The sequence below is a fragment of the Pezoporus flaviventris genome, unplaced genomic scaffold (genome assembly GCF_033815535.1).
Source record: "Pezoporus flaviventris isolate CSIRO_AGI_PZ_B2104156 unplaced genomic scaffold, CSIRO_AGI_Pfla_v1 ptg000148l, whole genome shotgun sequence".
NCBI lineage: Eukaryota > Metazoa > Chordata > Aves > Psittaciformes > Psittacidae > Pezoporus > Pezoporus flaviventris.
This window is the reverse complement of record NW_026892696.1, coordinates 491,811-544,542: the sequence shown is the minus strand read 5'-3', so window position 1 is coordinate 544,542 and position 52,732 is coordinate 491,811. Positions and strand designations below refer to the sequence as shown.

At 47.7% G+C, this 52,732-nt stretch overlaps 2 protein-coding genes across 3 annotated transcripts in view; both read left to right on the top strand.

The window, feature by feature from the left end:
* Positions 1 to 260: 260 nt before the first annotated feature.
* On the top strand, positions 261 to 40,838 carry IFFO2 (intermediate filament family orphan 2). Of its 2 annotated transcripts, XM_061479406.1 has the most exons (9): positions 263 to 1,097; positions 25,505 to 25,565; positions 25,858 to 25,953; positions 28,251 to 28,391; positions 29,859 to 30,001; positions 33,045 to 33,165; positions 35,422 to 35,511; positions 36,157 to 36,287; positions 37,019 to 40,838. In XM_061479406.1, exons 1-9 carry the CDS (start codon positions 475 to 477, stop codon positions 37,122 to 37,124), a joined length of 1,512 nt encoding a protein of 503 aa, XP_061335390.1. In that variant the 5' UTR covers positions 263 to 474; the 3' UTR covers positions 37,125 to 40,838. The 2 variants fall into 2 exon arrangements, with proteins under 2 accessions (XP_061335391.1, XP_061335390.1); XM_061479407.1 differs by lacking the exon at positions 28,251 to 28,391 and having other exon boundaries at positions 261 to 1,097.
* A 3,298-nt stretch (positions 40,839 to 44,136) lies between these two features.
* ALDH4A1 (aldehyde dehydrogenase 4 family member A1) overlaps positions 44,137 to 52,732 on the top strand; it is a 10,692-nt gene continuing 2,096 nt past the window's right edge. The window contains exons 1-12 of the mRNA XM_061479419.1: positions 44,137 to 44,244; positions 44,864 to 44,957; positions 45,812 to 45,904; positions 46,026 to 46,073; positions 46,167 to 46,322; positions 46,826 to 46,975; positions 47,076 to 47,150; positions 49,489 to 49,676; positions 50,626 to 50,699; positions 51,462 to 51,658; positions 52,026 to 52,073; positions 52,428 to 52,580. Of these exons, the coding sequence (XP_061335403.1) occupies positions 44,138 to 44,244; positions 44,864 to 44,957; positions 45,812 to 45,904; positions 46,026 to 46,073; positions 46,167 to 46,322; positions 46,826 to 46,975; positions 47,076 to 47,150; positions 49,489 to 49,676; positions 50,626 to 50,699; positions 51,462 to 51,658; positions 52,026 to 52,073; positions 52,428 to 52,580 (1,383 nt within the window). The 5' untranslated portion in view covers position 44,137. The remainder of the gene's footprint in view (positions 44,245 to 44,863; positions 44,958 to 45,811; positions 45,905 to 46,025; positions 46,074 to 46,166; positions 46,323 to 46,825; positions 46,976 to 47,075; positions 47,151 to 49,488; positions 49,677 to 50,625; positions 50,700 to 51,461; positions 51,659 to 52,025; positions 52,074 to 52,427; positions 52,581 to 52,732) is intronic.

The window sequence follows — 52,732 nt, the reverse complement described above, 5'->3', positions numbered from 1 at the left end:
GGGAGCGCTGTTGGACCCGGTTACCCCCAAAACCCACCGCCCCCCCCACCCCGCTGAGCGCACGTGGGGGATACCCGCGCCCACGGGGCGTGGCTTATAGCGGAGGCGTGGCTACGGGGTTATAGTGGGCGGGGTCTGGTCGGGGTGGGCGGGGCGATGCTGAGGTAAGGGGCGGGGCCTGGCGGCAGCGCTGCCCGCAGCCTGTGGCGCTGGGGCCGCGGTGAGGCGGAGCCGGGCCCGCCCCGTACCGGCGGCCGCTCAGAGCCCGGGCAGCGGCGGCGCCGGCGCCCATAGGAGTGCGAGGAGGAGGCGGTGCCGGTGCCGGTTCTTGTCCCGGTCTCCGCTTCCCCCTTCAGAACCTGCTCCCGCCGCGGCCCCTCCGCCTCAGCGGCCGCTACCCCGCCGCTTCCGGCCGCGGCCCCCCGCCATCACCTCGCCTCACCTCACCTCAGGGGCTGCGGCGGCCGCCGGGCCATGAACTCGCTGCTCTTCGGGGAGATGGCCCGAGCCTTCGCCCCCGGCGCCGCCGCCGCCTCCTGCCCGCTGGGGCCCGGCGCTGCCGGCGGCCCCGGGAGCACGGCTGCGGCGACGGGGGGGGGCCCGCCGGTAACCGCGGCTCTTCGTAACGACCTGGGCTCCAACATCCACCTGCTGAAGGGGCTCAACGTGCGGTTCCGCTGCTTCCTGGCCAAGGTCCACGAGCTGGAGCGGCGCAACCGGCTGCTGGAGAAGCAGCTGGCGGCCCAGCAGAGCGAGCGCGACCGCCGCCTGCGCTACAAGACCTTCTCCCGCGACCAGGCCGTGCAGACCGACTCCGGTGCATCCCCGCTGCTGCCGCCGCCGGGCCCCGGGCACGGGCTGGGCGCAGGGCCCCTGGCTTCGCCGCCTCACTACAGCCGGTTACCCGGTACTATCTGGAGCTACACCCAGGTGCGGCGCACCGGAGGCGGCGGCTTGGAGACGGTGCAAGGGCCCGGGGTCTCCTGGATCCATCCGGACGGCGTCGGGGTGCAGATCGACACCATCACCCCCGAGATCCGCGCCCTCTACAACGTGCTGGCCAAAGTCAAGCGGGAGCGGGACGAGTACAAGAGAAAGTGAGCGGCTGGGGGGGGCCCTGAGCCTGCGGGGAAGGAGCGGGGGGGGGGATGCGAGCCGCCCGCTCCTGCAGTGCGGGGAAACGGGAGAGCCCCTCCTGGGGGCGGAGGGAGTGTGTGGGGGGCGTAGGGAGACCCCTGCGGACGTGCGGCTGATGTCCCCTCTCCCGCAGGGCTCCATCCCTGGGGAGGATGCCCCGAGGGCTATGGGGAGGCTCTTCCTTAAGGGGGGCTGTACCTGAGCTTGGAGACAGGAGAATTGTAGGATCCTTCCCTGGAGAGGCTTGGTCTCTAAAGGAGCGTTGTCAGCTCGGTTTAACAACAAAAAAATAGGAAAATTGGACAAAAAATCCGTTTTGGAAAAGAGAAAAAATCTGTTATTAATATTGCATTGCATAGTTCCTCCTAAATTTAGCCTGCCTTCGTTTTCTGATCTGATTACTCCAGGAGTCTCTTTCGTGTGCCAGCTCCCCAAAATTAGCTCAGTGCTGCAATATTCGGGTTGCAAATACTGCAGGGGAAGGGTTGCACTCGGAGGTGTTCCTCGGAATTGGTGAACACAAAAGCCCTAACGCCAGCCTTTGTAAAGCCCTGCTCGGCTGGAGGCTTCTCCGAGCCTGTTGGGAAGCCCTGGGCTTTCAAATGGTGTTCTTCCCCCCCGCCCCTGGTGATGGATAGTGTCCCCTTTGGGTTGCTGTATTTGCTCAGCGTAGTGTGGCAGAGATGGAGGCCAGAGGAAGGAGGGTGGGGGGAAAGGTAGTTGGGATTCTGCAGCGAGATTCCTGCATTGTGGAGGAGCTGCTTGTCCTTTGGGGCTGGTGTGGGCACTCCCAGCTGGAATTTTGCATCTTTAGGCTTAAAATGTGCTTCCTCTTTGCCCGGTCTTGTGGTTTTTGATGCAGAACAAATGTCATCCTTGCTTTCTGCTTTGGGAGGCAGCAGCGTTTCCCAGCTCTGTGGCCTGTGAAGCGTAGCTGAATTTCTTCTGTCCAGGGTAGCAGGACTGCAGTGTGCTCTTTGCATACCTCCAGTCACCAGTTTTTAGAACAGAACTCTTTATAACACACCTCCTCTTGTGAATTAACACGATTTAGAGAGATTTTTAGGCAGGCGTATCTGTCCCAGTAGTAATTTCTGGCCTGTTTCTCAACTAAGGTATTGCCTATTCTCAGTGCATCTCTTAAAGCTTGTGTGCCTTTACTGCTCTGTTCCTAATGGCTGGAGCACCTCTTGAATCTGGATGGAAAAAAGAAGTTGGCTTCTCTTTTTGTTGGTCTGGAATAGTAGATGCCATCGTGGTTGTGTTTGTTATGGTTGGTACCAAGGAGATGGGAGTAGTGGTGCTTCAGAGGAAGTTGTACTTGGTGGTGGCTTGGTTGAGGAAGATGATAGGTGTTGGGTGGGGGTTACGTCACCAGAAGTTGGGGATGTTTCTGCTTTTTAATGGCTATGTGATTTATTTTTCCTCTTAGGGAAGAGGAGACTTAGGGGCCATTTCAATTGGTACGTGGCTGGTTCTGTCTCTCCTGCTTGTGTACAGCAGCTTTTCACCCCAGAGTCTGTACTCAGGTGTGACTGTGTGCACACTCCAGGTCATTCCAAAACCACATCAGTTCAGTGGGACCTCTTTGTAGGCAATGGTAAGCCTCATCCTCACCACCCTTCCTGCTCTTGAAACAGGTTTTCCTCCTGATGCTTGACAGAAAGACTTGATTAACGCTTATCAACACTAGCATTGTATCTGCAGTTCATTACTATGGAATTGGAGTGATGATTCCACTCTTGACCTTCAGCCATCAGATGGACATCATACATTAAGCTCCTTTGGGGTAGCTTGGCTTTTCCATTTGTGGCCTTGAGCACACTTCTGCATGCTTGTGGTGTAACCGTGTGCTGGTTCAAATTGAATTCCTGCAGTTGAAGTAGATTAGTCAATTTGCTTTCATTATCACCAGCTAATGGGGTGTTGCAGTGTTTGTCAGCAGACCTGTAAAGATTGGTACTGATGTTTTCTGGTTTGTTTTTGCAGGGAAGGGACTATCTGTCATGGCATGGTTTTGTATATAAATAGGCCTTTTGGGGTTGCCTTATCTTGCTGTGAAGCCTTTGATGATCAAGTTGTGTTTAGGGAAATGAGTCCCAAGCGGAGAATAAACCTTGTGCCCATCTCGTGATGGTGGTGTTGGGGCCTGCAGAAAGTTTGGCGTGTGCACGAGTTTCCAGCACAGACTGGTGATCATCCCAAGATGGAATGGATGGGCAGCCCCTTTGCCTGGTGGGACCACCGGGGTGCCCTGTGCAATGGCAGGTAGCTTTGTGTCAGAAACAGTTTGCCAGAGGTACTAGAAGTGGTTTAGATACTGTAACTGCTCTTTCACACCAAGAAAATAACCAGTTTGCTTCTGGAAGACATCGGGCCTCGTAACCTGACCAAGAGGCCCCCAACTCCATCTGCAGGAATGCTTAAGCAGACAGTGATGTGTTAACATGTATTTCCTAAAACAGTGGAGGCTTTTCTTCCTTTCCAGGATGACCCCTTAGTTAAGGAGGTCACAGCTGGTAAATGCTGCTTGTTTGAAGCATTTGGCTACCAGGAAAACACCAGGCAGATGATTACACTGCGAGTCAGTGAATACCGCTCAAGTGAAGAGCTCCTTTCAAAGCCCTATAGCTCGTAGGTGATGTGTCTGGTTGCTGAAGACACAAACTCATTGCTGTCATTCTTCTGAATTGAAAAAATGCAGTGGTTGGACTCAGAGGTGAAATAATCCCTTTTGTGTCCTTGCTTTTAAAGGTAGCTTTACTGCTACTCTTAAAAAGAACAGTAGAAGATGGTAGAAGAGACTCTTTCCAATGAAATTTGGCCTGTGCTGTTTCAGGAATTACCAGTGGCTTCACTTTAGAAACACATGTTCAGCTCTTTTGTTCCATTCCCACAAATTATTTGTCTTGGACATCCTAACACAAGAAACTGGAGCTCCGAGGTCTAGAATGTATAAGAGTGCATCATCAGAGAGCAACTCAATCATATTTTAGCCAGGCTTTTGTTTGTATCTGAAGTACAAGTGGGAAAGTGTTCCCTCTAAGGAGCTCAGCAGATAGTTCAGACCAAAAAGCCTTTCCTTCTCCCCCAGATAATGTTATTTTACACAAATAATATATAATATGGAGAATTTTTCTACTTAACGTGTTGTCTTAATCTTACAATATGTTTTAGTGATGATCAGGACTTTACGTATGTGGATTATGATTTTCGCTGTGGGAATAAGCAATTGGAGGAGATTTATAAGGAAAAACTGAGCTAAAAATTAATTTCCTTTAGGTTTTTCCAAACTATGGTAGGATTTAAAAGAGCTTTTGTCCAGATCTGATCCCACATCCTTCCTAACTTTTGAGCTGGTATTACACTTCTAATAAGCAAAGGTAAAATTGTCCACTTCCTCTGCCGTCAAACTAGCTCAGGAAAAATCCTTCTCAGGGATCTCAGTTACCTGGGAATGGAGGGAAGGGTCAGATTTTGTTAGCTGAAACACAACTGGAGAGAAAAAACCTAAGATACTGTTCTGCTTCACCTCCCTTGAGGTGAGATGGAACAATTGTGGGGTTTTACATGACCAGTGTTGGAATCTTGGATCTATCTCTCCCTCCATCCCTGGGTAACCAGCTTCACAGGAGGGGAATAAGCAGGTTTAATCGCAGGCACGTGGCAGTGCTGCTGCCCTGTGAGGGCCTTTGGGTCTGTTTAGTGTATTTAGAAGAAAAAGCAGCTTTCTGAAGAGCATCTGGGACTGTGAAACCAGCATGATCTGTCATTATGTAAGTCCTGTCCTTGGTACGTGCGTGCTTTGGGGTCCTTCTCCAGGCAGCAGGGCTGAATGGGCCTCTGCAGCATGACAGGGGATGCCCTGTGTTCCTGTGGCCAAGCGTGCACCTGGGTGTTGAAATCTGCTTATGGGAAAAGGGGAAAACAAACGTGCTTTTTCCTGCCCCCAATTAGTCAGGCTCCACTGCTCAGCGAGGTGAAGCGCCGACAGCCTGCCTTTGGCTAAGGCAGGACGCACAGTGCGCATGGACTGTGTCCTGCTTGTTCACGGCACAGAACGCAGCCTGTGTCAGGCTGTGGTGCTAAGGACAGGGCTCAGACCTGAGGAGAGGCGATTCCATTCCTTCCCTTCCAGCCTCGCAGGGAGATCTGGAAGATGGAAGCTCATCGCTGTGTGTTATGCCAGTCAAAACGCTGCTGCGTGTGGCCAGCGCGAGGCTGCTGACTTGGTAAAAACCTTCTGCAGTCAGTCCCTGTTCTCCCTTCTGGGTTTTTTTTTTCCCCTTTTAGCTGCAAGGAGGCAGCTCCTCTGTCTGGGGGGAGCCTTAGGGGGAACACTTGAATAGATTTGTATATTATGGTTTCACAATTGCGCTTAATTGGTGCAGATATTGAGTTTGCCAGATGTCAGTCGCCTTTTCCAGCGCAGACTTAACTGGTACTAAGGGTTGAACTGGAAATAATTGTTTTACCTCAGGTTGGTATTTTGTTGGGAAGATTAATAAAGTCCACTTGAAAAAGAGATTAGCTTAAATTTGCTGCAGCTGGGAAAGACAAAGATTATCATTGTCAAAGGCAAACACACGTCAAAACTAACTGGATCTGGGGTTGTTTTAAAGCAGGGAACTTCATAAAAATGTGCTTAAGAGAAGCCCTGGAGGAATGTCTGCAAACCTTTAAAGCTGAAATGTCAGTGGTAACAAGATGCAAATGTTACACATAGACCCAATCAAAACCAAATCATTTCTTTATCCCTCTAGAAGAATGTAAGCAGCGTGTTCGACTCCTGCCCAGGCTTCAATTGGTTACAGAGCTGGTAATAAAGCAGGCTCTGTGAAAAGCCATAGATATATATATTTAATTCTGGCATTTCTGCTCTTCTTTCTGTCTTTTCAAGGGTTAGTTTTGCTTCAGTGTGGCTTTTCACTGAAATTTAGCATCCTCCCTGCTTCCGAAGCAGCCGCACAACCTGGTATTAGAGATGCTTTGGATATACCCTTTGCAGGATGGGAAGTTTTGATGGTAAATGCTCGCTCTGGTGAAACCTGAGACTCAGTCTGGGAATGACTTTTTTTACTTGCACTGAGAGGATGGGAGTTTTCTTTGTGAAGAGCAGATAAAGTTGTCTAATGTGGAAAAGCTTGGCTGCATAACAAAACTATACATCCCTTGTAATTGCTGGCTGGAAAGCTGCACTGCTTGGAGCTCTGCAGATGAAGCATTCTAAGAATCAGGTTTGTTTGGGTGTCAGGCATTTTTCTTTAGATAATGCCATCTTTGCTTCTAAACTGCTGCTGCAGAGACAGGCATTTATGGTATGAATACCTGGAAGCACTAACAGATCCCAGATGTATTTATTTCCTTGGCAGAGCTAGAAACTGTGACTTCTGGGTTGTCTTAATGTAGGAGAAGGTTTGGAAGGGGAGGAGGACGTTTCCCTTCGATCCTGCTTTCTAACAGTGCTCCACAGTGGGATTGGGGCTGTATTTGGATTGAAGTAGATAAATCTCTGTGTGTGCCTTAAACTGACTTTGTAATGGGAGCAGCTGGGGAGGGCTGAGGTGTGTTAGGACTGATTTGAAATAGCTGTCTTAGCTGTGCAAGTTAGCTCTTTGTTCGGAACTTTATCTTTGGCTATTCACTCTGAGTTACAAGTAAAATACTAACTGCACAGACAAAGCAGTTTGGTTGTGGTGGAGAAAAGATACCAGGGTCTTGTGGCGAGAGCTTCAGTGAAACCCGGGCCATGATCTGTGTTGTGTTCTTCAAAGGACGGCTTCCTCTGTGGCAAGAGGACCACAGGACTTTCCGTGTCTGTTTGGAATTTACCTTTTCATTCCTCCTGTGACTCAGGGTGGGAAGCTTTAGCCTTTCTGAAGGCAAAAAAACAGACTTCCAGAGCACACTTTAAGCACTGAGTAGCTCTGGGAGTGAAAGCCCCCAGGTGCCTCTGATCTCAAACCCAACCAATCTCTACAGACCCTTGCTGTTTGAGGCTGAGGTGAAAACAAACACAGAAACAAGTTATTTCTAGCTCTTTGGCAGCTGTAATCATAGGCTTCTGTTGCAGTAACGGAGTTTGAGTGCTGGGCTTGTAGCTAAAGAAAGCATTGAACCCATGTACAGCTCAAAGCTGCTTTTTTGTGGTTTAAGGTTTGTGGTGATGCTCTCCAGGTCTTATGTTGGCTTCCTGAGTCTGCGTCTCTGTGACAAGGTTTATTTTGCTAGAAATAGGCACAGGATGTTGTTCTTCATGGTTTAGTACAGTTTAAGTCTCCATCTTAATGTTTAAGACCAGTCTTTTTGTATAACAAAAGAAGAGATTTCTTCCAGGTTGGCCTTTTAAAAGGGAAGTTTAAAAACTTAATACTATGTATGTCTGTGCTGTTCAGTCTAACTGTAGCCTTGTGACCTCTCCAAGCTAAAAATCATCTTGTTCCCAGAACTGCTAAGTAATAAATGGGACAAGACTGATTGTGCTTAGTAAGCAAGACACAGGGAAACTGTATAGTGCGTGGCTGTGCTTTTAAACCAGGTTTCAAACTCTCTTCTGTGCTCCCCCACCATACACCTGGCTTCTACAGGGTGTTTTCCACGTGTGTTAGTCTCCAGTTTCGTTTTGTGTGAGTGTTCTCCACTGGTATCATCCTTGTCACCTTTTACTCGAGTTCTTATGCATTTACATCCCACTTTGCATCTGAAGGAACCTGCCTCTGCTTTATGATGTGTTTAGAACAGGGGGTAAAAATAAGATCACTGTAGCATGGCAATAGCTTGAGCACACTGATAGATCACTGCATTTCAAATATACTGTTAAAATCTCTTGCTTTGGGGTTGAGTGACTGTAGTTAGTGACTGATGTTGATCCATGTACAAAGATGACATCAACTCTGCCTCTGGATCTACTTCAATAGCAAGAGCATCAGGGAGCTGGGAGAGAATGGTGCTCTGTGTCCATTAATGATGCATCCTGCTTGTTAATGACACAGAACATGGACTGGTTGCATTGCTACTGTGCGAAAGTGAATCAGTGATGATGCATCTCTTCAGGCTTTTGTTCAAGCATTTCCACACTTTAACTCATCTACGTGTGACTTGCTGGTTACTGGACTCACTTTGGAAGCATTCTGCTGGACCTTTTGTATCCCACTTACCCCAGATTTGTTAATTTGAGTTCCCTTCCAAGTAGGCTTTGAGACTGAACCTACTCACGTCTGCTTTCTGTGTCATGGCTTCAAAAGTAAGGCCACTGCTGCCTTTTGCAGCTTGTTCTCACTGGAGGAACGTCCAGTGGTCTTTGTTTTGGCTTTTTCTGTCTGGAAACCACCATGCATTGCTTTAGAAAAGGATTTTAGCCATGTGTGATCAGATGGCGGGCTTGGATTGCTGCTGTTTAGTAATGGGGATCCCATCTTCAATCTGATGCTAATTTTGGCGGATTTAGTCTGAATTTGCACTGAAATACAACCAAAAGCAAACCTTGGCGTTGCAGCCTGACCCTGAATTCCATGTGTAACTTCACAAATCTCTTGGGGCCAAGCACAAGCCAAATGTTTTGATTTGACATGGTTTTAGGCGTCTGCATAGAAATTGCAAAGCCTTTGTGAGCAGGTAAACCTCAGATCAAGTTCTCTGTTGTGTGGTTATCGGTACGCAGGTACCACTGCATTGCAAACCCAGTTTTGTTTGCTTTGAAGTGTATAGGGGTTTGTATCTGTAAGCAGAGAGCAACGCTGGTTGAAAGGCACGGCAGCTCACAGACCCTGGACTAAAAGGAGGAGGAATTAACCTGGTCCTCTCATGTGGGTGAGAAAAGTTACTCATTTGCCATGGCACATGAACACAGAGAACAGAGATGATGAAGGAAGTGATGCTGTCTAAGAGGATTGGATCCCCCTTTGCTCTTAAATACAGTAGATGTGTTTAGTCCAAGTGACTCATGCTGGAATTGGAGATCAAAGGGATCCTGGCTCAGTATTTATTCCAAATCAGGGGTTTCAATGGAAAACGTATTTCTGTTGGTGATTTTTACAAGTACAAATTGGCTGCATGTCTCTGAGGGGAAAGAAAGCACTATGGCATTTCTTATATTTTATTTAAATGAAGCTTTCTCTGCACAGAGAACACAATTTAAACTTAGCAGGCCCATGTCTGTTCAGTATTAGAAGTAAAACCTTGACAAGTCAAATGGAGTTAAAAAGAGCACTGGGTATTGGTGTAATTTTACCTAATCCTGTAGAATGGCACGAGTGCATTAACACTGAATCAGAGTGGGAATATTTTAACAAAAATGTGTCATATTTCAAAAAGCTGTCGTAATTAGAATTGTCACAAGGAAATCCCCCTCTTGCAGATACCAAAACCCCCAGATCAAATCTTTATTTCCCTTTCTAAACTTTTCAGTGAGGCACTGACCATCTGCTGGAGCATTGGGCACTCTGGGTTCTCTTCTATTCCCCCAAATGCCTATACCAGCAGCGCCTCACCTCTCACTGGCTCTGTCATCCATGCAGTTTTGAAGCCTCTCTGGGTCTTTATGTGTGTGTGGTTTGTTTTTCTGTTGTTTAAAGGAAGGGAGAAAAAGGGAGTGCAAAGCACTTAAGAGCTCCTTAATGCCCTGGAAAATGTTTTTCCACTGATCTGTATTCTTAACCAGAGTGTGGAACTGCCACTTGTCAGTGGGAGACCAGCTTTGCTTGTTAAATGGGACAAAGTGACCCTGGGAATGAAGTCCAGCTCACAGAGCTGCTGTACAGAGTTTTAGCCTTTCAAGAATGGCTATGGGATGTAAGGAAGCTCATGTTGTGGTAACTGTCCCTGAAGGACAGCAAGCTTCTGGTGGTAGCTTGTGATGAATCTGTGAATAAACCTGTTTTCTTTCATAGCTTCTCTTCTCCTTTTGGGCATTAGCTACTTCTATCCATTTATATGCAATGCAGTCAGACTTTTCCCTGTTGAGTTTCAATGGCTGGAAGGAATTTACTGTCTTCTCTAGTTATTGTTTTGTATAGGTGGTCATAGGAGCATCGCACTTGCCATGTCAAGGTAGGTCCTATTGCTGTGGGTATCCTGCAGTAGGTGTCCAGACTCTGACCCTGTGTCATTTTGTTGCAGCCTGGAAAGAGGTGTCATCCTGTTTTCACATATTGCACAGCTTTGTTCTTTCTGCAGTGATCAGTGAAGCATAATTACTGGGTTTGATCTTTCTCCTATAAAATTCACAATGGGATACCGCTCTAGACCCAGGGGCAAGGGTTTATTCCCTGTGGTGAGGTGTGGCTTGGGTGGGCTTTGGGTCCATGGCTCAGCCTAGTTCTCCTGTAATTGCAGGGCAGTCAAAAAAAAGGCAGGCAGTGAGGTCACTGCCTCAGTCACCCTGTTCCTTTTCACTGGCCTTTTGCATTAAACCCAAGTTTGGAACTGTTCTGCTGCCTATCACTTCACTTCCATACATAGCACAGGGTTGCCATTGCCAGTGGTTTGTGCCACCTTTCCCCTATAAACATGTGCAGTGTTTGCCTTAAAACTGGGTTTGTTTGTGGAAAACTGAGCAACTTCAACTTTCTTTGCAGCAGTGGCCAAACTGAGCTTCCTCCCTCCCAGGGGCTTCAGTAAGCCTGTGCATAATATCCAGTATGGGTCAGTTCCTCAGTTGCTGGGGTTTTTTCATTGTTTGCCTGTGGATTCAGGTACTGAACAAGGATGTTCTCGGGATTTGATGCAACCAAGACAGCAAAACAACCATTATGTTTGTGTGGATTTAAGACTGAGCTGCCTTTGTGCAAATATTTATAAATGCCTAATCTTGAGGTTTACATCCTCCTGGGCTGTCCTCTTTATTAATTCACTGCCATCTCAATGGCACAGTACTGTGGTTTAATGGCAGTGCTGTCAAGGCTAGGCACCAGAATTAACTAGAAATACTAAACGATATTGTTCTGTCCACTGTACTAAAAGTGATTAAAGCAGCTTAAGCAGAGTGAGCATTCTTATAGTTCTGGAAGGAGCATATGAGGAGCGCCGGGTATTTCCTCAAGTGTCATAGAAACCCTTGAAGAATAGTTTATCTGTTACCCTTTGTCAATACTTGTGTTCTTAGACTCTTGATACTGCACATAAAAGCTACACTTTATATATTTGCCTTTACAAAGGTAATAAAACTCTTAAAATGTAGATAAGATAATGGATACATAGGAGCTCTACTGGGAGACTGCTACACAGTAGGTACGTATCCCAGCTGCCTTCCTGACTCCTGGAAGCAGATAGGCATTATCTCATTTCAGTAGACAGTTTCATTGATCTTTACTAGGTTCAATAAAAGTATTGGGGCAGAGATTAAGATGACTTCTAGCTCTCAGCTTTGATGCTGGCTCTTAAAGGATGTGGAGGAAGAAGGAGAGCAGATGGAGATACACCTAAAGGCAAGGGAAGGAGAGCGGTGAGGACTTCAACCACAACTTGCAATTATTCTTGGCATTTCAGGCCGAAGAAATGCAGAAGTGAATGGGAATGGTGTGGTAATACATCCACAGCCTCTCTGGTTCCTGTCCACAGAAGAGTAATCCTGATCTATTATCACCAGAGTTTATTGGAGCCTTTCAGAACGAGTTTGAAGTGGTAACAGCAGGGTGGTTGCCACATGGCTAGCGAAGAGGATGGCTACATACAGAAAGCATTTCCTCATGAAAACATTAGGTCAGATGAAGACCTTTTATGAGAGAGGATCTTAAAATACCGATGTTTTGAACTTGATGCAGGTTACTTTCTAGCAGCTGAGCTTAGCTAATTGTACATTTAATTACGTGGTTCAGTATTTCTCTATAGAAGTGGATCAGGTTTTCCCCCAAAATGGATGATTGGCCTGAATACTGAAATGAGAAAAGATTGGAATATCTGTTGAAAACAAGGTTTGGATTATGTCTTAGTAGAGCTCAGTAGGTGTTAAAAATGGTGCTGATCATTTTGCACTGTGCTAGTGACATATTTCCTTTTCTTCTAGGATCACCAGCTAGGCCAAATGCAGCACATGCTGTCTAGTCTGATGCATTCCTGAAAGCAATCCTTTAGAAAGTCTATCAGTTTAACTGGGATTTTTTTATTCCCAACTGTGGAATTCAGGCAGACATCCTTGATTTGCTCTCCAGAGTAATGCTCAGCTTCATACCGGCTCTCTGTGCAAACCCCTCTTCATGAGAGAACTCGGAGTCTGTTTAGTGGAACTCAACCTGAAGGCCACAGATTCAACATGAGTGTCTGTGTTCCAGTGCCGAAGAATTCCTGCTCCGTTCGGAGAGCAGGAGAACCAGAGCGCAACAACAGTGCTCAAAACATCCAGGTTTTCCTCTTCGTAACACACTGCCATGAAGTCATAAGGCAGTTCTGTACAGAAATAACCTACACCCTACATGGGAAAGTGTTCCTGTAGTTAAAAGCCTGCTAAATTACTTCTTAGAGCTGTGATGCAAGAATCTTCCATATAGTCATGTGCATCAGCTGAGATAATGTGCTAGTTGAACTTGGCAGCCTCCAAAGGACATTCATGAAAGCTTTCATTAGGTGTTTATAGAAAATAGGCAAATCATACCACAGAAGTTTGCCTGTACTTTCCGACAGCTTAGTGTTAGAGCTTATTATGGCTTTAAATCTCTGCTGTAACTACTTGTCTGCTCAGCTGCCAGACTGCTGGCAAGGTGTCTGTGTTTTGTTGAGTCCTCCTCTGCAGTAGGAGGTGAGAGATTACAAGTGAAATGTCCTGAGCACCATCGAAATACAAATGTATTTTTAACGTGGTGCTGGTGTATATTAGAGCATGCCTCTGTGCCACCTTCTTAAAGGTGCTGCCAAGCCAGAACTATATAGAATTACACTCCTTTGGTACTGTGTCATTGACTAGAAGCAAATTGCAGATCTGGTTTATTGTGCGCTTTCTTCTTCCTTTTTTTCCCTAACACCCCAAAGTCTTCATCCGTACTAATATTTTTATCAGCCCTGGAAGTCTCCTGTGTTCTCATTTCTTCCCTGTTTTTATCCTAGAATTAGGGGTAAGGCAAGGGGAAGGAAGGGGGAATACAGTTATCTGTGGAAGAATAGGCATTCCTGTAGTGCAACTGAAGACGTAGAGGGAGAACCTTGAAATCAGCTCAAGTCTTGTGTACTGGGTTTTATGTGGAAGCTCTTGGGGTGCTTGGCTTCAGAAACAAGTCATGTCAGAGACTGATACGGTTGTGTGTGCTGGTAATGCTTCTCATGCCCTCTTAGATTTATTCATGGGTATTTTCCACTACTCTTCTAAAATTAAGTTTTCTATTACTCTTCTAAAATTAATGTGCTGAAGTGGAGGTGAAGAAGTAAAAGTCTGTAGTGAGGGTGCAAGGGAGTAGAGAAACAGGATGGGAATCCCTTGCTTGAGAGACCACGGTGTATCAGGATCAGATCACTGAGAACAATCCTGAGGAGAAGGACTTGGGGTGTTGGTCAGTGAGAAACTCCCCATGACCTGGCTTCAGTGAGCGCTTGAGCCCAGAACCCCCCCTGTGCTGGGCTGCACCCCCAGAGCGTGAGCAGCAGCTCAGGGAGGGGATCCTGCCCCTCTGCTGTGTTCTGGGGAGACCCCCCTGCAGCCCTGATCCAGCTCTGGGGCAGCAGCACAAGAGGGACGTGGAGCTGCTGGAGCGAGGCCAGAGGAGGCCATGGAGATGCTGCGAGGGCTGGAGCAGCTCTGCTCTGGAGCCAGGCTGAGAGAGCTGGGCTGGGGCAGCCTGGAGAAGAGAAGGCTCCTGAAGGGGAGACCTTAGAGCAGCTCCAGTGCCTGAAGGGGCTGCAGGAAAGCTGTAGAGGGGCTTGGGACAAGGGATGTAGGGACAGGCCAAGGGGAATGGCTTTAACCTGCCCGAGGGGAGACTGAGCTGAGCTCTGAGGCAGAAGCTCTTCCCTGGGAGGGTGCTGAGGCGCTGGCACAGGGTGCCCAGAGAAGCTGTGGCTGCCCCATCCCTGGCAGTGTTCAAGGCCAGGTTGGACACAGGGGCTTGGAGCAAGCTGCTCTAGTGGAAGGGGTCCCTGCCCGTGGCAGGGCATTGAAGCTGGATGAGCTTTAAGCTCCCTTCCAACCCCCGTCATTCTAGGATTAAGTCTTCAGCATAGATGGATTGGAAGTCATGCTTGGTGGTAGGCTGCAGAAAAGTTACGTATTACAAATATTTGCTTAACCTAATGTGCAGTTTACAATGGCTTGGAGGTTTTCTTCTAAAGTACTCATGTTAGTAGTCTTGCATCTTAGCCAAGTATTAAAACTGTTCTGTTAATGGTGAACTCCATAATCTTAAAGGTATTTTTCAAGCTAAATAATTCTATGATTTCTTTTAAGTTAGTAAAGCTTCAGATTCTAGAACAGACATGCTGGTGCTTATCTTCTGCTCTTGAAATACATTTGATTAAATGAAGAGCATAAGGCGAGGTTTAAGTTTCCCTGAGCAATGGATGGATTTTTCTGTGATTATTACATGACTCAGTTATAATAATCCCTTCTCATTGTGCAGTTTGGTTGCTGAAACCGAGCAGTGAAGTTTTGTTGGTAACTCCCTTATAAACAACCCCAGTTGCAGTTTGCAGAAGACATTTTTCTCGTGCTGTTCTGTTCTGCTGGAGCCTCTATTTAGTGCTGTAATGATGTGGCTGTTGGCGGTGAGCTGTCCAAAGGAATCACATGGCTTTAGTGGGACACCGGGATAATAGCGTGCTGTGTTCCACAGCTCTCCTCGTGCAGCCTCCCCTTTGTGTGCGCAGGGTCTCTGAAAGCTTGTTTTGACCTTTTCGGTGCAGGAGACACCGACTGTACAAGTTTCTCACGTTAGCACATGTCCCAGCCTATTTCTGTGCATTCACCAAAAGAATCCGAGATGATGAATAGTCTATGCAATCGTTGCAATATGGCTTAAAAGCACTGGATGGGCTACTGCTTCCTGCCCTGCTGTTGCAGGGTTAGCGAAGAAACTACTGAAAGACATCAAACTTCTGCTTCGTGTTTGCTCAGAGATGCTTGTCCGTGTCTGTCAGACCCACATAAGAAATGTAACCCCCCTGCCGTGCCAGAGGTGGGTAGATAAAGGAGTTCCTTAGGAGGAGTAGAAAATAATAGGCAGGGTTTTGACTTTTGTAGGAAGTAGGAAAACTAATAATAAGAATACGAATAGTTGACTTAAGTCAGCACTTCTCTTCAGGCTCAGTCTTTGTTCTGTTCTCTCCCTTTATAGCATCCTCACTGTATTTCAGTAGTGTTTTCTTCAGAGAGAATGGTCATTAGGACTAGTGAGCTTGAATGCATTTCACAGCAGTTTTATACCCACATGGCTGTGGCAAAGTGCTAGGACAAAACACCTGAATGCCTGACATAAAAAAGAGCATAAACCAGCAGCTTGTCAATAGGCAGAGCTGTAAAATAAATGTATATATGTGATCAGCTGTCTCTAATGCGTGAGGTTTGTGGGTGCTTATGTTTGCTAGAGATTTCCTTACATGGGAATTCAGGATTTGATAATTAACTTGTAGCCAGCAGCACTATGCAGTAATGTAATCCTGTGCTTTTCAGATTACCTGCTTCAGAATGAGTCAGAGTAATTACTTTATCTGCAGCAGTGACAATGGTTTTACAGGAATGTAATGTTCTTTGCCTTGGCTGGTTCATAAGCTGTGCTTGCAGTTGCCTTCTGCAGGCCTAGAGAACGCAGAGCTCTTCTGTACACTTCAGTGGCAAGGGAGATAAGGGTTTGTTTGCCATAATAACATGCACAAGTGACTATAGTGCTGCTGTTTGCTAGAGGACAGTTTGAGCAGACACGACTGACGTGAGCACGGACTCAGCTGTGAGCTAAAATTAAGGTTGTAGGACAGTGGCTTTTGCAACTCATAGTCTGATCTCTGTAGGAATGGAGTATTTCTTCCCAATTGTTTTAGTTGCTCGAGTTCTCTTTGTTTTGTGGTAGTGCTGGTTGGTGGGCTGCTGGTGCCGTGAGAAGTAAATAAGAATGGCAGCATGGGAAACAGCCTTGGAAATGTGGTGCTGTTACCCAGTATAGTGTGATCAGGATGTGTCCATCTCCGTCAGTTTCCTTTTTATTGTTACTAGAAATATATAGAAAGAAAGGGGAAAAAATAAGCGGATATACCTACAAAATGGGGGAAATGCTTCAGATTTAATTGATACCAGAGGAAGAGAACTGAGAATCTGAGCATTGGTCCAGGAAGGTTGAAGTAGTAGCTACCAAGGCTACAAGAAAATAGTGATAAAGACGATTCAATTCTGCACAGTTGAGCTAAAAAGAAGTACAAAATGCAGTTCTCTGATTGTCGTCTTGCCAAAAGTGTCATTCTGTGTTGATATATGTCAAATGGGTGTTTGGGTATAAATCTTATCAGATGTTCTGTAGTTAAACCCAACCATATTTACTATGCCATGCGTGGGCTGTATCATATTCCTGGAATCAGAGCTGACTTGTCAAGCAAACTGTGTGTCTGACATTTCCTTTCAGAACAAAATGTCACTGCAGGTACCCTGGAGGCACAAGAGACGTGGCACTGGTTGGTCCTGCTCCCCAGCAGTGGGCTGAACTCAGACTAACTGCTCAAATTGGGTATCCTGTTGGCTTAGGGAATAGTGGCTGCCTGTCTTAATGCCAAAGGGCAGCTTGCTAGAAGTTGATATCTTTGCTAATTCAATTTGTTTGCAGCTCTTGTGTCTATGATAGCTGAAGGCTGTCTCAATAAAGCTAAGTAACTGGAAGCTTGAAGTTCATCATGACATTTCCTCTTTGCAGCGGGGAACTTCCTTAGAGGTAGGCTTTTGAGCTATTCCTCTTCTGTTGCACATCTTTCTCTGTCTCCACTTCTGAAGTCTTTGCCTAGTCTGGAGCTATTGGTCTTTTCCTAATTGTAGACTGTTTTGTCCTTACCTTGTAGTCTTGGCTGCTTTTCCTTTATTGCAGAGTCAGTCCTTAACCCCTGCCAAAGCAATCCCACTTGTAGGCCTTGTGTTTGCCTGAGGTGCCTTTCTTCCACAAGGCTCTTTTGTTAGAAACAGTTCTGGGCTAACTTCAGGCACTGCTAAGCTGGCTGGGAAATGGAAGGCAGGCAGCCTTCTCATTGTGCTTTCTCATGTTACTGCCCAAATCCTTCTTCTATTCCCCGGGGTCTGCTGCACCCACCCAAGAATTGCATTTCAGCTGTCAAAAACTGCAGTAGACCCACACTGCAGAATTATTTGTTCATGCTTAAGAGCTGTGTATTTGTTCAGGGCTTGTAAACGCTGTCATGAAGAGTCTGACAGCAGTGACAAATGAATTTCAGTTGCTGGTGCTGAGGGGAATACAACTAGCTTGAATTCTGCCTGCAGACTTGGCTGCAGCCTGTGAGTGCCCACCTCTGCTGAGGAGTACATCCAGCCTGAGCTACCATTGCTTGCATCTGCGGTTGCTGGGACAGGTTGGGCAGAGGTTTGTGAAGCTGTGGTGAGACGCTGTCAAGCTGAGGAGGCTATGGAAAGCAGGGTTTAGTTCACTTTCTGTAGCAGTTACTTTGTCATGAATTACATCATAAGTCTTGCCCCAAGAGCTTGCAATCTAATGGTATCTTACCAGCCAAAACCGTGTCTGACTAGCCAGAAATGGTTCCTTTGCTTGTAGTTATGTTCCTGTGATCAGCTCCATGGTTTGAGGTGTGAAGGACACTAGTGATAAAATGGGGTTTGAATTATACTCTGCTTGTGGAGTATGGATACGTTAGAAATACAGGTTGAATAGACAGATGTCACCTATGCTTTTCCTCCTTAAAGCGTAAAAGCTCTGTTCCTCCAAAGCAGTTATGATTTCCATGTGCTCGAGAGGAGCAGGAGTAGCAGAGTACAGATGCCATGGGCTTGCATGAAGCACCAAAAAGAATTACCTAACCTGATCAGGCTCATTTCAGGAAGCTGCCCTCCTGGCATTGAGTTATGCTTTCAACACTTCTCATGGATTTAACCTGTTAAATGATGTTCAAAATCATTTGGGGCAGCAGAATAGGCAGGTCAGTGATCTGCAGGTTTGGGTATGTTGTCATGGGCCTCATCTTTCTCTTCAGGAGAATATGAAAGGGGTATAGAGCACGTGGGGAAAAAGGATGCTGTGCAAAGCTTTTCTTTCCAATCAAAGTAACTTATAACTTGCCTACTCTCAGAAGTTCTGGACCCGAGCCTTCAGAAGGGCTTAGAAACCAGGATGTTGGTTAGGTCATAAACACAAGGGAAAAGACTTCTTTGCATAGCACTTACTGAGTTCAGAGCTCTGGCACCTTCATGTTCTGAGGGCAAGCTGAATCCAAGTTCTTCAGCCGAGAGCAGTTAGACAGCCCGCCAGCTCTGAACTTGGCCTTGCTGAAAGTGAACGCTGGGCTGCACTGAGCTTGATGGCTTCAGCTATTTTACCCTGTTTCTCAATACACTTATGGTGGGGGAAAAACACAACCCATTATTTCTTTTAAGGCAGCCCTATTTCAAGTGAATTTGCTACTGTTTGATGTAGAAATAGATTTAGCAGCATTAATAGCCTTGGATGCACTGGGAAGTGGAAGACTTCCAAGGATTTATTTCTGGTTTTCCTTCACTTGCCTAGCTGTGAGATTGAAAGGAACTGAAGTTTGTAATAGGTGGTGCCCTTCTTCAAGGACAGGAGAGCTTTTAAGTGCTTTCTCTAACAGGAAGATGTATAAAATACTGTGAAAACCCCCAACAGCTGCCTCATGTGCTGTGTTACACCTCCCTGAATAAGTATCTTGTGTCTTTGTTAATGGACTTCTGTGTTTGGGGCTGGGTGCAAGTGGAGGTCCAGAGCTTATCCAAGTATCAAAATACACTTTAGATTTAAAACTGGCTTTTTAGTGCAGTGTTGTTTCCAAGAATAAGTGCTGCAGGGGTGTATGACTCCTAGCTATGGAGCTGAGAATGTGTTTAATGCTGCTGTGAATATTGCACAATTATATGTAGAATCTCCTGCTGTATTAAAAGCACCATAATTTTCTCTCTAAAGGAATGCAGGCCTGGCTGTTGCTTTTACTTGGTGTTGTTGAACTCTTGTGACATTATGCATGGCTTTTGTTGAAACACCTTGTGTGGTCAGGAACAAAACACAGATGAACTTGCAGATGATTTTTGTTGTGGTTGCAGTAACAGGCTGGAGCATCTTTTTAGGTGTGTGTAATCGGGAGGCATAATTATACAATGGTTTGCTGTGTAGTGAGTCCTTTTAGTAATTCCCTTCACAAGCAGTTGCTGCTGTTCAAAGGTCTGCATGCCGTTTTAAGCAGAGCACAAGTCTGGAATAGGACTTTAATATTAAACTCTCCTTTATAATGTTCCTTTATAATGAAACACCCAAGTATTAACAGTGCAAAGGGTACAAGTTCTGCTGTGCAGTGACTTTTCCTGTATCCTCTAGAGCACTGCTAGAGGTTCAAGGGTACAAACTTCTCCGTTGCTCTGATGTTTGGGAAATGTGATGCTGCGGTGGCTGACTTGTAGCAAGGAGAATCTGTGGAGAGGATGTTGCTTGCAACAGGCAAGAAACATGACTTCATTCAAGTGCTGCTGCTGCTGTGTTACAGCCAGGCTTTAATGGAATCAGACGTTCCCATTAAATTAATAGGTTTTACATGGAGCCCATCAACTAACATTTAATTTGCTTCAGTAAGAAGTCAGGGCATGTGGGATCAAAATGGTCTGTGCTTGGGATCGTCTGGGAGAATCCCTCTATTTAGAGCGTCTTAAAAATGCCCACTGAAACAAGAGGTGGCATTTGTGAATAAGCAAATTAATGCAATCTTAGATTTAATATAGTGCTAAACTAAGCCTGGACATGAAAATGATCTCTTAAGCAAGGATTTTAAAAGCAGAGAGAATGGATTCTATGATTTTGTTTGCTTAACAAAATAAAGGTTTCATGGAGTTGTTAAATGAAATCCATCTTGCATGGTCTGGTTCTTTTAAGCTAATGAAAACATGCAGACAGCTATTTGTATTTATATTCCTAAACTGCCATTCCAGTCTTGGAAATGGTTTAGGGAGATTGTAGATGCAGGTTTTTTCTTTCAGTTAGGAAATATCCTTGCAAACGGTTCAATAGAGACTGATGCTGCAGCAGAACTTCAGTATTGTGAAGGTTTCTCTATACCTTTGCTTAGAAAGGTTGGCCCAGGTGATCCTTGATATCCCTTCCAACATGGTGTTCTGTAATTCTATATGACACCTGTCCAGAAAGTCTTGAACATGATGCTTTCTTATCCCCAACTATCACACCCTGCTCAGATTTTGTTTTGGCAGATCCCAGGATTAGGCTCTGGATCCTTTTGTATGGGAATCCAAGTTTGGACATCTGGGCCGTTAAGTCAATGCCAATGAAATCAGTGTATAATAACCAGAGTTATAAACTGTAATGTTGATAGTTATTATCTAGGTGGTGGAGAAGGGGATTAGTGGGCATGTTACTACAGACCCACGGTGAGAGGTGGCGTGTAACAACCGTGAGTAATGCAAAGTGATTAAATCGCTTAGGCTGGTGCACGCTAAGTGTTAAATCTCGTGCCAGCGCCGGCCAGCTTTGCCATTCGGGGTTCCTGTAAACAATGTATGGGCGTCAGAACGATCCCAACATGCACAAAGAATGAGCAGTGTTGCCGCAAAGGAGCGGGAGTGGGCAGCTCTGGACGTGTCATTACTTGGCCCTGCCATAGCATGGGTGTTTTATTCCGTCTTCTTGCAGGTGTGGTACATCAGAGAAGGCATCTTAGATGCTTCGTGTCCAACAGATGAGCAAGGCTGGGTGCATCTTGTGCCAAAAGTGGAACAGTGGTGTTTTAGCATGCAAGAAGAAACAGTTACGCTGTTCCCTGAAGTAGTGCTGATGGTTGGTCTGTTCAGTGGGTTTGTTTTCAGGAATTACTGTCAGTAATTTGATGGGCATTGTTCAAACTAACGCTTTAGTTTCCTTTTGCGGACTGAAGCACTCATAAACTATTAGGTTTTCCTTTCTGCTGCTGCTCTTGTCCCCATAAACTGGTGGGAAGATGCTGCAGCTTTGGAGTTGGTACCTGAGAGACGGGCATGGAAGAAGCCTGGACCACTGTAACTGTTTTCTGTTGTTCTGTTTGGGGTTTTTTTTCTCAGCATGGCTGTACAAAACTCCCAGGAAGAAGGATCTTGTCTTCCTCCCTAAAGAGGTTTTTCTTATGGGAAAATGATGTTGTCATTCAGTGCTACTTGAGGAATAGTTGCTTCCTTGGGGGAGGATGCTTTTTATAGAAGAAATAATGTAGTTGATACCATCAGGCATCATTAACTGCTCTACTTGTGCCTTTCTGCCTTGAGCAAAAACCTACTTAAACCAGTGTGTTTATGCCCGGTGTATTTTGTAAGCGTGTTTTGTTGTCTAAGCAATACCATACTCACACCTAAAAATCCTGGGGCTGAAAGGAAACTACTGAGCAATATTTGGAAAGAAAACTTCCCTAAAACTAACTTTCTTTTCCAAAGAGGTTTTGTGAATTGCTGCTGTGGGCGCTTCTCTTCGCTGGTCACTATTCCTGAGCTTGCCTTGGCACAGGGAAAGGAGAAAGATACTTGTGTTCATCGATGCAGGTATTCAGGGAGTGGGAAAGTGGCTCGAAGCTTGTTGTGTCAACAAGCTCAGTTTAATTTCAGGGCTGTTAGACCTGAAAACTTAGAGAAGCTTTTAAGTGACATTATCCGGTTCCTGGGCTGTCTCCATGGGCTTTCTTGGGTGCAGGAGCTGATGTTAGTATGGGTGAACTGGTAGCTACTCTTCCGATTTCAAAGGAAACACACAAGTTTGTGGTGTGACTCAGCTTTACGAGAACACTGCTTTAAGCTGTGCTAATCCCAGCTGACTATTCATGTGTTTTGTTTGTCTAATATCCCTGTAATGTAGCTATTCCCGTTAAAGAAAGCCAGCAGCCTTTGTTCTCCTCTAAGCTATGTAAGACACGACTGCAGAAGTAGTTTGGGGCCCGAAGCTGCAATGACTGAATGCTGCTGGAATGTAATGTGTCACATCTGGTAAAAGGGGAATAGATCCATAGCTCCTAGAATCCCTTTATTTGGGGGTGGGTTGGAGCTAAAACTTTCTTGGAAGATGGGAAAGAAGGAAAAAAGCTTGGTTAGGTTTGGAATCTGTATTACTGGTGTTAAAGAAATAAAGTAAAACAAGAAACTGACGTCTGGTAAATTTAGATGGCACCGTGGGTCAGAAAATAGATTTTTGGGATGCAATCGATGCATCTGAGCCAAGAAATCAGTGTATTTGAGAGCAGCAGGAGCAGCTGGCTGGGTAATACCCTGCAGCAAGTATGTGAAGTCTGCTGGGTTTTTAGCCTACAGTGTGTGCAGCCATTTCTCTTTGGGATTACAGTCCCCGTTGTGCTGCTTCTCCCATGCTTATCCAGCTGAGGAGTTACCTGCCCACTCTGCTTTGTGCTGCAGAAGGGATAATCAGGTGGTGCTTCCCTCTTCCTTGGGATGAAGGAAGGCTCTGGTCCCCTTCATGGACATGCATGCAGCATGGCATCACTGGTTCTGTTTGCTAGGAAGTAGAAGGCACCTGCAGCCTGCTGGGTGGAACAGCATCTTCTGCTTTTAGATGGTAACTAAAGAGGAAGATACTGACCAGTATAAATGACCAGGAGAATAGTTTAGTGTCTTGAATATGAAAGATGTCAGAGCTATAGTTAGCATCTTCTCAGTGGCACACTGACTCCTCACTGCTGCATTTGCTGGAGTGTGTAGTAAGTAGCACAGCTGCCAAGGTTCCTTTTAAAGCCCTGTATGTCACAACAAATACAGGATGATCATATGAATGAGCAATCTTTCTATTATCTCACTTCCTTGGAAGTTGAAATGGAGAATTAATCCTCTGCTCCATTGTCATCCTCTACCTTCCTGTCCATTTCCTCCCTCTCTTCATTACAAATAGTCTCCCGAGGTTTATGTGTGAGGAGAAAGTAAGATTGGCATTTTTAGCTGTTAAATGAGGTTAATCAGCTTGGTGGTGGGTGGGAGAAATGTGCTCTGAGGTTCAGGATGTGATATGAATGTTTCTAGCAGGACCTTCATGTCAATCCAGTGCAAACTTCTTTGTTAGGCAGGAACTTTTGGGTTAAAAATGGCCTTGCTTTGTCGTTCTTATAACGAACACCACAGGAGTTGTGGAGAGGCTCTGTGTGTGTGTGTGTGTGTGTGTGTGTAAAAAGAGGGGATCCTTTTGCTCTTGAAGACACCAGGAGTGTGATGGAAGGGAATTAGGGTCGTAAATCCCTGTGCTGCAAAATGGCACAAAGGGAAAAAAGAAAGGAACTCCTGGAATTTCTGCAGGATAAGGAAGGTCTGGGTCCGAGCAGACTTTGAGATGTGTAATTCTGGCAGCAGCCCAGCGTGGCTGGACTGCTGAGGAGGAATGCTAATCCTTTTCCCTAGCTTTTGGCAGAGGCTGCAAAACCACGCAGTTATGTTTTCCCTCTGCAGAATGCACTGTGAGGATGCAGACTGTACAGCAGGCAAACCTGGATGAAGGCAGGCGTCCTCATTGCAACAGTGCAAACCTGGAGAAGCAGCGTATCAATTTCTGCAGTGTCTGCTTGACTTCCAGCCCTAAACGACAGCCTGATGGCAGAGAGACCAGGAGGAATGACTGAAGCCATGCAACACTCCTCCTGTAACAGAAGGAGCCCATCTTCCAGACTGCAAATCCATTTGCTTTAATTTCACCTTGCTGCCTCTAATATTAAAATCTGGATAACAGATTTTAATATCCAGTTACTATTTTTATAGAAATATGTGGAATTAGTAGTGAAAAAACCAAATAGGAAATGCAAATACGAGCTAAAACATTCGATGACAAATGCAAATTTCAACCTAAATATTTTCCTTTGCTTGGCAATAAATCGTTGCTGCTAAAAAGATGCACACAAGGCTTCCTGCGTAAGGCAAACTGTATGACAGGGAATCCACATGTCATGATGTTGGAGATTCCTGCCCCACAGCAGCAGGAAGGAGCGGATGTAGGCAGCATGTCATCATGGCACCCTGCTCCTCCGAGCTGCTGCTGCATTAAGATGTAAAACCCCTTCAGGTGCCTGTGACAGCTCCTGAAGACAGCAAACTGCAATAGCACTGTGCCTGCCTGCATCCTTCCTGCTGAAATGGTCCCCCCTGGCTTCCATTTCAGATGGGATTAAATTTGCACTTGGAATGAGGAGATGTATCGAGTGGCACAGTGATTACGTATGCATGAAACCAGCTGCCTCAGTGGGAATATCCTGCAATCTACCCATCACCAGGTTCCTTTGTGGTTTGAAAATAGGATGGAATGATGCATTTTAGCAGATTTAACCTTGCATTTGTAAGAATCCTTTGATTTAATAGATTTCTGGGCTGTGGTTTCCCATCTTCAGTTGGGCTATAAAATGTGTTGAAGTGGCAACAGGAATTACCATGATGGGACTCAGTTTTTCATCATGTGCTATCCAAAGTTTCTCTTCCAGGGGTGTAATTCCTGTTGTTACAGTAGACAGGACAACTGTCATGTGGCACCACTGCCCATTCAAAAAGAGGGACACATGCTTTACTTCCTCTCTTCCCCCAAATCAAACCATATCAGTGTGTATGAATGGGTATCATGTTTTCAAGAGTTTAGCTTTCGAGTTAGTATGGTCAAATAGTGCTTTTTGCTCCTTAAAGGGTTTTGATGTTGAAAAAGGGGAACTGTTGGATATTTTTACACTTAATCCAACAAGGAACTCAAATATAACGATGCTCATAGTATGAGGTTTAATTACACAGTTTGTAATTCCTTTTCTTCTGCCCATTCAGTACTGCAGCAGAGTAAGTGTGTGTTCCCTCCCTTCAAGGATGCTTCTCTAAGTACTCCTTGCAATGATGGTGCTGGGAAATGATTGAGGCATGTAGATTATTGAGGTTTTTGATATCAAAAGCACATTAAGGTATGAATTGATTGGGCTGAGCAGATGAATAGTACAGCTGCTGAGTCACATGATTTACCTTCAGCTGATTCTTCTTGCACTGAAAATGGCCCACTTTTATTTGCAACCAAGTATTACATAGGAGAGCAGGAAGAGTAGTGATCCCAATGAAAATGGATTTAGCTTTTAGTCTCCTACAAGACTTAATGTTCCCATTCTAAGGGTGTACAAGTGTGGGGGACCATCTGCTTTACATTTCAAGTAACTGTCATCATCCTACAGCTACCAGAAAACTTGTGATTTTGAGGGGGAAAAACCAGTTAACACTTTGCCTGCAAATCTTATCTTTCAGATGGGAAGAGGAATTCACAAGAAGAATGAGTCTGGAATCTATGGTAGAAACCTTACGAGAGGTAAGCTTTGAACAGCATGTATTGAAAAGTACAGGTTTTCTCTGTGCCTTTTATTATGGTGGTAATAACTTGCATTTGTCTTTTAAAAATCTTTCTTCTAGCTAAAGCAGCTGACTGCATTGCTCTGTGCTAGAGAATAGTGTTAATGTTTGGAAGCTGAAGCAGGGAGGTGCTGAAGTCTGACAAAGTGAAGCCTGGGGTGGTGACAAGCCTTATCAGCCCTGTTCAGGTTAAGTGAGGAAGCATATATTGACCTCTTAGCCCTTAGTTCTTTGTGTGTTTTCTCTTGCAGGAGGCGCAGGAAGCCGAAGCTCTCCAGGAGGAGTTAAATGAAAAGATTGAAAGACTGAAAGCAGAACTCGTGGTCTTTAAGGGTCTGATGAGTGATGTAAGTACACTGGAGAGCGGAGTGGCCAACTCCCACTGCCTTTGTGAAATGCGTGTGTCATGCAAATGGCTTCATTCATAAAAAGGTTATGGTCTTAGTGAGTGCTGCTTTGTAGTTAGCATTTATGGCTGCCTTTATGATCTAATGCATCAGGCAGATCACCCTGCCCCCTGCTTCCTGTCTGGTCTGTGTAGAGATGCATTAACTTTGCTGCTTAGCCCATAACGCGGACTCTTCCCTCCCTTCCCTGTTCTCCGCAGCTGGCAGTGCCGGCATTCACATCTGCAGCCATGGCACAAACGTTGGAGACCTCGCAGGTCAGGGTGAAGGATTCGTCACTGAGCAGCACCGTGTACTGCTAACAGGAGGGATTCTGGTCCGAGTCACACGAGAGAGTTGTGTTCAGAGAGGGAGCACACTTCATGTATTTCCCAGATCCCTTTGGGAAAGCTCGGAGTGTCACTGGTTCGAGTATCTGGCTTTGTTTCCAGTGCTGCTTTTCTGTGTCTCCTTAGATCCTGACTTCACTTCAAGGCTGGGGATCTTTTAGGCTACGACTGAATAATTTAACTGGTTTGAGTTGGAAAGGACCCTAAAGCTCATCCAGTTCCAGCCCCTGGCATGGGCAGGGACACCTTCCACTAGAGCAGCTTGCTCCAAGCCCCATCCAACCTGGCTTTGAATACTTACACTTAGACGTACTGAGAGCGTGTACTCATGCAAGTATCTAGGAAGATAAGCCAGGTGAACATTAAGTTAGGTGCTGTTCTCTATAAGACTGAAGTAGTGCTGATGCCAGTTGTCTAATGAATAGGTCTTATTATGCTTATTTATTCAGTAATTTTGCATAGAATTGCTTCCTTCTGACTTCACATAAACTTGCAGAACCTGCTCCCTGGTGTCAAATCCATTCTCTCAGGGCCACTAGATCTGTTCGTGTGAAATTTGCCAATTAGCTGTCTCTTCATCTGGTGTTTAATCGAGGACAGGCATGCTTGGTTAGAGGCAGTGTGAAAGGGAGAAGCTCCTTAGGGTTGCATCACTGTGGTGACGTTTTCACTGAGGAAGAAGTGGTGCTCCGTGTGTACAAAAAGGGTGGTGATGAAGGCAAACATCCTCCTCAGCTTGCTCTCAAGTGTGCTTTGGGCTTTGCAAGCCCTGTAAGACAGGAGAGCATAAGGAAAGCAGTGAGAAGGCTTGTTTTGAATCTCGCTGTCTAAATATTTAGAGCAGAGAAATGCAAGATGTTGGCATGTGGCTCTTGCCTTCCTGTGGGTAAGAATCGCTGGTACCTATCAACTGAGAGAGTGTTTCAGAGTGTGTCACTGTTTAAAGACCTCTTTTTCTCAGTGTGGTTGTAAAACGGAGATCTCTAGCTTCTCCAAAGGTGGTTGACAAGGGCTGGAGAAGAACTCTTCTAATGACTTAAAACCAAAAGCAAACTACACCAACCAAACAAACCTAACCCCACAGTTTTCATCTTGGAAAGGGGATTTGGTATTTAAGCATGCTCTGCAGAGAGTGTTTCTGCTTTTCTGGTCACAGAGGAAGCATTGCCCAGCCATTGAAGTGGTACTTTCTAGCAGAGCAAGTCTTGTCTAGGCTGGAAAATACGCTTTTTGCTTTAATGTTTCTTCCTAAGGAGCCAGCTGTACTGTCTGAGTGGGAGTATCTTGTGTAAATGATGTTTATGGTTACTGCCCAGAGTGAAGTAAGACAAGATGTTTCTCAAATAGAACTTTTGCTAGGCTGGAAGCCAGGTTAATGCCACGAGGAGTGGTTTGTGTGTCACAAGTTTTCATGGATCTCTTTAGATCCAGTCTTGATTTCATGTTTCTGTGGTATGTATAAAGTTGCTGTGTAACCTGGGGTCTGTTTTAAAAGCATCTTCCTCTTGCAGGCACAGCTTTTCTGTCTGAAAGGAAGGGAACTGTTGCATACTCCCCAGGTCTTAGATTTTATTCTGTCATGCACAATCTCAACAGGGTTTTTTCTCTTCCCTTTTTAAAGCTTTATCGTCCCGTACAACTTGCCTGTCGCCACATCTAGCAGTTGTTTTGGGGTGGGGATAGGTTTTTCAGTGACAGAACACTCTGCAACTTTATTAGGTTCAGATATGAATGTTATTTGTTAGCTGTCTAGTCCATTTAGATTGTCCATGTACTGCCTTTCCCGGAGAGCAAGATGTAATATTGTGTAAGAGTGGTATGCCCTGGGGTTAGAGAGATACTGTGGGGTATCTCTTCTTTCCTGAACTGTATAATAATAGAGGATAATCACTACTGTCCTTCCTGCAGCCCATGACAGACCTGGACACAAAGATTCAAGAAAAGGCCATGAAGGTGGACATGGACATCTGTCGGCGAATCGATATCACAGCCAAGCTGTGTGATGTAGCGCAGCAGCGCAACTCTGAAGACGTTTCCAAGATATTCCAGGTGATTAGGCCATGAATTTTCCATAGGGCAGGACAAGGAGTGAGGGGACAAGAGGGAGCAGCGTTGAGGAGCGTGGTCCAGGTCATTTGCCTTCTCTTGACATTTCTCTGTGCAGGTGTATTTTCTTCTTTCTCACTCTTGGAATATAGCTCTCTTCTCCAGTATTAAGAGCACAACATATAAAATAAGAAGCCTTGGGATGACCTTTAAGGCACACTGTTAGTCTGATGCTAGTCTACAATGAATGCAGGGAAAAAAGCATTACAGGGTGTAGGTTTGTATAAATGGCTTCCTCACATTTGTTCCCTCCATAAGTGAAGGGTTTTAAGCTTTTACAACTGTCATCTGAATGTTCTTATTTCTGGCTCAAGCTCCGAGGCCAGAAATAACACTTCTGTGATGGTGAGCTATGACTGCTTTGAACTAGAAACTCCCCTTGCTTTCATTGAGCTAATGTGGCTCCTTGGTGCTAGTAGGAAAGTGATTTAATTTGCTCCAAAAGCAAGCAGTTACGGCTCTGTGTGGAGCAAACCTGTAACTCCTGATGCAGCTGGTCTTCTGTCCCAACTGCACTTTCAATTGTGATTAACCCAGCTTCCTCCTACTGTGATCTAAGCGTGTCTTTGAGTAGAGCTGCCATGTCTTTCTGCTCAAAGGTAACTGCAGAGCACTTTTGGTCAAGCATGCAGTGGTTAAAATGATCATCATGGAGAACAATACCAGTAAGGGATGGTTTATATGCTGAGCAGAGGACAAGCTAAAGTAGGCTGGGAGTGGACTGTGTGTTTGTGACTCTGTGCCACAGTCTGTGAATATCTTTCATGTTCACAGCCCTCAGATGAAGAAGTGATCCTCTGCACCCTTGGCAGGGGCATCCCTTGAGTTGTCTGTGTGTTTCTGAACTTCATTTCTTTGAGGTTGTCCAGGCATTTACATGGTTCACTTTAACCCTTCTTCTGTCAACCTGATGATTAGCAGTCTGCCTCTGCTGCTGGGGTGGGAATGACCCTGAAGTCAAGGCTACCTAGAAAGGCTTCCTGTCTGCTCTTTTGTGGTGGTTCAATCCTGTGGTGGTGGCAGGAGAGAGGGAGAGTTCTGTCATTGCTCTCAAGCCTGCTGCCTGGGCACTCCTGCCAGCTTCTGCTTCTCCCTGTATCATTCTAACCTCTGCATGTTCTCTGGTCGATCACAGAGCGGTGCCAGTGAACAGATGAACATCTGTAGAGCGCTGGCAGCCTGCAGCTTGCTTTGCTCTTCCCTGTTCTGAACTGCTTCCTTGTGCTCTGTGTTCACCACTCATTAACAGATGCAATTCCTGTCTTGAATACGAGCAAGCCCTGAATTGCCTGGGACCTGATGAACAGTTATATCTGCTCACACCTAATGCCTCTCTGTCTCTATTTCTGCCCCTCATGGTGCAGCAACTTCAGTTGAACCTTCTAGTTACTGCTCTTCTCTCCAATTAAGGTGGCTTCCAAGAAGAAAGAACGCAAGCTCACATCTGATGATGACCTCTCTGAACAGGACGGAGACAATGGCAGGTTCTCTGACGATGAGGTCAGCTGCTCCTTGAACATCACAGATGAAATGAAGCGCATGTTTAATCAGCTGTGAGTATCATGAGCAACATGGGGAAAGCTTGTTCTGAAATGCAGACTTGGTCCCAGAACACTCGAGCTGCCACATATGTTTTCTGGAAATTCAAGTAAAATGAACTGATTTTTGTTCTTCCCTTACGTAGAGAATCTTCTTTTACTGCTGTTATCATAGAATCATAGAATGGTTTGGGTTAGAAAGAACCTTAACATCATCCAGTTCGAACCTTCTGCCACGGGCAGGGACACCTTCCACTAGAGCAGCTTGCTCCAAGCCCCTGGGTCCAACCTGGCCTTGAGCACTGCCAGGGATGGGGCAGCCACAGCTTCTCTGGGCACCCTGTGCCAGCGCCTCAGCACCCTCACAGTAAAAATTTCTTCCTTATACAACCTAAATCTCCCCTGTTTCAGTTTGAACCCCTCAACCCTTGTCTTATTACTATAGGCCCCCTTCAGATACTGGAAGGCTACTATGAGGTCTCTAGGCTGAACAGCCCCAATGTTCTCAGCCTGGCTCCACACAGGAGCTGCTCCAGCCCCTGATCATCCTCATGGCCTCCTGGACTTGCTGCAGCAGCTTCATGTCCTTCCTGGAAAGAAGCACTGGAAGTGAACACAGGATTCCAAAGCAGTACTGTTATAACAGTAGCAAACCAAGAAATATGCAACACCATAAAAAAAGTACAAAACATGAGTCTATTCTGCATATTTGGCTGAAAATCAGATTTCTAGAGTATTGGAAAGAACCTCACTGCTGCTTGGGCTGGCTGGAATTTGGGAAGGTCACTGAAAGCTCAGTTCAAAGTGGATACAAACTTCTCTAGTATTTTGTATGATTTTTCAGTGGAGCTATAGGCACATGGTAGTGGTGGGTCTGTCCTGAAGATCAGTTCTAGCAGTTGCAAGTCTTGCTCCAGAATGTCATCTCCCCAGCTGGAAGGTCTGGCATTTATTTTGCCTAAAGACTTGCAGATTGGAGTCTTTGGAAGTTTGTAGCACCCAAGAAGACACTCTGCACCTTGGTGGCACATAAAGCAGTGCAGGAGGCTGGCTGGTGCTGTGCCCTGCTGTTACGTTCTTCTGTTCTAGAAGCGATGGAGGTGGCCACAGCCTGGTGAGGCTTTTGAGGGTCTCTGCTGTTTTCTTTTGGCAGAGGATAACCCCAGCAAGCACTACATATCTGACTTCCCTAGCACTGAATAACAGTGACTTCTGCCAACTCCTGCAGTGACTGCAGAGGGAACAATTCCCAGTGCTTTCCCACACAATGTAGGACAGTATTTCATATGTAGGAGTACACAAGAAATTTTCCAGGAAGAGCACTAACTCCTCTTCTGTCATCAGCTGTTCCCTAAAGTTCTGTTTCCATGGGATGTCTTTCTTTCCACCTGAATTTCACATTCAGGAGGGCATGTTTCTTGCAAAAGTCATAGATAACTCCTCTTGTTAGGACTCTGGTTTGGGGTATCTTTAGGCCCTCAGTAATATTCAGTGTAATAAATAGATTTTTGTCTTCTCTACCACTAAAACTCAATGTGACAGCAGAGAGTGTGTAGGTGTTAGAAAAGCAAGAGGCTAAAATTGAGCTCCCAGGTTTGTACTGCATCTGGCTTTTAGTTTTGTTCCTCAACCTGGCCTGTGATACCTGATTTTAATTGGTGCTGCTAATGGACTTCTTATCTCCTGGTCCTATTACACATGGCACAAAGCACTGCAGGGTATGTTCAAATTGGTTGATGTAGAACAGGGTTTGTGGCTTACTGGGAATGGTACCTTTCTAAGGATGTCTTAAGGTCCTTTCCAACCTGAACTATTCTACGATTCTATGTCTGGGTTTGGGGTCTTTGTGAAGTAGAAAATACACAGCTGAAGAGCTTCTCTCATTCACAGAAACAAAGCAACTTGCATTTTAGCTGTTACAAACTTGGATCTTTACGTGTCTAGTAGTAAAAAGTCCAAATGCAATCAGCTTTGAAGAGTGTGACTCTGAAGTAAGCAGCAGCCAGAACTGGAGCCTTTGGGCTCTCCCACGAGGGTAGCCCTTGCAAAAAGGAACTGATGTGAAAAAGTTGCATTGCAAAAGGCACTGTTCCGTATGCCCCAAGTTTATAGGGTTTTTTGGTTTAATGACTTTTTAAAGTCATGCTGAGTCCAGGCAAAGAGCCTGTCTCTTGCCAAGCTCTTCAGCCTCCTGAAGACAGCATTGGCCTCTGCTTCCGGACTAAGATGTTATCTGCTTAAAAGGAAGTGAGCTCAAGTAATAAAAATGCATCAGTCTGAAATGAGCAGGCTGCTTCTGGGAGCCAGTTCAGGTTTTTGTCAGGCCTCCTTAGCAAGGACAAGAAGCAGCTACTGGTGTTCTGCTCTGCTGCTGCTCAAACCAGAAGGGACTCAGTGCCTTCTAAAACTTTCCTTTCTTGCACAACAGAACATACTAAAGGGGCTTAACCAAATAACGAGGTTAAAGGCCACTCTTGCCACTGTTTGTTCTCGGTCTTAAGTGGCTGTAGTAGTGTCTTTGTTCAAGTCAACAGTGAGTATTTCTGCTACCTGCACGTTGCTTTGAGGCTTCAGTTTTAAATCGTTGTTACTTTGGGGAATCATGGTTTTTAAGTGCTTCAGGGGAAATGTTGGCTGGACTTCAACATGCAAAGCCGCAGGGAGGCTTCTGGTGGCTGTTTCTTGTCAAACTCCTCACGCTGTGTTTGGGCTCATTTTCCCATGTCTAAAAAGAATAGTTTCAAACATTTTTGTGGTTTTGCAAACAGGGGAAACTAATGTGCAGCACCATCTGGAGGACAGAGCTAGGACTGTGGCCTGGCATCAGGGATGTTAACAAGGAGCTTTTATTCTGCTTGGGGGTGGCAAAGAGCCCAGGAGTGAGGGACTTGGACAGTGGCACAGCCTGTTTGTAAAACCTGTGAGGTTTTTCAGCTGCTGCATTGTTTCCTTCACTCGGTTCTCATAGCCCCTTTTTTCATGATTAATTAGAGGATGATTAATTAGAGGAGTGGGGCTGCAGCAGTTTTCACTAATGGTTTTTCTGTTCCCTTAACAGTCGTGAGACATTCGATTTTGATGATGACTGTGATAGTTTAACATGGGAGGAGAATGAGGAGACGTTGCTGCTCTGGGAAGACTTCACGAACTGCAATCCTTCCATTGACCTCCAAGGAGAGGTGAGTTCATTTCCCTTCTTTTCCCAAGCTATTCTCTACAGGAACTGTACCCCTCAGCTGCTTTCAGCCATCTGAGCCTTTGCGTATTTAGCTCGTGGTCTAGTTTGCCACACAAACTTGCTTTGATTTAATAATCCTCTTAGTGCTTTCTCTCTATGGTTGCTTTTCAGTGTGTGCAATCAGTTTATTTGTAAAACTTCATTTCCTCTGCTCCTTCAAACTGAGTATATGAAAGTACCAAGTAAGTGTCAAAAGATCCAATGTGTCTGGGTGTTGCAGGAGCATCACACGGTCTGTCACCCTGAGCAGTCGTTTATCTCAAGCCCTGTATCTTCTACACAGCATCTCTGTAGATTATCATTCACATTTTAATTGTCAAAAGAGTACAGTAGCACACACGATGGCACAGTTTAGTGGGGAGGAAAATAAACTCAGTATGGCCTGTGGAAGATGTTAAAGCATGTATATCCCATCACAAACAAAGAAGCTGTGGCTGCAGGTCTGCGTAAGGCCCCAGGGATCTTCTGAAGCTGTGAATCTTGTGCTTCCATCTTCCTAGTCAATAGGATTCTCCTGGCATTGGTGGATAATAAACAGCTTGCTTTTAATCCTTAAGATCCCACACTAAATAAGCTAATGGCTGCATGCTGCCTCATTGGGTGACTCCTGAGCCTTTTTAAACAAGCCTAAAGAGTGATTGAAATGCCAAGGTCAGGCTTTGTGCGGGTAGTCTTTAAATGCAATGCTATTATTTCATTACCGAGCAGCACAACAGCAGTAGGTAAGAAATAATCCTGCCTCCTTCCATCAGCACTGTAGTGTGAAGATGCTGAGGCAGCAGTCTCCTGAATATTGTCTTGTGTTGACTGCCAGGAGTGTGTTAATGTTATGTCTTCCCGTTTTGTATATCATCTGGCATCCTCTGAAACTGCAGAGATTACTTAGAAGTGCTAGGGCTGCAGAAAGCAGTGTGCTTAGCTACATGTCGTCTTTTGAGCAGGGAGAGTGGCAGAGTGATAATGTGCAGCCATGTGCTGGAATTAGTGACAGATTGATTTGCATATACCCATGTGTGCATGTATAAGCACAGCTATCAGAGGAATATTGCCGAACTCAGGCCTTACGTGCAAAAACTCTATAAAGGTTTTAAGCAGCTTAAATCCTTCTAAATGAAAATTATACAAGGAAAGGGTAGATTTGTCTTGTAGATGGAGATTCAGAATAAAGACTGCTCCGACTGTGCCTGGTCTTTAACATCGTGCTTTACATGTCTGAATCTTCCTTCCAGTGGCTTTATTCCTTTCAAGTTCTTACATGGTGCCATAGCCACCTTCTTTTATGACCTTCCTCCTTAAAGCACTTCTGCATATAAAAGGATAAGTGGAATGATTCTTGTAGCTATAGGCTGGATAGCCTGGTGCTGATACCAGGCATGATCCTGATAAAGCTGCCTCAGATATGACCAGAGGATGGAAACATAATTAATGCTCATCAGTGCAGTTGCATTAAATTGATCATTTTCTTTCTGGAAAAGGGAGATAGGTAATAATGTGAAAGAGAGAACAGTGACGTTGCTTTAGTCTCTTTGTGACAGCATGAAATAGTGCTGTATGTTTTGTAGCCCGGACTGTACTGACAATCCAAAGTGATGATGTTATGGGAGCTGCTGTCTGGCAGGGTGTTTCCTATGGGACAGCATGTGTTCTTGCATGTGGCATTTTCATCAGTAGTGGGCTGGAGTGAGCTTGCTTTATCTAGCAGTTACAGATTTCAATAGGAAACAATTCATGCAGAGCATAGGTGTGAGCTAATGGAAACTGAAAGGACTTGAGAGTAATAATATGCAATTGGAAAATGGGTATTCCAGAGCAAAGCTGTAAGTAGCACGATGGTCAGTGCAAGGAAAACAAAGCCTTGTGGCTGGAGAGCAATTACAATCTAAATGTGATCAGACTGTGAAAGCTTTGGGAAAATCCGTGGGTCTGGTTCTTTGGCAGCACCGGGTGTATGTGTGTTAATTGCTGGAGCCTTGCTCTGTAGGTCCCTTGATCAGAGATTTTGTGTGTACAAAGACATGGGCATTGTACAAAAATGTGTTTTAAGAAGCAGAATATTCCCTGCCTGTATAAAAATGCATTGAGAAGACTCTTTGCATGAAAGAGCATCGCAAGCTCCGTTTCTGAGCAGGTTAGACAAGAAAACCTGAGTTCTGTGTTACATTCTTGCTAATTCTTTGTGTCTGCCTTTCCCCTGCAGGAGGAAAACCTGGGAAACTTGATCCATGAAACAGAGTCTTTCTTTAAAACCAGAGACAAGGAATACCAGGAAACAATAGGGCAGATAGAGGTAAGGAAGTGGTTCATGACAATAGGAATTGTTTCTAGTGGCTGAAAACATACAGTGTTCTGATCCAGTATATGCGCAGAGGAAAGATGGAATGTCTGTCTATGTAAGGGATTTTCCTCTGACATACCCTTGGGGTTCTTTTCTAAATACCATTCTCTGCACAGCACTGTTACTGAGTAAGCATAAATCTGTAGCTGGTAGAGGGAGAACCTTCAGAACAAAGAGAGAAAAAATGCACTTACTCTTTCTCCCCTTGCATATCCACCATCACACTGGGAAATGCTTTCCAAGACCTGGCCTCAGAGGTTGCCAGACACAACAGCTGTAGCTTCTCCAAATCTCTGCCCTGCCTGGAACATGCTTTCATTAATTACTGTGTGTTGACAAACAAGATGCTAAGCAGCAGGAAAAAAAAACAACTTGAGGGCTGCTTTAAAACCAGTGCTGAGCTCTGATTAAATTGCACTTCGTCAGCTGATGAATGAATTGCTGGTTTACAACACTGAGGTTAAACATAAATGGTGTGGATGCTTTGGCTTGGCTCTGGACAGCTTTAGTATCTCCACCAATATATAAATGCAATGAAGCTGGGAGAAGCTGTTACCATCTCCCCTTGGGCTGAATATTCTCTCCTATTTCTTACAGCTGGAATTGGCCACAGCCAAGAGTGACATGAATCGCCACCTGCATGAATACATGGAAATGTGTAGTATGAAAAGGGGCCTGGATGTCCAAATGGAAACCTGTCGTAGGCTTATCAAAGGCTCAGCTGACAGGTAATAAGATGTCACCATTCTGCCTGGGGTGCTTCAAGAGGTTTTGTTTCCTGCCAGTTGTTTTAAAGGCAGTAGCATCGTTTTGTCCTTTAGGTAAGGTTGTTTTGTTCAGAGTCAAATACCAGTCAAAAAGGAGCTGTGTAACAGTTACTGTGTGTTCCTACACAGAGTTAACAGCTCAAAGGATTCAACAGCTGAGGGCAAAACCAGGGATCTCTAATTTGGATGGACGTTCATTCTTAACATTATGGGTGTAGAACTCTTAAACAAAAGCCAAAATTAAACCTTGACTGTGGGCTCATATGAAGAGCTTGGGTTTTAACCTTCTCATGTGTTAAGGACCCTATACTGTAAGGGGTTTTTCTTAGCTCTTGCTTGCCCCCAGTGCACATCCTGGCTTAAAAGAACAAGATGCTAAACGTTTTTAGAGTTTTCAAGTCTATACTTATGGATGATGAAACTCTCTGTAGGATGTTCATTGTCCATTTCCTCATCAGTAAACCCAGGGCAGCCTTTACGTTTGTACAGGAGATGGCAGGAGTGGGGTGGCAGCACGTGGGCTGGTTTACTACCGGTATTTACCATAAACCCAAAGCTTAATGTTAATAAAGTGCATTGAAAAATGTTTTGGGAAGTGAAAGCCACCATTTTCTTCAAAGGTTCATTTCCCCCCCCTTTCTCTCATTGATATTTAATTCCTTGTCTAAACCTTTCTCTGACTTTTCCTGCAGAAATTCTCCATCTCCCAGCTCTGTAGCCAGCAGCGACTCAGGAAACACAGATGAAATTCAGGACGAGTTGGACAGAGAGACGGATGTGGAGCCCATGGTCACCTGATACATAGCTGGAGCATTCCAGTGAAAGGGAAGATGCAAGACAAGATTGTAAAAGAATACACTGATGTGGGGGCAGATAACAGTAAGACTCATAAGCCCTCACACAGGGTTTCTAAGGACTCATTCCTACACGCATCCCCACCCCATGCAAGGATTGGTGCTGTAAATTTCTATTGTTCTACAAATCGTAAATGCAGAGTCCTGTAAGAAAACATGGTGTTTTAATTGTGCCTTTGCCCCAAGCTGAGCCACTTTGAGCTCCAGTGGAATATTAATAGCAGGTGTTTTTATACAAAATATTCTTTCAACAAATCCTAATCCGTTAGCAGAGAATGGTGCTGCAAAGGCTCTGGGTGTTTCGAGAAGCTCATGGTTTTATTGAACTGCTGCACCCATTGGCAAAAGGAATGCTGGCAAAATGAGAAGTGAACCCAAGACATTTATGGTGCAATTACCAAAGTCTGGCTCCAAACAAGAGAATTGAACTGTAACAATTTGAACTGTAACAGTCCAAATTGAACTTGAAGCATTTAAAATAAGAGCAGGGGTAGAGACAGCTTTTAGGATTAAGCAGTTCTACAATATTAACAGGAGCTTCTCAGTTCCATCTTTCTGGCTGAAGGAGCCTTTGAGATGCGTTACAAGCTCTGTGCTCCACTCCAGAGTCTGAAGAAGCAGCAGGTCTCAGCTCGGTGGCAAAGCAGGGGACAGAGGAGGGTTCCATGGGGTGGGAATATCCCTGATAAACTTCTATGCAAAAACAAAAAACCCACAAAAAAAAAAGCTCGCCTTATTTATATGGAATGTTTGGTCCCTGCTGGGAAATAGTTATCTCTTGGGAAAGGAAAGCTAAAACCACATTTGCACATGTTAGTTATCTGTAGAGCTTCTTTTGAGGAGGAATGTCATATCACAATGCCTTTGTTTCCGGTGATTGGATTAGGAGGGGAATCAGCCCTTCAGTTCTTGTGTTGTTTTGTGTGTTCTCTTTTTCAGGATTCTTTTTTTAAACCATAGTGTTTGCAGATTTGACTTTGCCGACAGGGAGGTAACTCCATTTTATGCTGCTTTCATGATGTTTAGAGTGGGATAGTTTGAAGCATCAGGATAAACTGACATGCGGTAGGATAGACGTAGGCTTGAGACATGACACTGGGAGAGTTCCAGACCACTGTTCTTCAGGAAAGCTGAACATCAGGAAATACTGTAATCCTTTTTAGGGCGTAGTAGAATGAATCTCAAACTACTGCTGCCCTAGAATTAGGGAGGGACAGCCATGTGCTTTCTCTGTGAGAAAGTGAGGAGACCCAGACTTTGTCAATCTTTCTGTATTTTTACACAGGAGAAAGCAGCATCAAAAGTCTCGGTGGTGTTTGAGGCAGCTCTGTCATCATCAGGTATGGTTATAGTGGGAATTGTAGCACCTCAGCCAGGTAAAAACAGGGTATAAACCTCAGCCAATAATCTTCTGTTTGTTTTTTAGACCAAGATTGAAAGTGTAGTTAATACTGCCTAAAGGTAACGGTGTAGTTAACTAGCAGTTGCAAGACTCGGAGTAAATACCAAATGTATTTGATTTCCTGCCGGGAAGCTTAGAAGCTGCTATGTAAGAGCAGTGCTAGGACTGGACAGGGAACTACCTGATTTAAGCACCCTCTCAGTGTTATGTAAAGGTAAGCTGACCAATCTTTTTAGCTCCCTGAGTATTGTTTCCAAGCTACTGGTCTGAAATCAGTGAAACTGCATTGTAAGCATGCACCCAGTGTAAATCAGTGCTGCTTTCTTCCAAAAAGAATGCAAATGTCTCAGCATATGGCACGTTCCTGGGCAGAAGTGCCTCTGTCTTGTGCAGCTATGCAGAGGGGCAGGACCTCAGAGGGTTTCTGTTCCCCCTGTAACTGTGGGTACAGTAATGTCTAATCAGAGTTTCCCATGTTGCTGCCTGGAGTTTCATCACTGTTCAGCTCCGGCTCCTGCTTAGACACGATGGTGCTTTTAGGCTACATGGATCAAATGGGCTCCTTGTGTTTTTCAGAGTGGGAAGGAGTGCTGGGATGATCTGTCTGGATCCACAGTGTGGAGGTCATGATCCACAGCTGATGGCTTCTGTTTAAGAAAACAGATCCAAGGATATTCTGGTGGTTTCCTTACTCAGTGCAGTTATTTATAGAGTAGCTAGCAACTTCTTGGTTCCTGTGGTGTGGGTTAGGGGCTTTTTCAAAGCCTCTTTCATCATGTAAAATGTAGATAACTTTTCTCTGGAAAAGAATCCTTATTCCAAAGTGCTCATTCCTATTATTTCTTAGGTGGCCAAAGTGGTAAATGTCACGTTCACTAGGGCTACAAGTCGGGGGGTGCGTGGGGGACAAGAGATGGGGTATTTTTGTGAGGGGGCTGGGACTGCATGTTTTCAATCAAGTACTCTTAAGGTTTTGAAGCCTGTATGAACTTCAGCTGCTAATACACAGTTTCTCACGAGGCTGAGAAACCATCTGCCAAAGCTGAATGTCTGTGATGCTTTAGTGACGTTGGTGGAGGCGTTGTTAAGCAATCGACTTGCACGGTGACCCAGCCTTGGTGGAGGCTGGCGTTTGGCTCTCCTCAGTTAGGAAATGCTCTTTGGTACTGGGGAAACTGAGCAATTTAAGTGGCCATCTGGCTTAGCTGCTGCTGTGTTGTGGGGTTTGTTTCCATTCAGACTCAGTGTCCTAGTAGGATAAAGGCTGAGAGTTCTTGAACCTGGGAGCTGGTGTGGTGAGGGTAGGAGAGAGCAGAATATCCTCAGTTTGCCAGCGAGAGCCAAGTGAGGAAGCAGAACTTCAGCTGTAACAAGGTAGCTGTAACCTCGGGTTTATCTCATAGCCGTAATTACAAGGAGCATCTGTAGTAGGGTTGTGTCTGTTGGGAAGTGTAAGGGTTGCAGGGCTAGAGTAGAGGGTTTAGAATTAATGTGTATGGTGGTGATGTGTATGACAGTAAATTACCATGGTTGTTGGTGTCTGTTTCTTACAAGCATATTTAATCCATTTTTAAAGAAGAAAAGGTGTTTTCATACTCGGGATCAGGGGTTTATTTTTATTTAGGCTGTATAGGACTCAGTGGATCACCAGGGTCGGTCCTTGAGAGTTTCCCTCGGAGGTCTTTGGTTTAGTTTCAAGCGATGCTGCTGACTTAGCCGACAGTGGTCCTGTTCTGTTCGCATATAACCACTCCATAGAAACCAGATCAAAAGCTTGCCAGAAAAAGGTGAAAATGCTGGAAATGATTTTGATGACCTCTTTTTCTTTTTTTTTTTTTCCTTTGTAAAGCTGTAAATACTTTCTTTTTGTTTTCTATTCTTACTGCGGTGTCATATTGACACGTTTTTAGACTTACCGATCCGAAAATCCTCCTCATTGTGTCTCATTTTTTACACGAGGATTCCAAGGAAGCAAATTTTTTTGCTTGTTAGCAGTGTACTACTCGACCCGCTTCCTAAACTGGGTTTGTACGACACAACTGTTTTCAGTACACAAAAGGCAGTTGCTTTTGTGGATGCATGTTCAAAAATGTCCAAAGAATAACGTGGTACAAATGTGTTTTTTCAGAGACTTAGTAATTATCATGTTAGTTCACAAGAGTTAAAGACAAAACTCTTTAAAGGGGGGGAGGGATGTAGTGGAACTCATCGAAGCTAAATGTGTATTCTATTTATAAAGTCCCACTATATAGTCTATTTTTATTAGAGGTTTTTAAAGTGCAAACAGAACTCTGTCAGCAAATGCAATTATTCCCTTGGAAAGTATCTCCTGCTCTGGTGGGGCTCCAAATTCTCTAGCGGTTTCAAGCGCTAATGTGGAAACAATACGACAGGTATGGCTGTGAAGCACTTGCCCATCGCTTCCTCGAGCAAGGGGGTGGGAAGCAAACAGTTAACAGCTTTGCTGCCACTGCGGACTTATTGCTGCTGTAAAAACACCCATTGTGGTGTTTTTCCCTTCCCCTGATTTCGAGGGGCTCTGCTGCGAGGGTAAGAACCTCTGTCTGCTCCTCTGAATACCGGGGGGATGAGAATCATAGACTCCCAGAATGGTTTGGGTTGGAAAGGACCTTAAGATCATCCAGTTCCAACCCCCAGCACACTGGGTTGTGCCACAACCGGCTGTGGCACAGCAGTTTTAAATCCTGCCCCAGAGCATCTTTTGTGTTCTACCTGGCTGGAAGATAAATGCTGTTTGTCCCCAAACAATAAATTGGAATTAACTTGATGAAACAAAATAATAGCTCAGAATTGTGCCTGAATCTACTTCTAAAGCTGCTTCTAATCTGAGATCATTCATTTTGAGTAACCATTCTTGCCAGCAAAAGCAGACGTTGGGTCATTGGTCCAGGCTTGGCAGAGGGAAAGCCGCGGCCATCGGGGGGGTGTGCTCACAGCCTTGCCACAGCGCTGCTGCGGTCTCTCTAAAGCAGCGATTTCCTTTTGTTTCCCTTGGCTCTGGAAAACCGTGGCAGAATGTTTGTGTTGGAGCGTGCAGGAGGAGAACTGCAATATTGGGAAGTCTCCGATTGTGTTTCACATTTGAGTGCTTCGTTTTAGAGCCGAGTGTTTAAAAAGCATGATTTATCACAGCAAAACGAACAAATCATAGTGCTTCCATTGTTAGTCATACCCTGATGAGGATTTTGCATACGTTTCTTCAGGACTCTGGTTCTTTTTATTCTTTTGCACTGGTCTAGGACATGGTTGCAGGGGAGCACACAGGTTTGACAAAGCTTTGCCTTCAGTGTTCAGTCACTCAGATTTAAGCTTTTAGTCGAATCAAACTTCTGTTTGACTTTTAAAAGAGAAAGCCAATTGCCGGCCAAGGCAGCTCGTAGTAACCTGGTGTTAATAACGCTGGTTTTAGAGGTGAACGAGAGACACAACCTGCCAGATTCTTAATTCAGTCCCTTGCCATGCTGATTCTGGCGAGGGGAGCACTAAAGGCTCGAACACAAGTCTCTGGCAGAGCAGTGAAAGCCACTTGATTTGTTCCCTTTTGTCTGTTTTTGTGTGTAGTTCGGTGTCTTAAGACCCTTCCGCGTTTGCGGGAGCCTTTCAGAGCTTCTCTTTTGAAGAAGCAACAAATTGTGTTTAAGCAGTGGGCATTTGCTGCTTCTAGAACTCAATTCCCTCCCGAGCTGAGGCACTCCAGCAGTGAAGCAGTTCTGTGAGCTGAGATGGGGCTCACGGGTCTGGCTCACTCTTATCTTTGGAGGAAATAATGATGATGATGATGCTTAAAACCAACCCCCAGGGTGGCTTCAGAGCTGTGTCATAGCGATGCAGAACCCTCCCTGGGTGTGGGCTGCCCAGATGTCATCTGAAATCCTGCAGTTTTGTTTAAATTAGAGAGGGTTGAGGATGGTTAAAAGCTGGGTCACTAAAAACACTTCTTGTGTAACGTGATTTGACCAAAAGACACTCAATTCAGTCCTTAAGCATCTGTGGCTAAAGCCTATGTTAGCCGAGTTCTGCCCCAAAGTAATGATTATTTATTATTTAAGGTGTTTAAGTGGAGGGTATTGATGCCTCTTTCCCTTTGCTGTGTCACTTCTCATCAGTTCCTCTGAAGTCGTGTAAGACTCTCTTTTTATACACATGAAAACAGACTGCTATCAGTGTGGAGATGAACCTGTTTACCGTTACTGGTGTAAATATAGTGCTTTGTATTCTGTATATTAGCTTCTTTTCAAGAAAAAGACTGAACTTGATGATGCTGTTTGATCTCTGGCGAGGAAAGGACGGAGGATGAACCAGCTCCCAAGCTTGCTCCAGAGTCGAGCTGCAAATCGATTCCCTCTGCGGCTAGAAGCCTGTGCTGGGTGGTTGTGAGCAGACCCAGTGGAACACGCACTCACTGGAGGGGGATTTTGGGCCATCAAAGGCTTCCAAAACCTAATCCACTTTAGGTGAAGCACCGAGAAACCCCCGCAGCAAGAGCCAGAAGCACTCGTGCTCCTCCGAGTTCCAGCGGATTATCTCCATCTTCCTTTTTTAGTGCCAAAACCGACCTCACCGACCCCTTCCAGGTCTGCTCCCTGCTCCGCTCTCCCATCCTGTGTCCATCCGTCCTCATCCGAGCCGTTCATCCTTCAGTGCTCGGCCCGTCGCTCGCCGTACCCCCCCCCCCCCCGCCATGGGCTTCTCTGTGCAGAGTGCGTGTGATGGAAACGGGTCCCAGTCATGCTTTGGTGATGAGGGAAAAAGAGAAAAAAAGGACAAAAACCTCCTAAAATAAACCTGGAATTCCTGGTTAATGGCTGCGTGTGCTGACGGTGGGGTGGGAAATGCTTTTAAAGCAATAACTGCTGAGGAGGCAGACACCGGCTCCACAGCCCGGGGGTTGGGCAGGTGCTGTGGCGTCCCAAACTACTCCCAACTCCCCCCAAACTATTACCCCACACTCCCTTGAAAGTACCTGAACCCAATACCCCAAAGATCAGCTGCCCCTCTTAACCTCCTGCTTTTCTGCTGGAGCTAAACCCACTCCCTCCACCCCCTGCCTCCTCCTGGCCTGTGCCCCAGCCGCGTCCCCATTTTGGGGTGAAATCCCGTTTTCCCCCTTCTCCCCCCCGATTTTGCGTCCTTAAGCGGGTGGCAGCAGCTGCTTCATGCTCCTTTGCTGTCTCCACGCAGGTCCGAGGCTGGGACCTTCCTCCGAAGCCGCCTCCTTCGGGTCCTTTATAATTATTATTAATTATTATTAATTACTTATTTTCCCTTTAATTAACGAGTTTTACCCCACTCCACCGCCCCGCCCTTTCCCACGTGCCGCGGCGCGCCGCCTCCCCATTGGTCGGACGCAACCACCGCCTCCTATGGGGTGGAGGGAGGGGGGGGGGTTGCACCACACAGGCCGCGGGGGGGGGGGGGGGGCGGGCTGGCACCGCACACACGGAGCAGGGGTGGCACCGGAGCGTGCGGGAGTGGGGCCGCGCTCGGAGCGACCCGCACCCGCTCCCTTGGGTCTGCATCTCCTGTTCCAGTGGATGCGCTTGGGGCGTCCCGTGTGTGTCCCCCCCCCCATCTGCGGTGGTGTGGGCGCGGCCGGGGAGCGCGGCGGGGCCGGGATGTGGCGGGCGCTGAGGGGCGGCGGGTGAGTGACGGGACCGGGCCCCTTCCCCTTCCCTTCCCCTTCCCTTCCCCTTCCCTTCTCCTTCCCGTTCCCGTTCCTTTCCCTTTCCCGCTGGGAGCAGCCCAACCCCGTCCCACACCGGCTCCCCGGACCCCTTCCATTCCCGCCTGGGCTCCCTTTGGCTGCCGCAGCCCTCGCTGGCTCCCTTCCCGCTGCCGAGCTCCGCCGTTTCCTCCCCCTTTTCCACGCCTTTTTTTGGGGCGATGTTGCTGAGATCCGCAGGTTTCAGGCGCGGAACCCGCAGCCCAAGGTCCGGCCGCGCACCGGAGCGGGCAGCAGGGACCGGGTTGGCTTTTGCCCCCTGGACTTAACCAGGAGCTGGCAGCGCGCTGGGGTGCGGGAGCAGACAGCGGTTTTCCCTTGGGAATTCGGCGTCCTGCAGGGGGCTGTGGCTGGTGGCGATGTCCAGGCTCGGTGCCTGGCTCGGGCATCGTGATGCGATGGGCGGATGGAGCTCGGGAACAATAGCACGGGGCTGTGCCTGGGCACGCGTGGCCGGGTGGCACCAGGAGGCAAAGCCACGCGTTGCGGGGAGGAGGGAACCAGCGGGGTTCGGTGTCTCCTCTGCCTCCTGTCCCAGGCGGAGGTGGCGGCACCACTCGGCCATCACGGTGACCAACGAGCCCATCCTGGAGTTTAAGGCAGGGAGCCCCGAGCGAGCAGCGCTGCAGAAGGTACCAGCCCACGGGATGGGGCTTTTGGGGGTCTTAAAGGACCAGGCTCCTCCCTGGTGGGGGCGAGCCCCGTCCTGTTCCCTTTCCTTTTCATAGAGCCATAGAGTCGTTTGGGGTGAAGGGACCTTAAGGCTCATCCAGTTCCAGCCCCTGCCACGGGCAGGGACCCCTTCCACTAGAGCAGCTTGCTCCAAGCCCTGTGTCCAACCTGGCCTTGAACACTGCCAGGGATGGGGCAGCCACAGCTTCTCTGGGCACCCTGTGCCAGCGCCTCAGCACCCTCACAGGGAAGAGCTTCTGCCTTATCTCCAACCTGAACTTCCCCTGTTTCACTTTGAACCCATCACCCCTTGTCCTATCTCTACAGTCCCTGATGAGGAGTCCCTCTCCTGCGTCCTTGCAGCCCCCTTCAGGCACTGGAAGCTGCTCTGAGGTCTCCACGCAGCTTCTCTTCTCCAGGCTGAACAGCCCCAATGTTCTCAGCCTGTCTCCATACAGGAGCTGCTCCAGTCCCTGAGCATCCTCGTGGCCTCCTCTGGCCTTGCTACAACAGCTCCATGTCCTTATGTTGGTCACACCAGCACTGCCCACAATGCTGCACGTGGGGTCTCACCAGAGCAGAGGGGCAGGATCCCCTCCTCTGACCTGCTGCTGACACTGCTGGGGATGCAGCCCAGGATAGTTTGGGGACACTTGGATTTGTAACTCCCATCCCTGTCCCTCCAGCCCGTGGACACCCAGGCCCAAAGGAAGTTTGTCCCCAGGTTTCCCTTTGCTTGTGGGGCTGGCAGGGAGGACGGAGGGAGAGGCAGGTCCATGTGTGCAGCTCCCGCCATGGTGCTCTCCTCCATCAGGCACTCGCTGACCTGAAGGGCAAGACAGAAGCCATCCCCTGTGTGATTGGGGGAGAAGAGGTGTGGACACCAACGGTGCGGTACCAGCTGTCGGTGAGCGTGGGGGAAACCTGCTTTAACAAGTGGGATTGGACAGAGGGATGCACCTGAGGGATGTACCCATGGGAGGGAGATCTACTGGATCGGTAACTGTGGGCTCTTCCTCTCTTTTCAGCCATTTAACCATGCACACAAGGTGGCCAAGTTCTGCTATGCCAGCAAGGTGAGTGCACTGGGTTGTGCCTAGGGATGGGTGGCCCCTCACTTGGGGCCATGATGGGTTCCTTCTTGCTGCCTTTCCCCTTCTCTCCTGCAGGAGCTCATTAACAAAGCCATTAATGCTGCCTTGGCAGCGAGGAAGGAATGGGACCTAAAACCAGTGCAGGACCGGGCGCAGATCTTCCTGAAGGCAGCTGACATGCTGAGCGGGCCGAGGCGAGCTGAAGTGCTGGCCAAAACCATGATCGGGCAGGTCAGGGGGATGTGGGATTGACCCCGTGGATAACGGGTGCATGGGAGGGAGTGTGGGGAGCAGGGAGTCGGGAAGCAGGGCAGGGGTTGCTGCCAATGTATTGCTCGGCAGTGGGAATGGCTGTCATGTTAGAAGCACCTCTAGGTGTACTGTGGGGGGATACAGGCTGACTGTGGCCTCTTTGCTGACAAGGGAGGTGAAGCTGGGAGCTGGGCTTCATGGGGACAGGATCAGCTCATGGTGGGCTGCAGGGATCAGGGTTCACCCCTGCACAAGGCCCTGGCTGCCCCAGGAGATGCACTAAAGAGCAGAGGGGGAGCACGAGTGATGTGGTGTCCCCAGGCACAGCCAAGGGTGGTGTTTGCCTCTGCTCAGTGCAAAGGAGGGGGCTTGCAGGAGGCCACGTCTTCCAGAGGCAAGCACGTGGTGTGCGTGAGCTGCACTGCAGCTCATGGCTCTGCATTCCCCTTGCCTCCTCTCAGTGCCTTTGTCTGACCCAACAGGGCAAGACAGTGATCCAGGCAGAGATCGATGCTGCCGCTGAGCTGATCGACTTCTTCCGATTCAACGCCAAGTACGCCCTGGAGCTGGAGAAGAGCCAGCCCATCAGCGTGGACATCAGCACCAACAGCATGGTCTACCGGGGGCTGGAGGTGAGGCCAGGGGCTGGGGCTTTTCGTACGCAGGCTGTGGGGTCAGCCCAGTGAGAGGAGGCTCCCTGGGCTCACTGCTCCCTCTCCTCTCCCACCGCAGGGTTTCGTGGCAGCCGTCTCCCCCTTCAACTTCACAGCCATCGGTGGGAACCTGGCCGGGGCTCCAGCACTGATGGTGAGTGCTGTGGTGGGGTCTGTGCAGGGAAAGGCTGGAGCAGGAGCTGGTCTCTCCAGGGCTGCAGCTCGCCTGGTCTGGGGTCTGCAAGGGGTGAATTCAGACTCCGTGGTGCTGTTCAGTAGGACACGGTGGGGCTCCTGCTCCTCTTGGTCCCCTTAAACTCCACAGCTCTGCTGCAATTAGGCTCAGATATCTTTGATTTCAAGAAGGAATTCTGATGGCTGGATCTTAGACCTGTCTACTGATGGGCAGGTGTGATGTGTTGGAGGAGGACAGGCTGCTCAGGCCTGGCTTTTTGTTTTGCAGCAACTTGGTTTTCCACTCCTAGGCTGGGGTTTAGATCAAGAGGAGGTCTCATGCTGCAGGAGGGAAGGGAGATGAGCAATGCAGCAGGGGTTGTTTCCTTGCGTGCTGCTTGCTCTGTGACCAGGGTGCTGTTGTGGCACGGAAGTGTGATCCCTGTCATTGCTCAGGTTCCTCTTGGACCGTGCTTTTTGGGTACAGTGGGGGTGCTGGGAGCAGGTCATGGCCCTGGCATTTAGCACTGAACTGGGAGACAGCTGATCCTGGCAGACATGAGAGATGGTCCAGAAAGATCAAGGTAACAACCGATGTGTTCCACCACAACGTGCTCACTGAGCACGGGGAGCAGCTGCCCTTGCAGGGTGAGTGCTGGGGAGAGACACCCATAACCGGATCAGTTTGGGCCAGGGTGCATTGATTTACATGGAAAGGAATAAAGCACAGAATTACCCCAAGCTCTTTACTAGTTAGGCCCAGATTTCATCCTGGCACCAAAGGCAGTCTCTCCGGCAGCAGCCTCCTGGAGGTAGAAGAGGCAGCCATGAGGGGGAACACCAAGCTTTCAATGTGGGGACGTCCCATTTTAAAGCCATAGTCAAGGCAAAGCATTTGAACTTTTGCAGGAGAGGAGTGGGGAGAAGGAAGGGAGAGGGAAAAGCCAATGTGGGGCTGGGAAGTTTTCTGGGGAAGGGAGATGCATTCCTCCCACTCCGGCATTTGGGGCAGGTCCTTGGCTTTGGGACGTGTGGTGATAAACTCATCCCAGAGCAGATGAACCGTGCTGGGGTGGGGCAAGCCCATGCTGCCAGGGCTGTTTTGGGACCCTGCAGTGCATCCACCTCTCCCTCCTTGAGGATAAGATGAATTCCCACCAGGATGAAATCCCCCTCTTTGGCCAGGGGCAGAAAGGACCAGGCATCACTGGGTGCCTTGAGAAACTCAGTGGCAGTGATACCTGGCATTAAATGTAGGAGAAAAGGGTACTTAACAGGTGGATGTTAATAAAAACCCCAGTGTTTTGGTCACCACAGCGTGCTTCCCAGGGGATTAAACATTCCTCTTGCCTAAAGAGCTGGAGAGATCAACGCGGGTATTGCCATTGCAGCGTTGGCAGTGGGACTTCCTCGGCACTGGAGCAGTGCTGCTGGGAATGCTGTCACTGCCCGTGCCCTGAGGTAGATTTCCCTGCCTGGGGGTACTTCTGCAGCGTGGTTTGGTTTTCTCACTGTTTGGAGCCGAAGGATTAAGGGGGATGGAAGGAGCTTTGCCTGCACCGTGAGTCCCTGTAGAGGAGGGGGTTGGACCTGGCTGATGTTAAGGTCCTTTCCAGCCCAGCCCAGTGAGTGATTCATTCTATGGTTCTAAAGCAGGTGCCTGGGTGAGGCAGAGTCCAACCCCCCCCCTCCTGCCCCCCAGGACAGTGACCCTGTGGCACGATCACGTGCAGTGGGGCCAGGCAATGAGACAGGGACACGGGGAGGTGTCTGGGCACAGAGCCGAGGGCAGGACGGTGGCGAGGAGCCAAAGGGGTGGGATCCTGCTGCAGCGTCCTGGTGCTGGGTCCTGCAGCCGATTGTGCTGCTGCTTGTGCAGGATTGATCCAGGAGGGAGGGTTTGTGTCACTGCTGGGGCTGGCACAAAGGCAGTGAGTGGCACACACACACACAGAGCAAGTGACAGTGTTTGTGGTGCCATTGCGTTTCCCAACACATAAAGCAGGTCTGTGCTTTGCAGCTCCTCTTTGGGAGGCAAAGCTCTGTGTCCCAAACGAGAGAGGGTGTGGAGGTGGCACAGGGAGCATTGCTTGTAAAGGGAGGGCTTTTGTGCCTTCAGCCGAGCAAGGCAATCACAGACCTTGTCAAAACCAGTGCTGAGGGTGCCCAGTGGGTGTGAATCACCCCAAGGTGCCCGTTGGTGTGTTCCCATCCCCTGTGTGCTACGGGACTGATGTTTCCCAGGGCGTTTTAAGCACTGCACACCCATGTGTGGGCTGAAGCCTTTCCTCCCGTGCTCACTGCCTCCTCTCCCGCAGGGGAACGTGGTGCTGTGGAAGCCCAGTGACACTGCCCTGCTCTCCAGCTACGCTGTCTACAAGATCCTGCTGGAGGCTGGGCTCCCTCCCAACGTCGTGCAGTTCGTGCCGGCGGACGGGCCCGTGTTTGGGGACACCGTCACGAGCTCCGAGCACTTGTGTGGGCTCAACTTCACCGGCAGCGTGCCGTACGTGGGGAGGGGGGCAGAGGGGAGAGGGGTGAGGAGCCGCCGGTGCTCACCTGAACATCACCTTCCACTAGAGCAGCTTGCTCCAAGCACCTGGGTCCAACCTGGCCTTGAACACTGCCAGGGATGGGGCAGCCACAGCTTCTCTGGGCACCCTGTGCCAGCGCCTCAGCACCCTCACAGGGAAGAGCTTCTGCCTAAGAGCTCATCTCAGTCTCCCCTCTGGCAGGTTAAAGCCATTCCCTTGGCCTGGCCCTTGTCCAAAGCCCCTCTCCAGGTTTCCTGCAGCCCCTTCAGGCACTGGAAGGAAATCTCTATGTGATTTAGTAGGAGGGAGCTTCTGTTGCTAAACTCAAAGCACCAAACAGACCAACTTGTCTATGTCGCTGCCCCGTCTCCCAGCGCTGCTGTGACTGAACCCACCTCACTGCTGCAGAGCGGTGCCAGCCCCAGGGAGCTCTGCAGCCCCGTGCTCTGCCTGCTCGTCGCGGTGTGTTACTGACACCGAGGGTCCCTGGCAGCCTGCGACGGGCTGTTAAACCGGGGACCAGCGGCGCAGGACATGGTCTGATGAGCATCGTGCTTTAGAGGTGGGAAGCTCATAAATGAGTGTTAGCTCTGGGCTCCTGCTGGGAGGCTATTAGCATTTTGATTGTTTTCAGCAGAGGGGTTTGTCACAGTGAGGACCAGGAGGAAGGGGGCAAAGGCAAAGGGGACAAGCTTCACCTGGACGCTCACTCCTGTGGCACTGCAGCAGTTTCCTTCTCTTAACTGTGTCGTGCCTTTGGGTCCTTAGGGTCTCACTCTCAGCTGGCATCTCCTCTGCTTGCAGGGCATCCCTTCTAGGGATAGACACAGGGGTTTTCTGGGGTCCCCTTCAGCAGAGCACATCACAGCACATCTGGTGCCTTTTCCCCGTGCACTAACCAGATCCTCCTTCCCATTCCAGAACTTTCAAGCGGCTCTGGAAGCAGGTGTCCGAAAACCTGGATCGCTACCGCAACTTCCCGCGCCTGGCTGGAGGTAACTGCCACTTCCCACACCTTTCTGGAGGGGTGGCCATGGGGGGGGGGGGGTCAGCTTGTCCCCTGCTGAGGGGAGAGCCTGAGGTGATGGCCAGGATTCCTCTCCTTGGGAGCAGGGAGCAAACTGTATCCTCTGTGGCCTACAGGGATGCTGGGGATGGACTCTTCATCAGGGACTGTAGTGACAGGACAAGGGGTAATGGGTTCAAACTGAAATGGGAAGTTTAGATTGGATATAGGGAAGAAGTTCTTTACTGTGAGGGTGCTGAGGCACTGGAATGGGTTGCCCAGGGCAGCTGTGAATGCTCCATACCTGGCGGTGTTCAAGGCCAGGTTGGACAGAGCCTTGGGTGCCATGGTTTAATGTGAGGTGTCCCTGCCCATGGCAGGGGGTAGGAACTGAATGATCTTAAGGTCCTTTCCAACCCTAACTGTTCTATGGTTCTAAGCTGGTTGTGTGGCCGTGACGGGCATGTGGAGGAGCTCATGGCACCGGCTCCCACCGGCACGGGATGGGTTTTTATGGTGGGGCCCTTGGGAGGAGGTGCCAACTCTGGGATTACAGAGCTGAGGTTGGGAACTCGGCTCAGTCCCTTTCCCATCAGGTTTGGAAGCCTCCTGGAGCGCCGGGATTGCTCTCCCTGCACTCCCAATGGAGGAGCTATGGGGCCAGGCGACCTGGCCGTGATTTGTGCTCTCCGGAGCCTGCTCACCCCTGCCTGCTCCTCGCTCACCCCTTTTCCTCCCTCCCGCTCTCCAGAGTGCGGCGGCAAGAACTTCCACCTGGTGCACAGCTCTGCCGATGTGGGCAGCGTGGTGAACGGGACCCTGCGCTCCGCCTTCGAGTACGGCGGCCAGAAATGCTCCGCCTGCTCCCGCCTCTACGCCCCGGCCTCGCTGTGGCCCCACATCAAAGAGAAGCTGCTGGAGGAGCACGGGAAGATCAAAGTGGGAGATGTGAGCGGAGCTGAAGGGCTCTGCGGCTCAGCGGGGGGTTGATGGGATTAGAGACTGCGGTAACTGGCTACTAATTCCTATTGAACCCAGCTTTTCATCCGCTGGCTCTCCCCGCCGCCGTCCCCCCCCCTTCATCTCCTTCTTTATAGTGATTAGAAATTAACTTGTAGCCAGGGTCCGCAGGAGGGATCGTGCAAGTCGCTGAATGCTGCAGACTAATTGAAAAGGGGCAGCTTGTGCCCTGGACCAGAGGTGTGCTCGGGGCGGGAGGGGACGTTGTGTGGGGAATTTCAGCTCCTCTGAGTGCCACGGTCGGCTCTTTGGCTCGCCAGGCTCTGACTTCCCCTCTGTTCTTGCTCCCCAACAGCCCACCCAGGACTTCGGGACGTTTTTCTCTGCAGTCATTGATGACAAGGTGAGCTCGTCGCTCCTCTTCTGCTGGTGCAAGGGGGTGACACCACCGCGCTTTCACCAGGGGCTGGGTTAAAAGCTTGTGTTGCTTACAGTGAGGTATGAACATCAGTGATTAGAGCTGCCTCTCAGCCCGCTTGTGCTTCCTCCTGGAGCACTGCGTGCCTTGGTCACCACCCCTCTTGATGAGTGGGTTGTTGCGCTGAGAAATCATCTCAGATGTCAGGATCAGAGTGCCTGGGGCTGTGTTTCCAGCTCCCTGAGCTGGAGGAGCACTGGGAGCAGCATAGCCCTGACAGGGGTTGCCCAAACCTCCTTTTACACCCCGAACCCACGCTGCATTATTCCCTTTTCTCAGTCTTTTGCACGGATAAAGAAGTGGATCGAGCACGCCAAGAAGTCGCCCAGCCTCACCATCCTGGCCGGAGGCGGCTGCGACGACAGCGTCGGGTACTTCATCGAGCCCTGCATCGTGGAGAGCAAAGACCCACAGGATCCCATCATGAAAGAGGTGAGAGCAGCTTGTGGGGAGGCGGCAGCAAAGGTGTAAGAGGGGCTGCAGGTTCCACCCTGAGATATCAGCCAAGTGTGTGGAGATGAGCCAGCGCCATATGGTAACTTGTGCAGGGAGTGTAGAACTGTGGAATGGGTTGGGTTGGAAGG

Excerpts from the sequence above, each read along its gene's own strand:
- IFFO2 (XM_061479406.1), top strand. The coding sequence starts at position 475 with ATGAACTCGCTGCTCTTCGGGGAGATGGCCCGAGCCTTCGCCCCCGGC. Across the intron at positions 25,566-25,857 it reads TGGTAGAAACCTTACGAGAG|GAGGCGCAGGAAGCCGAAGC; the intron begins GTAAGCTTTGAA and ends TTTCTCTTGCAG. Across the intron at positions 36,288-37,018 it reads ATCAAAGGCTCAGCTGACAG|AAATTCTCCATCTCCCAGCT; the intron begins GTAATAAGATGT and ends CTTTTCCTGCAG.